Source organism: Malurus melanocephalus, unplaced genomic scaffold (genome assembly GCF_030028575.1).
Source record: "Malurus melanocephalus ecotype Western Australia unplaced genomic scaffold, MMel_1.1 scaffold_315, whole genome shotgun sequence".
NCBI classification, from domain to species: Eukaryota; Metazoa; Chordata; class Aves; order Passeriformes; family Maluridae; genus Malurus; species Malurus melanocephalus.
The window spans coordinates 615,593-687,681 of record NW_026623547.1 but is presented as its reverse complement, the minus strand read 5'-3'; the positions used below and the strand labels follow the sequence as shown (position 1 = coordinate 687,681).

The window sequence follows — 72,089 nt, the reverse complement described above, 5'->3', positions numbered from 1 at the left end:
AAACAGGTGGAAAAGTCACAGCTGTAAGTCAGTAAATTTTCTTCTGACAAACCATCACTCCTGATTTGAATTAGAGCTAAAACCTTGCAAAAGGTCTCTCTTATAACAAGAAGCCATGAGTCCTCCTSCTCCAGAAAAATACTTTGGAGTGAGGTTTTATTTCCAAGCAGCAATTTGTCTGCAGATCCAGAGGACACAAGTACATCCAAGGTGATATACCTGGCATGAGTTCTGGCACCCCCCGCCACCAAGTAGTGTGGTGTGCTCTGTACACAGCTGTGACAGCAGCAGGACCTCCCAGAGTCACTKCTTCCACTTGTGTTCTCTTGCACAGATAGAGTTTGCCACTCTCTATCCACAGCATCTGCTGGCTGTCCCATATAAGATCCTCTTCTCTACCCTGAACTCAGAGGACAGATGCTGTCAGACAAAGCATAAATCACCCTCTCATCTGAAGCTGCAAGTCTCGACCCTTTCACAAGGTAAGCACCTGGGCACTGCCTTCAGTGGAAAGGCCACTACCATGGCAATCAAATATTGTCAGCTCATCCAGGCCAGAGCTTGGCAAAACCACATCTCTGCCCCTTGCATGCCACAGGATATCTTCTGATGTTCAAGGCTGCTTGCAAGGAGGCTTGATTTCACAGTCTAGCAAAGCTGGCAGTCAAAATGATTGTCAGCCTACATTTTTCATTTGTGGGCATTTAGCCTATATTTTTCATTTGTATTTTTTGTGTTTACACTAATTTATGCATATAAATAAGCTATATGTATCCATTAGCTTTTCTACACTTTAACAGCCAAGTATTTCTGACTGAATATTAAAGAGATGTTAATAACATGGCAAAGCTAATTAAACATTGAGCATGTTGCTATGTAGCTAGCATTTTAAGGAGAACTACAGCTGCTGTGATGGGATTTCATTTATGTGCAAGAAAACACYCTCTTAAAATAATCAGAAATACATTATTCAGAAAAATACAATATCAAACTATTTCAGCTGTCAAAATAATAAAAAATCTGATGGGAGAAAATCAAGTCATTTAACAATTGTATAAGAAAGTTTCAATTTATACAAGGAGGTGAGGTTTTTTCCTCTTTATACCCTAGATGATTGTGGCTGCAATAATGCTGTCTATTTATGATGGATCTGGATGAAGTAATCCAGTCTTAAATGGAACAAAAAGAGATAAATACATATTAATAAAAGCACAGATAAAGCGCGTCAGCAGATATGCCAAGGATCTCTCAGTTGTCAAATACAGAGATAGCAAATGTCTTTTGAGTTCARTATATAGCTACTCTGAATGTTAACAGCAAGAACAGGCAGGCAAGTTAAACAAAGACTAAAGCAGCAGCCAAGCCATACTGCACTGCCTCAGCTGCCTGTCCTGCTAAGGATCCTGTAACATCAAGTGAAAGTGTCATTTTCCTAYTCTTGATTTATAGGGTAGATCAAAGTCTGAAATACAATTTTCCATATGAAATGTGAYTGCCAACTGTAACTCTGTTAATGTAGCACTGTAAAGTTCTATTTCTTTTTGTCATATCCGTGTCAACCATTAACTCTAAGCCTTTCCTTTTTTAGATTACAGTGTCTATAAACACCTTGAAATGTGAAAATAAATCTAACTTATGATAGCTTGTAGCTCTGCTCAAGCATCACAACAGCTCTGCTGCAGCTATACTGACCCTGGTATCTCACGCTGTGCCTTCCAMGAGCTGTGCAAGCTTCAGTGGGTTTACACAACTTAAAACATGTGCAACTTAAGCAGCCCAGTAGATGAGATCAATACACAGCTGAATGCCTCCARGTAGCATCATTTCATCTAGGAAGAAATGGTTAGTAAAATTAAGCATGAAAACCAGATATGGCTATATACACAGAGGAGTCATATCTGAAAAATGGCAGAGTGGCTACATTAAAATGGAGAAAAATCGTAATTTAAAGCCATATTGATTTTTCAGAAGMAGCCAACACTTGCCTCTGTTACAGCAATGGTATGTAAAAGGATAGAAACAGATCCCATGACTTCAGTGTTATTGAGGCATTCTTGAATGATTAAAAAAAAAAGAATGTATTCAATCAGGCTGCTACACAGCACTCCCAGCTTCTGCAAAATTGGCCTTGAAATGAGATGCTGGCACACTACATCTGAGCAAAAGCAGACTTTCAGAGTGGGATAAAGTACTGTGCCATTCAGAACAAAAGCAACAAAGATTAGATGCAGCTAACTATGATGCCTTCTATAAATAGAGTCAAGCAGGTTATATCCCAGCCTTTCAACAGCCTTCCCTCTTCCAGACAGTCCGTCACCCCTATGACATAATAGGGAAACCTCCAGATGGGAGAAACATTTTCCTATGATGATTTTTTACTACTCTTTAGTCTAAAGATTCATTGCAGGGCTATTTCCATTGATTGCCTCTCACAGGTCAAAACCATCCAGGTAAGATGTGCATCTAAAGTAAGTATCACTGTCAAATTCCCTAAGGCAGCAAAGCATAAGGAAGATTTTGCTAAGATTAAAAATAAAATAAAAAAAAACACTAACACTGAATGTCAATACACAAAACCCTTTAAATGGTAGCCCTGCATAAAAAAGACTGTAATGAACCCTGCATCTCAAGATTTATGGTCCTAAATTTGTGGGTTTGATTCCTAAGTGAAAGATTTTTTTTGTGACGGCTTTAAGGGGTAGACAATAGAAATAGTGGTCAKAGATTACAGTTTGCATTCAAAGCACAGCACCTTTTGCTAGAGAAAGTATTCAAAGCACAGCACCTTCTGCTAGAGAGAGCTACCATCTGTAGCTATTCAAGAAGAGAGTGCAGCTGCTGAGATGGCTCCTTGAGTGGACTGCAAGGATGGCATCTTCCACASGAAAACAGGAGACAACAAATAGGATCCCACAGATATGATCTGCAGCCTCATGGGATGACAGATGATGGGTGCTCTAATGTACAGAATATTTGTCTTGAACATACAGAGAACAGAACATAAAGACTTTAACCTGAACTACAGTCATCTTTATAATACTCCCTCACTACGTAATTGGCAGTGACTCTTCCGGCCCTCTGGCTTGAACTTCTACCTAAGGAAACTCTACCTAAGAGCCAGAAAGATCTCACATGGGAGTGCAGAGGAGCCAGATTTGATTTTTCTTAGCTCCACTCCTGAAGTTTTCAGAAGAAGCAAAGCAAAGAACTCCATGTCCAAAAAGCAAGCATATCTCTTAAATGTGGTTAGGAATGAGGCAGATTGATCGATGTCCCTAAGTCTAGGTGAGACACTAGCAAAGTAAGTGAAAAGATCACCATGTTAGAACCAGTTGATGTACTGTACCCACTCTCTCATTACAGAGCTAATCAGTCAGAGCCCACACCACAAGAAAAACAGACTAATTTTGGACTTAAAGATATACAGAGGGAATCTGGCAAGACTTCAACAAAAAAAAAAAAAAAAAAAAAAAAAAAAAAAAAAAAAAAAAAAAAAAAAAAAAAAAAAAAGAGAGAGCAGGTCAGGTGAACAAACTCATCTTTGTTTCAAAAACAACATGAGGAAAGATTTTTTTGTATTAGGAAGGGAAAAAATTATGTACTTGTCTCACACCTTTGTGCAAAACATTAGCAAAATGACCACATTGTAACAGTGAGCCTAAAAGTCATTTTCATTCGAAATGTCACAACTGAGACTCTGTCTGACAGCAGGCTATAGTTTAGCAAGTGTGGGTCTAAATAATTTGCAATAAATGTAGAAATGTAACGAGCAAATCCCATCAGCCCCAATTAAAGACTTGGAGAAAACAGTGTTAAAAAAAAMCACCTACAGTGAAAGCTACAGAATGAGACTGTGATCCATATTTAACAGTCTTAAATTAAAAGACCCCAGTGGAGAATGGTTGCCTGACACAACTTTGTTTGCTAGAAGGCTGGAAATCAAGAGTATCTGCACTACCACAAATTTGTGTTTGAGTTGCTGAGGATTTAGAGAGCTGTAAAAAGGCGAGATGAAACCCTGCATCTTACTAGGAACCCCAAGAGCTTTCAGTGTATGGGGAATGATTCTGTGTATATGACTCATAAGACTCAAATGTCTGTTTTTTCACAAGATATATATAACACTAAAAAACCACTGCAATTGAAACTGATGTGTGGAAAGTTTCTTGTTCCAGAAAAAGTGTGAGTGAATGAATGGTCAGGTACGAGACTGTTCATTCTGCAAGATGGGCAATAAGGGGCTAGGCCACATCAGCTATTCACCCTGGCATAGCAGGGCACAAATGGAGTTACTTGATGCAGCAGCAAGATGGCAAATGTTCCTAGGAAGACCAGAAGATCATACAAAAAATAGTGGAGCATGCCCTAGAGGCTAATTGAGTGTAACAGGCCCTTTGGTTGTTCTTACACATCTGGAATCCAGTGTCACATCAATATGGATACTATATTACTACCATTTACATGTTTRTTTCAAGGAGCACCATGTAAGTATATTTTCAGTCTTAAGAGGAAGACCTGGCAGGAACAGATCTCCTGTTGGGTAGTGTTTACTATTTGGGACTGTGATGCAGGGTATAGCCCCAGCACAGGAGCSACTTTCAAGCTGCACTGAGCACTAAGTGATGGGAGACAATTATCCCTGTCCATTTCCACATGGCAAAGAAATCAGGGACATTCTGTGGTAYTCATTTCTGACAAACTCTGTACAACAGCAAATAAAGCAGAATATAAGAAATCAGCTGCTTTGTTTTTAGGATAAATTCATTCCCAGAGCAGTCAAAAAGCAGCTCAGAGACAGGTCAATGGTCTCCTGTCCTAGGAAAAGCATCAGGGCAACAGAGATTTATATTTNCAAACAAAATAAAACCAAAAAACCACACCCCATTGTAACACTGAGATGAGCCTGGCAGACACAGAAGGAATGAAAGTATATTTTGCCTGGCATAAGAGCAAACTAGCCCAAGGTGATGCACAGAACATGATTTGGCTGGAACCTTGGAGTTCCCAGTTAGAAACATGATCTCACATCCACTGACAACCATGGAAAGACTTCCAGACACAAAACCAGGTGAGATGCAGACTGAATCCTTAACCAACACAAATGGTCAAAGAGTTGGTTACAGTATTTGTTTACAACAAGCGTTTTCAGGAAAAGTTCCCTAAAAGAAGGAACGCCTGTCACAGAAAACTATTTTTCTTCACTGTTAGAATCTTATTTTGACTTAAATTGCCATTAGATTAACTTTGAAAGCACTACAATACATCTCTTTGCAAACAGAATATATACACCATGGCACGTATGTTCCTGTAGCTAGTTGCTCGTTGCTAGATGAAAGCTTCAAAATTGTTTTCCCCACAACCCTTTCCTCTGTTTAAAATTAGTGACTTTACACAGTTGCACTGCTTAGTAAGTACCATTTCAAAGAGTATTTGCCTGAATAAATCTAAACTTCTAATTAGGTTTGTAGGTTGGATACAGTTTAGTTGTGTTTGTCTGAGTTGTTGCTGTTTTCTCCAGAGAGACAGCAAATCTAGGAGCCGTCTCATTACAATGAAAAACAGGAGAGGCTTGACAAGCCTTTGTCAAGCTGGAAAACTTCAAAATACATTTGACTAAACTGACCATATGAAATTAATATATTAACAACTTGGAAGAGAATAACTCTTACTCATACACAATTATGATATTGTTGCAACATGATATGTTTGGGCAGAGAGATATGAAAATTTGTTAAATGTACATTAAAATAAGCCCTTAGCCCAAGACTCTCCATCAGCACTGCTGTATTTTAACAGCTGTCTGGAGACACATGGACACACATCAAGTGACCACAATGTGTGCACTGTACCCACAGCAGAAGCCCTTTGGCACCACAGAGGGGCTAGAGAGCAGCACCCTCCAAACTGCCATCTCACCACCTCTGACCTGTACATTAGCATTCATCCACATCTGACAGCAACACAMTCCATCCAGGTTTTGGAGAAGCCGGCCCTTGCAGACCACCCTCCTTCCACACTGCTACAACCACCAATGCTTGCATTGAACATGAGAAGCCTGGCCACTGCTGGGTCAAAGGGAAGAAATACCAAACCAAACACTGCTGCTGCCCAGCACAACAAGTCACACCTACAACAGCACTAGGAGAGGCCAACACCTCAGCTTCAACACTCCCTGTCCATATTCACCAAGCCAGGAAGGAGAGGAAAACCTGGCTTTGCACAGGACTGGGGATGGTCAGCTGTGCAGGCMACACTTGACTCTTTAGCTTTCACATTTCAACTATAACCAGCCATGCCTCAGCACAGGACAGACAGGAATCATCTTCTCAGTTATCTGACTGGTACAYGTGTGCTGATATTGCACACCAGCTGCTGCCTAGGTTGCCACACTGCTACCCACCACCTGCATGGATAGGGCAACTGCGGATGATGAAACAAATCATGTGGAGAGCGGAGAGTTACCGGCTGGAGACAAAAGGCAAATGGAGCAGTGCAGGCTGGCACATGATGATGAAGGAAGACATAGATGAACAGAAGGCAGAGCATCTCAGTGGGCTGAGGGTGCTGACTGGACATCAGGAGCAACAATCCTCACTAGGATTCAACCAGTTTGCTCCTCACTTTGCACATTGCCCAATTCCAAACGTAACYACAAATCTCCCTCTGTGAGTCTAARGGKYTGCTACCACAAAAATAAACCACATTATCTGTTTACCACACCTGTAAGCCTCAGACACGTGGCCTGGTATCCTGTCACTAAACTCACCCCTCACATCAACTGAGGCAACAGGTCCAAGTAAGTTTACTCCTGCTTTTTCCTTTGTTTAACTCTTTCTTTTGCCTCAGTCCTTCCTTGGCACAAAGGAATGATGGAGCAATAGCGCATGCACCTCATATTTCCACTGCCACAGGTTCAATAAAAAGAGCACAAATCACAGATAAAGATGTACACAGGTGCAACTCTGCAAACCCGGGCTGCAATTGCTCAGTCTGGAAATAGCTGCCTCTTTGACTTGAAGACAGGCCCTGCATCAAGAAATACAAAGTATTCCGCATTGTTTATTAACACTCATGAAGGTCCTTATGGTTTGAAGGCTGCCCTCTTAGCCACATCAGGCATCTTTTCCACACAAAATACTGAGTACAGGGAGACAGTGGCAAGATGCTCACTTAGCACAGCTTCCTCACCACTATGCTATGCCAGAGTAGTGGAGCAGCTGAGARAGCCTGGGAATCTCTGGATTTGCTTTAAGCTCAGTGGAAACAGAAGATAGCATAGGACAGTCCATTTCAGCACACTTTTATATAAGTATGTCAGGAAACAGAGGAGATGACAGAGTCCTGTGGTAGTGATTACTATCTACGAGGGAGAGGAACAAACTGCACAGTGCTCTGATCACATCATAATGCTGTGGCCTTAGAGTGACAATATAGACGTAAGAACTTTTATTTCAATCTCTCTATAAATAATGTGATTTCACAATATATTGCCTAGTACTRTTAGAAGGATACTTTTTAAGCAACAGTATAGACTGTCCTGTTTTAACAGGTGAACAAGTTTATTAGCAAGTTTGAAGGACATAAACTCCATGTGAACATTACTTTCATCCATGTGAAAGCTTAAAAAAAACAGTGAACAGCAAGGAAATAATTACATATTGCAGGAGAACAAGTAAGATTTCAGAGTAACAATGCATCAAAAACTCTTTCTGAAGCACTCTGTAAGTCATGGTCAGTGACCCCACATTTGGAAGAACGGAGAATTAGTAGACAAATTCCTACTATTTTGAGACATCCTAGCCATTTTGAGCCTCTTTGTAGAAAAGATGTTCTGGCTGCAAACACATTACATGAATAAATTTTCCTTTATGAGGAATTTGTCATTCCCAGCTATGAGAGTTCACATCAGTCAGTTCCATCTGCATCTAGCTGTTAGGTCACTTTCTTGTACTGCTTTGCAAAAGGGCTTCATTATGGCTATTGATAAGTCTGATGCTACACTATTCTAACTGGGGACTCCAAGGTGTGATATTCTGATCCAAGCTGGAAGCAACTGCCCCTAAACTTAAGCGTCTCCTTGAATTGCTGCCCACAGGAACTCCAGCCTTTACACAACTACCATTAAGCTAAGGCTGGCATTGCAGAGATGCTGTGTGAACATTTGACACAACACAGGTCCTGTCTAGAGAAGACAGAAATCTAAACAGAAAAAAATGTAGAAAATGCACAAGTAAGTGGTCCACCGGCAAGGACTAAGTGGAAGGAGTGGGGAAGAGTCACGTCTTGTATCCCCCTTTTGTGCAGTTTCCAGRGCACTGTCACAATTCACCAGATCTTTCTGAAGCAACTTTTAAGGATTTTGCCGATTCCCTCTACCTTCCTCCACTCACATTCCGCAAGGCATACGCTCTAGTGTTGTTTACAGAGCAACAACTAACAGAGCAGTCTGTGCAGCCTCCAAAGGAATTCCTGGTCGCTTACTCTGCGGTTACCAGTAATACCAATATGTGTTTCCTGGTTACCRCTCCTTGTGGTGTTTATACACCAAGAACAGATGACCATTTCACAGAAACCAAAGAGCCGAAAYGAGTGCAGAGACATATTATCATACAGCAAAATCTTGGTGCATTAGATTACCAGAATAAGTTAAATTCTCAAAGCATTTTAAGTATTTAAGAAATATAAGCAGTATATATAGGTATATAATTTTTTGCCATGTTAGAAAATGCCCACCCATTCATTTTTTAAGTTAAACTCTAAGAAAATTTGAAAGGTAAGGTTGGAATCTGTCCTTCCTAGATGGTTCTATAATTAAGATAAAACTCTTTTACATGGACAATAGTTGTTCCACCAAGAATTCATCCAAGTCAAATTAAATGAGACCAACACATTGCTTAAAGAATCCCATCCATAAACTACTGAAATACCAGCAGCAGTGAGACAGTTTCATACCCACCTTATTAGGTTTTGTGTTTGCATATTGTAAGTCAGTACCTAATGTTAAGTTTATTCTTTACTTTGCTAGTGTTTCCAAGGGCTTTTTCCCCTTCCCCCCTTAATAAAACATCAGAAGTGAAACACAGATTAGTCACATCTGAGACATTCCAGTGTGTTAGTTTGCCAGGCATTAGTAATCTGAATGCAGTTCTGTGTAAAGYTCCCACTGTAAAAGCAAAATGCAGGCAGATTTTGCCAAAGCTTGCTCAGATAAAGAGGGAATCCTTGAACTTCTTTGCAGGAGCCAAGCAAAATGCATTAGCTTRCACTCTCAGTGTGTAGAGCCAAGRGGAAAATACAGACCTAGCCTCACATATTGGCCTCATGCCCTTTCCACACTATAAAATGACTAAGGCATCATGGAAGAAATGTTCTCCATGCCCTGCTGAAACATCACGTTGCTTGTATTCTCATTTCCAAAGGTCTTTGCTTTACTAACAGGCATAAGTGCATTGCTTCTTTTTGGGTGCCTGTCTGATGTTCAGTGTTTCACTTCCTTAATTTGAACTTTGACAGCTTCCATATTGTCAAGGAATGCACTGAAAGTGATTCTGTGCAAGAGGGTCAAAAAGAGAATGAGGTGCAGTTTTGTGTGTAATATAATCTCCAGAATTGCATACTGCATGCARTAGGAATAAAAATAGTCATTAGTGAGATGAGGTATAAATTTTACACTCCTGTAGTCAGTTACTCAGCTGATCTTTCCAGAAACTTGGCTAAAGTGTACTGCAGCTATGCATATATATTATACATAATGATGGCAATTAAGTCTGCAGTCACAAGATTCAGTTTGCCTTTTGCAGCTAAACTCATGCTGCAGCCTCACAGATTCTGTAATAGTTACTGACATGGTACAAAATAATATTCCCCTAGAATCAYGACCCTGATTAGCAAAGGTGTAACTGCACTCCCTTCTTCATCTTCATTGGTCCCCATGGGTTTATACCAACAATAAATTTGTTTCATGCTTTGAAGATGAAAGGTGCTACAAAGTGTACTTTATTAAAACCACTATATAGACTTRTTATTTTTGCTCATATACCTGCTGAGTGATGGTTTCCAGAAATCTAACAGCACCCCCTGAACACAGAATACACACTTACTTTACTTTCTGGTTTGGGGAATTCCTCTAAAATGTAAGCCACTTTTCCAGCTTTTKGTGTACAGCTTCTTTTTTGCTTCAGGACTATAGATCAGCCTTTCTAGAACCAGAAAGCTGTGTGCTGATACAGGTTCACCGTAGACCAGGCTCACAGMCAGATGTTGGTCTTGACTCTTGACTAGGCCATGAACTGGTGGGTTTGGGTTCAGATATAGCAGTGCCAAATCTTCACCATCTCTGACCCCAATCAAGTCTCCCATGATGATTCTAATTACTATCTCTTTCCCTGCCTGCTGCCTTTCTTTACATAGGAAAAGTCCTGAGATGCCTGAAGGACCATTTTTAAACTTCTATGGAAAAATTTCCTCCCTCTCTTTCCCCTGCACAATCTCTGAATCACTGTTCCCCAAAACAGTGTCCCAAAACTCACATGGGCTCATTCTTTTGAGGCTGATGACAAAAATGTTAGTGCTAGCAAAAGAACAGCCCAAGTTCCTAGTACCCCCACCATAACATAAATCTACAGTCACAAGGATCTTCAAAAAAGGATGCTATCTCCAGGTATGCACCTTTAAAAGTAGGACTCTTCSTACCAAAATTGTCTGCTTCATGCTTTCAGTCTCTGCTGTATAGATGCCAGGAGTGTGATTTCTGAGAAGCACTCAATAATCTTGGACRAAGACTTTGTTCAAATTACTAACTGTAAGCTTACCTCCTTTTCTCATCATTTAACAGCTGTATTATTTGTTTCAATTTCTGTGAGCCTTAACCTCCCAGATGGCTTCTCAGACTGCATCTGCTAACCACCTTCACAAACCAAGCATCCCATCTATGCTTAGAGAGCCTTTTCCCTAAACAGAAAGTAAAAAAAAAAAAAATAGTAATAATAATAATTTTTTTAAAAGCCAAAACAAAATTAAACCACAAATCAAGATTTAACATGAAGAAGAAAGGAGTCAGGAAAAAAATCACAGTTACCTAGTCCCATATGCAGCAATTAAGCAAGGGAAGAGAATTAAACTTTTATTTCAGTCACAAACACAGAAAAAAAATTAACTGGAATAATCAGTTACATATCTCAGGTCATGTTCTTGTACAGCTCAAAGCAAATCCAGAGTCTGGTGAATGACAGCAGTTTTCCTGGCATTTGACAGTCAAAAATTCCTGCCTCAATGACCTTTGAAACCTGGATGATATTTTTACCGATGTATCTYTCAAAATATTAACTGATGCCTAATAACAACCTGTCTTGAATGTGATCAGAGCAATAAAACTGTTCATGACTGTTCCTAGTGCCTCTTATTTGGCAGTCAGAAGTGACCACAGGCACTATCTTCCATCGCCTCTGACCCTTTACTAGGCTGCTAAGAAGTCAGAAGTTTTAGAGATTTAACCTGTTGCTATGAAAATCCTAGTTSTTATACCTTGGTTTCCAAAATCCCTGGTCCTGCCTAAGTTTCTCTTAAGAAGAAAGCTCAGATAATCACACAGAAATCTCTTGCAAACTAAAGGCAGGGGGAGGCTTTTCTTTAGCAAGTGTCCCTTGTAACTCTGTGCCTCACCTCCTGCCAAGGCTATGTTTGGAAAGAACACTCCTTTACTTTCTACCAGAGTAGTTCCTTTGGAAACACAGTCTTGTACAGGGAAAGCAGTAAATTAACAGATATCTCAGCTGTCTTGTTGCTTCCTTCCACCCTGTTATTCTTTTTAATGGCTTGCCAATGTGAAGATATTTTCAGGAGACAGTAAACAAAGGGGTCTCATGCCCCTTAGCAGATTTCCTCAGTTGAGGTAGTTGGATATCCTATTTTAAGGCCGAGAAAACAGATGATCCAAAACAAATCCAGACCCACAGCGATGGTCACAAAATGGAAGCAAGGTTCTCTAAGTTCCAAGCATTGCTGAGCAGCTTCCCAGAGTGTACTGTTAACCAAAACCACATATAGATAACATATTAAAGTCATATACTTAATTCAGCTGTACAGAATTCAGTTCTGTACTGCTAAAGGAATGAAAATAGGTGGTTTTACCTATTGCAGTTAAAAAAAAAAGGGCAAGAAAGGAAGTATCTTTAGCTGTTGGTTTACTCCTTCCTTTAGTAACACTGCCACAAACCAACCAGAGTACATAGGACAGGATGGAAGGATAATCCATATGGAAATATATGCACGTGTATGAGAGTAGACCAGGTTGATTTTATTTTATATATTTATATTGTCATATGTACACACACACATGCATAATATATACACAGACGGAAGTTCTATACACATCCACACACAGGTATTTCCTTTCTGTCTTTTGCCCTAAATCCAATCCTGCTTTTAAATTTGTAGCCCACACACAGCTCCCACAGACATCAGTGACAGTACGCATGCCCATCTCTGGGCTAAAACTAGTTTGTTTAGAACAGCTTAGGCATGAAGCCCAGCTTCATTCTTAATACTACTTTACATTTAASTTTTTATTTGCTCTATGTGAATACTGATGATCCTAAACAAGTGTAAAGAAAACCATAGGGTTTGTTTTGGATGCCTGAACAAATATTTTCAAGATCTACATCAGTATAGAATGTTCCATATTTTATAGAATATCCATCCCATTGTGAGCTGCGCTTCAACAGGGCAAGGAGTGGGGGTAGGAGTCTARGCCTTTATTCTTGAAAGAGGACTTTTATATACACACAGTCAAACTACATTATAACTTCAGTGTTAATGCTTGTGAATATAATATACTTTTWAAATTGGTATTTTAGAAACAAAAAGAACTAATAGAGGAAACTGGCTTGCAAAAATTAGTATTTTCCACTTTCCCCTCCCAAACAGTTGAAGAACCTAAGTCTTGTTTGGGAAATATACAGAGAAGTCATGGGTCCCACTCACCMACCTGTGATAGCTTACTTTCACTACATAGCTCACTTTCATTTGCTCTGTGTTTTCCTCCTATTAAAAATGAAAGCCCAAAAAATAATATCCACTGTAGCCTTACCTCACACATCCATCCGTTTACTTCAGCTCCTTCACCATAATAACATTCCCAAACCTGCCTTCTTGTGCTCTCAGTTCATGCACACTTGCTACCCAGCCTCAGGTCGTTAAGCTGCACACCTGCAGTGACTTAACTCATGCTTTACTCAGCTCTGAGGCCCCCCCAGCAAAAGTGAAATCATTCCCTCTTCACACTCTCATTAAATGTCTTCTTCTCACCACACTCTATGCCAACTTCTCTGATGAATCCAACCTCTAATACTCAGCAGGCAACTGAAAAGTAACTATACCAGATACACACAAAGATGTAACCATTTAGGAGGGGGAAAAAACAGTCATTTCCAGCCTTGGTGATGTGGACGACCATTGCATTGAAACAGGAGTAATCTCTATATAACTGCATGGTACTAAGCACTTAAATGTGCAAAGAGATACCAGAACCATTTAAAGCTTTTTCTCTTCACTAAACACAATTTTAACTAAAAATACTTACTATGGGGACAGGGTCTCCATTTGAATATTGCAATTTTTAAATGCTGTCTGTATTTAGAGTCTCTGAGAGACACATGCTGTTTATGTACCACCTGTATGTGCAGAAAGAGAGTAAATGTGAAGTTAAAGCTGCCCACCAGCTAAAGAGTCCTTGGTGGGGAAAAAAGGCTTTGCTATGGGTACTTTTAGTATCACTTGGATTTTCAGAGATTTCTGTTTGTAAATGGTTTCATGTTCTGTGGAAGTAAATTTCCAACCATAAATTAAACTCTATAGGCAGAGATCCCCAGGGGGAACCCATCATGGAGAATTCCTTCTTGTGAGCCTCCATCTGTATGGCTGAATTTATCCTTGAAGTAACTCCACTGGTGTTAATATTACAAGAAGGATCAATTTCCTTTATGTAATTTATTTCATTTCTAACACCAAGGAGGCCAGGTCAGCCACTCTGAACCAAGGAGGCCAGGTCAACCACTCTGAAAGAGTAAACCACCTTATTTCCATTTTCACTTGCAAAACTACAGCAATTTAGAGCCAAYTATTTAGTCCCACTATCCCTAATGCTGGGTCAGATTTTATGGTCAATGCAGGATGATGTTCTAGTGAAGGATATTAACACTGAAATAGTCACAACTGGTTCAAAACTGGATTCAGATTACCTTAGATTGGGATACTGGAGATTAAAAATATCCAGAACCCTCTCCAGCCTGAGGATAATAATGGTGGTTGATTATGAGGCAGGAGGTAATGATGGCTTGTGTATTGCCCACAGCTCTTCAGATGTATCTTTTCTGGGTGGGTTAAGGATGATCAAATCTCTCACCCCTCACAGATGGTAGCTGTCTGAAGCTGTTTYAGAGGCTAGGTTTTAGGCAAGGAGTACACAATACTGTCCTGAGAACTAACATTTCTGAGTTAGCCAGAGGCTGTGGTGCAATAAATCAAGATGCTGTGCCTTCTGTGACATATATTCCCACTACTTTTCATACGGTCTGGCTGACCTTCATACCCACAGAACTGCTTTTGTGAAGTAGTGCAAAGTCCATGGCTTCCATGCTCCATTTTCAATGGGACATGATTTACRAGTAGAAATCTTGTAAAAATGGAATTTTAGATGCATTTCCTTCACTGACAAGTTGGCAAACATCTTATAAATCACAATGCAAGTGCCAAAATCCCTGCCAGTGATCAACAGATCTTATCAAGCTTTTATAGTCTTCAAAAGTAAATTCCASAGAATCTTGTTCTAATTTATTACTAACTTGCTATTAGAAAATGTCATTGAATGAGCAATATTTGCTATAATGGCAAGCTCACAAACCATCTGCAATACCTGCAAATAAATTATATCTTCTTCTGATCTAAAAATACATGTTTCTTATTAGATTCTAGAAAGAATGGGGCAAGTAACTTGGTTACAAAAACACCACAAATCCTGTGCACTGTGTAGTCTCATTTTATGCACTGACATTCTTCACATCTGTGCAAATAAAGCCATTGTTACAAGCACAAAGAGCTGTGGCGTACAATACATGCAGCTATGAAACCRTGAGTGCTGCTATGTGTTGAGTCTTTAAATGGAAGTGGCACATCTGCTTTTGGCATAGGAGTGCAAATCAGTCCAAGATGTTTATTAAAGAGTAAGTAACGACCTGTCCACACGCTCTTTCTTCCATCTAGYCTTGGTTTTGTTCTTGCTTTGTTATTTTCCTGGCAGCTAGACATCAGTTCTGCACATTGAAAGTATGTGGTGTTTCTTCATGTACGGATAACATAACATGTCACGCAATATTGAACAAGTATGTGATGCAGAATGGTTTGGACAAAAATGCGAGCCAAAATGAGGTGGGGAGGAAAGGGTAAGTATAAACAGCTACAGAACAGCGACTCTGAGGTTTGTTATTATGCGAAAGGCAACTATATTTCCTAATACCTTTTGAATTAGTAAGACCTACATTTGATTCCATGTTCTAGCTCTTGGCAATTAGTGAGAAAAATTTGCAATAGTGAAGGATGGTGAATATTCTCTTATGAATGGAGCAGTCAATAATTGATTTTGCATTTGCTGAAGGAATTTGTACCACTGGGTATTACACAACTGGGTCTACCTGAGCAGGCCTAGTAGGAGCACAAGCCTTCAGCTCTTGCATGGGTTGACCAGCAGGAAAGTCAGCATAATATTGGCACTGCAGACTGGCCCTTTCTGTGAGTAATTGCTGATGTATTTGGCACAACCTGTAATATGTTCCTTTCCCACTGACTGAAGAGCTCCAGGGTCTGCTGTAGAACAGCAGTCCAAAGACAACAACACCTTTTGTGAGCAGCCTCTTTATGGGCGGCCTGTATGAAGCAGCACTTAAAAGACTGGACCTCAGGAAGAAGGCAATGGCTTTGGTCTGACAGTAGAGCCTGGGACACGCAGTGCTCCTTCCTCTTCCACCAAAGGATGCACAGGAAAGCATCCTGGAAGAGGGAATCTTCCATAGCTGGGCAGGAGGAGCAACTCATTCTGTGTCCCAGTGAAAGGCCTATTTTGCAGCACGTTTCTGAGTAACTAAAAGTAGAAAGAAAAATACAATGGATGTTGTCTTATTGACTCCTGTGATGAGGTGATAACATAGTCATGCTGTTCTTCAAATTCATTGAAGGAAACAAAACATGTCCTCTCAGATACTAGAGGGCTCATCMATTGGACAGACAATATCTCTTTTGTATGATGGCAGTGGAAAATCACATTTTTAAGAGACAAGATTGAAAAACAGACAGTTTGATGGGAAATGGTTCAGGAAGGCTTGTTGTGCAGAAGAAGGAATAGAGGCTGCTGGAAGTGTGCCACCCAGTGTTTTATACTTGTACATTTAATTGACTAGACCAAATAAACATCTTCTGTAATTGTTCATTCCTTTTTTGTTTAAATGGCCAGGATATATTAAAAGGCTGGATTCCATATGCATATGTTTCAGTGATAATATTASCTATCAGCTCTGTCTCAAAAGTGTCCAAGATCACTGCAAATTTGTTAATTGTGTCTCTTATCATCTGTAGCTGAATCTCAGCTGCATGTGTGACCCAGGTGGATTTGCTCAGCAATACAGAACATACCAGGACAGAATTTATACAGCGATGACTACTGCAGGCTAGAATTATCTTAAGCAGAGTTGTTACCAAGCATTTTGATAAAATATTTTAGCCAGGTAAAAACATTGATTCAATTAAATCAAAATATTCAGGTAGCCCAGAAAAGTTATAAAAGGAAAAAAACATAGTAATGCTTTGTCTTGTTTATTCCACACACTCTTAAGTTTCTCCTTCTCATTTTATTTTATTTTATTTTATTTTATTTTATTTTATTTTATTTTATTTTATTTTATTTTATTTTATTTTATTTTATTTTATTTTATTTTATTTTGTCTGGTAATGGGACTCTGTGGAACGGAACCTTTTGCAAGTTGCTGTGCCAGATTTTTGCAGAGTATCTTGGGCAGGTCTCTTCATTTCCATTTCATTTTGCCGTTCTATGGCTGATACATATTGTTATTTAAATGAATGCCTTTGAACTCAGATTTTACTAATGCAAATGTGTGCTGCTTTCCTGTTGAATTAAAACCATCAATACTTCTTTTTCTCTGTGAAAAGTGGTGTGAAAAGTAATATTCTCAGGGCTAAAGGTGAGTTGGGAGGTTACTTTTCTGTGAATTTTAGCTAAAAAAAGGGAGACACATACAATGGTGAAGTATCAAAATATTGGCTTAATCTTCCTTCTACCCAAGATATGATTAAAGCAGTTTTGTATATTTTAAAGAACAGCTGATACAGGGAAGGTGCCAAGACATGGCAGACCAGTCACACTCCCTCAAGGCATTCTGCACAAGCTGCTTAGGCGACTGCACACAGAAGTGCCTCCAGCAGTCTTAAGGTGCTCTATACCATCCTTCYTTTTGAAGGTTATGACTCATTTTAGTTTGAAAGTAGTTGTCCTCTCATTTTTAATTTTTTGGAAGCTGTCTATGAGGAACCATAGGGTGAACTTACAGAACATTTTGGAAGAAAGTAACAGGGAAGAAGGTAAAAAATAAAATATCTTTAGTTTCCTTTAGAGTATACTGCATTCTTGTCTTCAGGCTTTTCTTTTAACTATAACGTATAGAAATGCGGTTTTAAAAAAATTTGGTGAATGTGGTCCGGTAATCACATGCCTCCTGGAGCAGGAACTGTCTGCTCATTAAATATTGCAAGATATGAAAAACAGCAGATCCTATGCTCCCAGCACCAAAAGGGTTGCTAATACCTGAGTTGCATCCATCCCTGATCTCTGCCAGACCAGGAGGCTGGACTGTCTCACCCCTTCTCCCATTGGACAAGCATTCATCTTGCAGCAAAAAGCGCCAAGTCCATGCCCAGTAGCACCCATGCCAGCAGTATTAGCAAACAGACCTCAGAGACTGAGCTCCCCTTTTAATCACAGAAGTTGTTGTTTTCTCTCAGTGTCAGTCCAGACCAGCCTTTTATGCATGTTATTCCTGGACTAAAGAAAACTTGAAGCACGGCTTGCTCTGCAATACCAAATTTATGGATGAGGAGACAACTTCAGCCTGCCAGGTGATAATTTGGCACCCTTATGACAGTGTTAAAATCCTTACAGCTGTAAATATTTATTGGATATTAAATATACTCCAGCTAACACATTACCATATGAATAAATCTAACCTTAAATAAAACATGTGCTCTCCATCTTTTATTCAGTTTATAAAATTCTTGATTCTTGCTCTGCACACTCTCAGCTTAATACAGCTCTTCCAAAGTACAGCAATCTGTGCTGTGCCTTAGTTTTTTTTTTCTAATGCAACGTTTTGCTTCTTGTATTTCACCTCTTACAGCTTTTACAAAGTTTTTATTTGATAGGACAAGCACAGTGAGGGCATTAGGACCAAGAGAAAGACGCACACATTGCTCTGTATTATGTCTGGCAAAGTGCTTCCTGACTGAGTGCCGTAGTTATGTGTGAAACAAAGTCAGGGACCGACTACTTCTCATCTGTTGATCACAGTTAAGTTGAAGCCTCTGAACGGGGGAGAGCTGTCAGATCTGCTTTCAGAGATACAGCGCTTCAATCCAGGCAGCAATTGGAAACTTTGAAGAAGCAGGATCTACTCCAGAAAGAAACTATGAGAAACAGCATTTCTTTCAACTTAGAATTTTAAAAGGGGGAAAAAAATCAAAGCTTTAGTTACTCTTTTAATCARCAAAGCATGCACTTTCCTAACTAAGCTGGGACTCCGTATAATAAAGGATCTACTTTATCTCACTGGATCCATGCTACGTTTTACTACAGTAAGTACAGTATTAATAGGAATGTTATAATTTTTTTTCTTTCTGCAAATAGAGAGGGAAGCATGAAATGGCATCAGTGAAATGTGAGGGGAACAAAAAAAATCCTCTTGGCAGACAGTGAAAACCAGGGCTTTTGTGCAACCCGAGGACTGGAATCTGAGGAAGATCGAAGTGATATTTAACATGACCATCTGTATCATTTTGTCATCAACAGTATGTTCTTGAGGAAGAAGTGCAGATATGGATCACGTAAGCTGCAGTTTCTCTTGTTATTTCTGATGCTGGGTTTTTTGCTACTGATGGTTACAACGCTGAATCCACCACCCAGCAACCAGAGCAAGGAAGGGACTTTCCAGCCTGTGGAGTTCAACCCCCGGGAAGGGTATCAGGTGGACTTTGTGGAGACCCAAGAGATGCTGGAGACCCAGGAGGAGAGCCAGCAGTATTACCCTTTGGATGGTTTATCGCCTTTCATCTCCCTGCGGGAGGATGAGTTGATCATGGCCGTCGTGTCGCCCACCGGCAAAAGGAACCACAGCAAGGCCAGGAAGGGCTATCGCGTGGTGAAGCAGCCGAGCAGGCGGCCGGAGGGGAAGGCAGAGGGGGACCCCGAGTCCCGGCCGCTGTCCCTTCCCCTACAGGACGGACAAGCGGCTGCTGAGGGGGAGCGGCCGCTCGGCCTGGAAACCCACGGCTTTAACGAGGCGCTCAGCGAGCGGATCGCGCTGCGCAGGGACCTGCCTGAGGTACGACACCCGTTGTAAGTAAAACACCCTATTTCACTTCTGGGGGAAAACCTGCCTCTTTCCCCGCCGCCGCACTCCCCCTCCGCACCTCTCCTCTTAGAGACCCCGCGTCTTTCCTATCGAACTCCCCACTCCGGGTCCGGGAGAGCGCTTTTCCCCGCGCTGCGTGGGGAACACCCCCGGTTCCTCATAGCAAGGGAACGTTCCAGCCTCCTTCGGGAGATGGTTTAATCCCTCAGGAGCCGGCGGGCGGYAAAGGTGGAGAAGGCACGGGGTGGGAGGGGGCAGCTGGGGCTCTCTGGGTGAGCGGAGCAGAGCGCGGTGGCGGTGCCGATGTCGCGCTGCTGCGGCTCCTCCGCGCCCCGCCCGCCCCGGCCCGACCCGGCTCCGCCGCGCCCTCAGGCACAGCGGCCGGCAGCGCCCCCTACCGGCGCCCGCGACACGGCAGGTGCCGGGGGCCGCTGGGCTGGCCGCGCTCCTGGCTTTGCTCTTCTCTGTCCCTCCGTCTGTGCCTCCGTCTGTCCCTCCGTCTGTCCTTCTGTCTGTCCCTCCGCCTGTCCCTCCGTCTGTCCGGCGGCTGGACTGCGTAGGGGAAGGGAATCTGCGCCGGCCTGGCAAGCGGGAGAGGTGGCGCCCCTCCTCGGCCAGGCCCTATCTCAGCCCACCTGTCAGATCTATGGGGTCACTGGGCTTATAAAGCGATAAACGAGTCAATAGTCGGAGCTTTCATCTTTTCCAGAATAAAAATGACTCCATGGTCACTCCTAAAAGTGGAGCTGGTTCTGCCCTGGTCTGGCCTCACTTTAACTGTCRTKTGCAGTTTWTGGCACCACAATATAAGAAAGAGATAAAGCAATTAAAGATCGACCGGGAAGGGCAGCAAAGATGGCAATGGGTTTGGAGGGGAAGCTGTATGAAGAGGGGCTGAGCTCACTTGGTTTGTTCAGCCTGGAGGATACGAGGGAAGGCCTCATTCCAGTCTAAGGGCTCCTCACAAGGGGAGGAGAAGGGGCAGGCACTGATCTCTGTGGTAACCAGTGACAGGACCAAAGGCAATGGCCTGAAATTGTGTCACGGGAGGTTTAGGTTGAATATTAGAAAGAGGTTTCTCACCCAGAGGATGTCTGAGCACTGGAACAGGCTCCCCAGGGAAGTGATCACAGCACTAAGACTGACAGTGCAAGGAGCATTTGGACAATGCTCTCGGGCAAATGGTGTGACCCTTAGGGTGTCCTGTGCAGGGCTGGGAGTTGGACTCAATGATGCTTGGGGGTCCTTCCAACACTGAATATCCTGTGATTTTGTGGTAAGTATTGAAAGGAAACTCCGGGGAGGAAGGAAGGTGGAGATTGGTGTGTCTGACCAGATCTGCCAACACCCCCATATCTGTCAGCAGTCAGGGTGTAAGTCGCTGCCAAAAAAAATGTTGCATTTGAAGCCCCAGATGTTACATATGAAGTCTGAGAGCCAGCTGCCCCAGCAGCCCAGGAAGGGCAGCTCATCACACTCCTTAAAAAGGGTCTGAGGTGTGTCTRCTATCAAGCTGCCCCAGGGAAAGTTCAGACATTAAGACATGGACATTAAGAGGAATTTCTTCACAGAAAGGGCAATTAAACATTGGAATGAAAWGTTCAAGGAGGTGTGTGGTTGYTGTWCCTGGAGGTGTTTAAGGAAACACTGGATGTGGCATGTAGTGCTGTGGTCTTGTTGACCAGGTGATGATTAGTCAAAGATTACACTTGATGATCTCAGTGGTCTTTTCCAACCKAATTGATTCTGTGATAKTCTTCCSTGCCCAGGCGAGAGGGAAAGGGATGTGAGTGGTGTCTTGCCTCCTGTAACAAAAATTATTGTAGTTTTCATGGTGGAAAGATGCACCAGAAAACATTTTAAGTAAAACACAGAAAWTTTTTTTTTCTAGTGTTCATTTTCACATGTTTAAAGACAGCTGGCAGCTCTAAATTAAGAGTACAGTCTCAAAGAAAGAGAAATGAAACAGTGTTTTCTGTACTTACTAACTAGGTTCAATGTTAATTTTGTTAACTCCATTAAATAATGACATGCTGATATTATTTCAGTTACTTTTTGGCATGCTTCACTGCTAACTCTTTGAACTATGCACTGTTCAAAGGAAGAATGRCTACCCTGGTTTACTGCCTGTGATGTAAGCCAAAAACCAGTTTTACTTCGGCAGCTGAAGGGCCATCCAACAAGAGACAGCTTTACTAAATACTAATCTTGGTAAGATTTAARCCATGGTCTCAGAGTTCTTGGATGGATTTTGCTGTGTAACTAGTTTRCAGCCTAAAGAGCTCTCCCCATCATAACTTAAAGAGCCCAGGCTGAAACCCCAGGTCTCAACATCTGAGCTGATCTCAATCCAGATCATAAACCTGCAGCAGAGGTATATGTCTAAGCCAGACCTGTCATTTATGGCACAACACACAAACCACAATGATAATTTGTAGGTATAATTTACTCTGGTGRCCTGGCTCACAACTGTGTCAGTCCAGTTTTGCCGCAGTATAAAATGAGAGCGTCCAGATTGTCTGTGTCTCTTTGGTTTGAATCATGTTGTTCATCTCAATGTCTATTGTTATTTAATTAGAGGAAACCCAACCAGTTAGAGATGTTACAGTGAGTTACCTCCATGGACTCAGTCTYAGACCTCATTTCACTTGAAATTGGATGGCAAATACTTCACATCAGAAGAGGCTCATCCTCTGAGGTACCTTCATCCCTCAAAGTGCTTTCTCCTGCTATCAGTTGGTCCAGCTGGGACTGACACTCCTGGGACACCTGAATTGAGCCTTCCATTGTGACTTTTATGATGGGGGTTCTRCTCAAAAGAAAGGTCTATTTTCCTCTCTTGGGTTTGAGTGTCAAATGTATCCTGGCAAAAGAAACTCACRAGGCATCTACAAAGGTTTTAAGTTTCATAACAAAAGCATAGCTTCCACAGGAGTGCTGTTTGGAGCTGAATCTCAATGAAACATTTCCCTGAAGGTGAGTGGGAGTCCCTGTCAGCTATGCCYTTCCCTTGTCAGAATTGCTCTCTGTTCATTGCTGCATAAGACAATTCCTTGTTTTTCACAAATTAGATTAAATCACTATGTCTYGTATCAGTCACAGCCCTGGACAGTCTATGAAACTGCTTCAAATTACAGGGAAATTATTTTTCTATACCAGCACCCTTCTGCATTTTTCCAAAGATTAGATATCTATATTGCAAGTCTTTTCCAATCTCCATGGCAACTAAGCACTCACCACCAAGGTTATGTATTCAAGTWCAGTTATTTTCAATTCTTTCCCAATTAAAATTGCACAACAGCCTTATTTTCTTGCTATAACCACAGTACTAGCAACTGGGTGCTAATAGCTATAGAATGTTTCTGGTTAGAAGCTGCCTGGTAGTAAAAGGACTGCATCAGATCTTCACTTTTTTTAATTACCTTGAGATTCTTCTGCTTGAAAATACTCACTTCCAAGTCATGAGGGTATTCTTTTCTTGATCCTGCTGAAAATGGAAACAATCATTCTAGGTGTAATTGGTAGGTAACAACATTATTGATTACACAAAAGTAGTAAACCAAGGACAACATAGATTAATTACAATGTAAAAATCATCAAGAAATTTGCTTGTCTGTGCAACAAAAAATAATGTGAATTATTGAAAAATATAATTCTAATTATTCTAATTCTATAATTATTAAAATTGTGCTCATTTWAAATTTATATTCCCAGAAGTGTATCTGTAGCAACCATTTCTGTGTATTTGTAATTAAATCATTCAGCCTATGGATTCTTTTGRGTGATTAGCAGCTTTGTGTCTGGATGGTGTTTAGCATTGTAGGGCCTCAGTCCATGAATGGAAGCACTAAGTAAAATGCTAATAAACATAGAAATACTAAAATTATATCCCTTACATGAGTTTCTGCTGAGTAGTCAATTGTTTAGCAACCACTGTAAAACCTGTATAATGATTTACTTGGCAATACAAAAAATGCTGGAATAACAATGGGCCATATTCAGCCAATTGTGTAATTCCTTGAAGAAGTTCTTGCTGCTGGAGATTAAATGAGTTAGGACACTGAATGACTATTACTTGGGAAATGAAAAGATTTTAAAATGTGCTTTCTAATGTAAGCAAAGCACATATATAGACATAGTCTTTGCATATCTGCCATGGGCATTTGAAGGCATTTCGTGGAAAATGTGCATTCTCACACCAGAATAGATGTTTTTTTGTATGCAGTTTGTGTGAAGGTGAATGGGAAGTGGTTTTCATCTTTAAATGTTTGAGTTACTGTAGTGGTTTAACAMCAGCTGGGAATTAAACTTCCCCCTCTTCCCCTTTGGTGAGGGAGGAACAATGGAGAGACTATGGGTTGAGATAACAATTTACTRAACACAAACAGTAAYGGAGAAAGTAACACACMGTGACAGYAGCAATATTAATAACAGAAGTATACAAAAAGAGAAGRTGCTTTACACACAAAAGRTGTTCYCCACCTTSACTTAGTTCCGCATGGCCACTAAGACAAAGACAAGATGGTGGGGGAGAGTTCTAATAGGTCAGCAATGACAGTGGTTATCCCTGAGAGAAAGACAAGGTGGTGGGTGCTCTCCTTACCCAGTGCCACATGGCCTCCTGAGACAAAGACAAGATGGAAGGCTCTCCCTGCAGCCGGTGTTCCCCAAGCCCAAGACAATAAAAAACAAAAACCCCCCAAATTGGATTATCCACATTGCRCCACACTTCCGGACTGCTCTGCTGGTTCAATTGCACACTGACTGCCAGCTGGGAGCCTCATTCAGCAGTGGTTGGTTTTCACTGGAAATAGCAACCTGTACAAACTTTATAATGAAAATACATTTTCTTTCTTAAATGTGTCTGTATTTGAATTCATGGTCCATGTAAGGATCCATGTCTCTCCTRTACAGAACTGAGATGTTAGCTTCATTCATTAGGATCTTGGTCAGGTAATCCACAAGTGCACTGATCTGCTTTGCAGATGAGTTMTTTTATTCTTTAGTCCTTAATGGTATTGCATTTGTTTGCTCTTTTCTCTGTTACTTGAGAAAATGTGGAAATTGTTGAAGGTTGACTGACCTGCTTTATCCCTCTCTCTACTCTAATTGTCTTCAGTATTTCTTTGCCTTCTGGACCATTTCTGTTTGAGTTGTTTTTTGAGACAGCCAGAGAAGAAAAAAACTTATCCCAGAACACAGAAAAGCTTTCCTCTTTTTGAATTTTAATTTTGATAGTGCCATTCCTGTATTTTCACTTCATATTCCAGTTTTGGACACMTTAGTACTTCCTTTTCTTGGAAGTGGGCTGAGATCTTAAACTGCTTTCCACCCCTGAAAATTTAGGTGTTGCTTGTAACTCTGCTCTGAGACAAAAGGCAGTCATTTGTACCAGTGTTTCCAGTGTCTTCCTCATTTGATCCCATGCAGGTGCCTACAGCAAAAATATGACTCCARTCTGCCTACTGCCAGTATCATCATCTGTTTCCATGACGAAGCCTGGTCTACTCTGCTGAGAACGGTACACAGCATTATGGATACAGCCCCAAAGGYCTTCCTCAAGGATATCATCCTAGTCGACGATCTCAGCCAGCAAGGTAGCTCCCATTTCTCTGTATGTGAGTTCTTTTTTCCAAAACACCAGGGGAGGAACTGTCCTCCTCCAAGAAGTGTGTGAGGAGAGTAGAAGGCAAASAGGTCTCTCAGGAAGTGAGCTAATCAAATCCCAGAGCTGGTTACCAGGTTTCACTCTTCCATCTCTAGAATTTGGTGTAGCCTTTCATTTYTGGAATATGTTTCTTTCTCTTCCCACCACTCCCATCCCCCATCATTTACAACCACTCTGAACTTTCCTACTTTAAAATAAGATCATAGTATGCAAATATTAGGATTCCCACTGGACCAGATCTGCTGTCATAATTCCCAGACCTGGATTTTGGCTGAAGCATAGAGTGGAAAAGTCCAYGTTGCTAAAGTAATCCAAAGTGCTTGGGAAAGCCAAACACCTGTAGTATCTCACTCTGATCTGTGTATTTTATGAGATGATGAGAGCATCCACCTTYTGCTGAAAACAGGAGAGGAGGCTATTAAGATTCCCACAGGAATAGCTTCACACCTTGTGAATCTCAGTTTCCATTAGTCTCTACTTCCCTTTGACATTATGCTGTTGTAGAAATATTTGGAACATGGCCTACTTTAAAACAAATGCCCCTGAAACATTTTACCAGCAAGAAGTAACATCTCTTACTACCCATTTCTTTTCTATAACAGCTTGAATCAAAGCTAAAACATTTAAATGACCCTTCTGTTTCTGACAGGACCCCTGAAGTCAGCTCTGAGTGAATACATCTCTAAACTGGATGGTGTGAAGCTCATCCGGAGCAACAAGAGGCTTGGAGTCATCCGAGGTCGGATGCTGGGAGCTGCACGGGCTACTGGTGATGTGCTCATCTTCATGGATTCRCACTGCGAGTGTCAGAAGGGCTGGCTGGAGCCCCTCCTGGCCAGGCTCTCCAGCAACCGGTAACTACCCCTGGATATGCTAATTTCTGCTGAAAGGGTTGTACTTGAGAAGTGTTGGGTAGTTTTTTTAATTCTCCCTTGGCCAACCTCTTGCTTCTGGTCACATTCCTTTTATTTTCYACATTATCATCATATTTATCACTCTGAGATGTGAGAAGCAGGATAGGTCTCAAAGCTGGTAACCCCCACTTTACACCCAGAGTAAATTTCAAAATTTGTATCCAGTTAGAGCTTTAAGAAGACTTCCTGGTGGTCTGAATTTAAAAGTTTTCAGTCTCAACTTGTTTGTAAATTGGCAAACATCTCTCAGAGAAAACTACGGCAAGGCTCCAGTATTTTTAATTTTTAACTGTCTCAGTGATGAAGCCAAGAATAAAATACTTTGCCTTCCTGAGCCAGTTTGGCTATGKACCAACATCACCTTTTGGCCACCATTTCTCTTCCACAGAAAAAAAACCAGATTTCCTGGCCAGCCTAGACAGTTCCAGCTAACCACAGGTACTTCTACTGACACCAGTGTGACAGAGGGAGATTCATATTTCTGAGTATTTCATGTTTAGGGTGGTTCTTGGGCCTACCCTCTAATGTACAGCTGAGCTCATCTATGCAGTCCCTAAGTCCTTTGAAGATATTAAAACCACTGCAAATGTTTCTAGATTTACATGTCAGTAAGTCCTTCATTAAAGGGACTTTCTGAAGGAAAAAATTATACTTTTACTTGTCACTTGGAAAAAAGTTAATTGCTAGAGGAGATAAAATTWAAAAAGTCTTTAAAACTCTTACTAGACTGTTAAGTAGTCACACTAAACACTTTCAAAGATTGTCCCAGGCACTGGAAGAAGCTGCTTTTATGGCTTACTATGTTTGCTTGTATGAGAATTAATGTAAGCTTTTAGAAAGTATTACATCATTCAAATGAAAACATTAATACTGAAAGCAAGAGTAATGCTGCCCTAGAATGTCAGGGATATTCTTTGCAAAGAGGTCCTCCTTGGAAAAGCAGATTATATCTTGTTTGCTGACTAACTAGATGGTTTATCATGAATAAACGTCATGATTCTTCTGCCTTGAGCTATGGTCTATTTTTGACGTTCAAGCAGATCTACTGTGTATATCACAGTAGTCTTTATTCAAGGGTGTTGAAACTGCTGAAATTAAGAGTTACAAAAAATCTCAGGGGAGAGGTGTAGTGAAGGGAGAATGAAAACAGCAAGAGAGAAGTTAGGATCCCACCACCCCACAAATGTCAAAAATTCACTGTCAAAAATGATTACTGCTGAGGGAATGCAAAGCCTCCAATTCTGCTGTTGTTCAGGATTCTCACCAGGGGGTGAGAAAGGATTTCTCTTCCCCTATAGGGCCCATATGCTCATTCATTCTTCCAGGAGAGCAGAATTTAACACTGAATTAACTAATGTCTAATTGGATTAATGAAGAAAGGGTAAAAAACTGTTTGGATAATAGTATGAGCTAAGCTATCCCTTTCTGTATGCTAAATCAGTCCCTGTGTCTGACCCTCGAAGCTTTGTCACTGCTAGTGTGGAGAACCTGTGACATTCTCCATTGTGTAGGGAAGAGGAGCTCTAAAGCACGAGGCAATCACCTTCCCTTTCTGTCCCTCTTTTTCGATCTGAAGAATGGTGATAATAACACTGACCTGATAAAAAAAAGTTAATTCCTGTTTTTTTGTAAATTCCTTCTAATGCTTGCATGGAGATCACCATGGAAATATAAAGCATTAGCATAGCCAACTTGGCTTCATTTAGCAGTTGAGGAGCTGTTAAATTGAATCATGTGCACTCCCTGAGACTACCCAAGTGAGGAAAGCACAGTAAAAAGAAGCTGAGAGTGACTGGTGAAATATCCATTCTTCCTCTTCTTAATGTACTATCAAGCTGTAACTCATGCACTTCTCTGGAGAGACYGGATGGGAAATTACTTAATCACTTGAAGTGAGTGAATTGTTTGCTGGCAAGGAAAAATGCAGCCTTTCAAAGCTCAAAACTTAATTGAGCTGCAGAGAGGTTTTCACTTTGAAAATTGTGATTAAACCTAATTTTCTAGACTCCTGATCRGAGTTGTCACTATTGTGAGCTATCTTGAGTGATGCTAAAAGATCCTTGCCCATACTGAGATCTCACTGTGAGCTGAGCATATGCACAGCAAGAGAGGTAGACCCTGTTCTTGGTAGCCTGTAGTGATGACAGATAGGACAAATATGAGAAGAATTATCCCAGTTTTACAGGTATATAAATATTTATACAGAAATACTTGACAGATATTTGACTTGGTCTAGGTAATGACATTTCATCTCCCTACATGATGGGTTTATTCACTAACCCAATCTAATTTATTTTTCCTGAGAAAAGTAWGAAGTCATTCTAAAATCATTGGACATGCACTTATGGGCACCTTGATTTGGACTAGTYCTGTGAACCATGCCTAACAATTTGACTGGGAAGCTGTGCATCAGCTTAGTATATTACCTAGAGAATGGTTCRATGGTTTCTAAAGCATTCCTTGACATTTTGATTATTCAAGGATGAATACCGTAGGTACCTGGGCAATATTAGAGAACTACATGAGATGCCCCACAGATCATTTCATTTGACAACTGTTTGTGTTCCAGGCTAATTCCTGGTGAGTGCCATGGTGCATAGCAATGCAGCTGTGCTGCTATTACAGTAATCTTTSGAAGGGTTTGCCTTTTCCAGGAGAGTGCAGAGCTGCTATTTTTCATTCCATCCAAAGGTAGTGAAAGGCAGAAGGTGCATATAATGAACTGTGCCATGAAGCCTTTAAAATTTTGTTCCTTTGATCTAAAAACAGTGTCCACTGTGCTGAAGCAGGATGATTTAAAAACAAAAACATATTTTCTTTGAATACTGCATGAAAGCAAAATGAACCTAGAYTATATATTTGACAAGGAATTCCACCTCTAAAAGAGGCCTGGGCACCATAACTATGGACAGAGGGTGGTTTGCAGAGTGGTAGCTGGCCCTTAGGACTTTTCCTCTGCTCCTCATTGCTAGGGCTGTTTCCCTCTGTGCTGAAGCACTGCCTATACCACAGCTCAAATATTAGATTAGGAAACAAAAACCTGTTATATAATTTGAAAAAAGACATCTGGTTTCTGAAATTTAAAGTACCTCTACTTAGCACTGTGATTCTAGGTCACTAATCTTTMATGAAAATGCTGATAAACAGAATAAGAAATTAGCATAGCAGTGGAAAAGTATTTCATCATCWGTGTGCTTCCATTCAGGAATAAATGGAAGTGTCTGCATATAGATACAAGAATAGAAAGAGTCYTACTGTCCAGAAATTTTCTGTGTGGTTCCGATTTTATGGTAATACACAAGAGAGAAGGGAAATATTTTGCAATGAAGATGAAMAGCTTCTTCATCTCTTTTATTCTGATTCCCCACTTTTCAGTGGCCCATATCCCAGATCTTTGAGCTACCTAATACATAAGCCATCTGTTTTCTAACTTCTCACAAGTTTGGGGAAACATGATGTTATCCATTCAGARCCCACACAACCCCAGCATCTGAGCATGTAATTCTATGCTGCTCTCCCTGTTTTGAAAGCCTTCGATACACTTCACATGTAACAGCCTGCTTCCTGGGATCTCTGTGTTTGCTTGGTCCTTTTATATCCCTTGTTTGTCAATAACACTAATTTCAAATTCAGTAAATGTTCTGCATTTACATGGTAGGTTATGGGAAGATAAGAAATCTCTTTACGATCTTTCACAGTTGATCAAGATCAGAAGGTGACATATTTTAAAGAAGTTGAGGTGAAGAAAAGAAAGATGAGAGTCTAAAGCCAAAACTGAATTACTGCTGAACCTGGGAGCAGTGAAGATTTAGGCATAATTCATGGCTCAGTGCCCTGACAGTCCAGTGTTAAAAGGTGTTGATTAGCTCTACASATTTTGTTACACTACATGCAAATGTTAATATCTTAGCCAAAAAGAAAGATTMAAAAAATATTCTTTTTTAATAAAGAATTCCCAAAGCATTCCCTTAGCAMTCTGCTTTGCAGACATTTCCTTAGTTCTTAGCATATGAATAGTCCATCCATTCAAGTGGAATATTCCTATGCCCTAAATTAGTCTTGAGATGGTCTGTAAGGCAGTATTTAAGCAATTCTTTATAACATAGCTTTGCCATTCCTGATTACTTCATTTTATCTTCTTATTAACCCCATCTAATTTCAAGTGGTTTATATTTCTAAGACTTCACTTAGCCAGCAAGATGCTCTCAGTGAAAACACATCATTATGAGGAACCAGCTTGTGTCCTCAGTTACTCACTGAAGTTTTGACTGAGTGCAGAAACAGAGAACCTGGATGACCTGGATTTCTTAGCTATCTAATTTTTGCAAGCTATGATGCACCCTGAAATAGGCTGAGGAGTATATATAATTTTCATGTTTGGGTTTTTTGTGGATTTTTTTCCTTCTTATTTAAAAGAGGATTTAAACAGGTTAAAATCTATTCCCTTCCCAGCAAAAGAAAGTATAAATCTATAAAGAGCCCTTTCAAAAAAAGCRTATCTAAAACTTCAAAACAGATACATTAAGTAAATCTTCCTCTCCCCTTGTTACTTAGTTTAAAATTAGAAAAGAACATCATGTCCATGATGACTGTAAAGGGTCATGGGAAGACATTTCATTTGCAATTGTATTTGGTCRAGAAATCGCAAACCAGGAAATTGTTCTTGTTTGGGTTGTTCTTTTTCATAGAATTGTGACCTTTTGTAGTTTGTGTGAGTTCCAAGCATTTGAAATATTCACAGATTAGTCAAACAGTTCAAAGCCTTGCTGCTAGTTGTATTTGAATTTCCTGTTTTTCCCTTTCCTCGGATTCCACAGAGGAAAATTAGCAGTAGTTTGTCAGTGTGTTTCATTTCAAAGTGCCGAGAAGCTGCTGACTCTCTGCCAGTTAGCCAGTTAAAAACAAGAATAGCTAAGAGCATCTTCCAATTACCTTCTGCTGAAAATTTGCATTTAGAGCTAYACAAATATCAAACCATCACTGAATATGCAGAAAACAGCTATTTCATTTTATAAAAATCACACCAACCAAATAAACAGGTAAAGCATGGCTTGATTAAAATTGAATATTGACCAATTTTCACACAAGTTAAAGTTACTAGATTCCTCTATTTCAGGTCCAAAAGACACTCCCAAGATTCAGTTTTGAGAAGGTCTGTTTCTATTGGTTTCAACAGAGCTACACCATGATTATATTACACTTACACTAGGTGAAGGTCTAGAATTAYCCTTACAAACATACTCTTGAAAACTGTTAATCTTGGCAATCTGAAAATGCTACTGGAGTACTAGCTCTRAAACACAGTTATCATTTTTACTGTATAATTTTGTGGGAAAGGAGATCAGATTTTATTTTGTTCTGGTTTATTGTTGAATTTAGCTAAGATAGACTGTGACCTACCCTACCCTACCCTATTTTCAGCCATCTTAAATACTGGGATTTTCCATGTCATAATTTGCAGATAGATTGCTTAATTGTTTGGTCTCCAAACCATCAGACTCCATTATGTCCTTACAGGTATATTTCTTGAATTAAAATCTTGAAGAATGAATGCCTWATAACAAGAACTGTTAGTGTGGTGCCTACTCTTGTGAGCAATTGTACTCATGCCAGAAGCACCATTGAAGTTTGGGGTTTTATAGTGGCAACAGATTTAAGGTGGCTTCCAAAAAAAGGATAGGTTTTAAGTGGCTGCAATGATATAAAAATGTAGGATAGTCTGAAATGTTTGGATCATTTGATCCAGAATATATCTGAGTGGGTCTGTATTTGCATTSTCTCTCTCTGAACTATTCAGGATCAGTTCAGTTCATGTGGTCTGGTCTGTGTGGTCAAGGTCTTTTGAATGGTTTAGTCTACATTTCCTCTGGCTGCCACCCAAATACGCCCTCCTGATATTTCCCTCTTGACTCTGAGATTGTGWAATAAACTACCCTGGGGTCATTAATTCCTCAGTCCTGTCTGAATGAGAATGGATCAACCAGTGTGGGTTTCAACAAGCAGTGGCAAACTGAGGTGGAAAGTGTGCAACAGCATCTACTCTCCCAACCAGGAAGTTGTCAGGTACTGGAGAATGCAGCAGGCTGTAGAAATTACTGTTACAGTGACCTTTCAGTTTTGAAGTTTAGTCATTTAAAATCCATCTGACCTGTTAGATGGATTTTTCCCAGTATATGAAAGAAAAGTCTGTTTGGGTGAGTCCAGTGGATCACTACCTTTTAGTAACGTGTAGAAGCAGCTAATTTCCTTTGCATGCTKTTAGTAAAGCTTTCAGAAATAAAGGCCCCTGCTAGCTTGAGTGTTAGGTGGTTTCTCCTGTCATGGTTATAAAACTATATCACAGGGATATCATTAGGAGAACCAGGGGAGGTTATCATCTTTATTATTTTTAGTATCACTTCTTTCCATTTCTTCTTGAGTACTGCACAAGGATGACAGCAACTCACTGACTYAATGTATATGCCCACAAATGCTGTATGTGACCATAAAGTTTTCTCACCTATTTTTACAAAAGATGCTTTTTCTAAGAGTGAGTATTATTGCATATTGTAAAGGATGTTTTTACACCTGAGCAGTGAAATAAAATCACTTTTCTATTTTAAATCTTCCTGGCTTTATCTCATCATAGGACAACCTGCTCTCATTAAGAAACAAAACTGAGTCATTTGAAAGCAATCCTCTATACAGTTTATCTCTGTACAATTCACTGGCAAGCAGTAGTCTCTGTTTMTCCATGGGCTTCTAAAATTCTCTGTGAGAAATGTCAACTCTGATGAAACAAACTTTGGAGTTTCCCCCTGCTCTGATAGTAAAAAAAACATTATTCTAATGATTGTAGAGGCAGAGAAGATATGTCAGGATTACATTAACATCACCCAGAGCTACCATCTTCCTCAGCTGRTTCTGGCCTCTGCCATAGAAAAGYACAAATGTCTCACTGCACTGGAGACTTCTGAGATGCCCTTTCTTCACTGATAGTATTATGTTTCAAGCAAATTTCTCTCCTTGCGATTTCCAACCAACATATATCTCTTTAAAAGAAGAGATAAAAATGTCTACATTTTGCTCCCAAATTGACCATTTCATTTCTCTCTCTGTTTTAACAGGAAGTTATTTCCTAGGGACAGAAATGCATCAGAATAATTTCYTACATGGATATTCCTATTCTAGAACATTTTTTTTCCAGTGTACTTTAATCCCTCTTAAATATTACTGATTTTTCTTCAGAGGAACTTCTGTCTATAGACAAGCCTTTGCACTGWGATCAGAGACTATCCTTTGGCATAACAGAGAAGAAATGGATAATGTTATTCTTCAACACTTTTTCCTAGCAGTCCCTAATACMATTTATTTCATACTCTGAAAATTTCCAAATGTGATATATCCTTGACCTGAAAACAAGGAGCACTGCAGACTGTTGTGAACTACCAGTTAATTCCAAGATGATGTGCAAGTACACTGTGAAATACTGTGACTTCTTTGCCATAGGGAAATGTCTAGTACCTCTTCTYAGAYTAATCCAAATTTAACTCAARTTAGAAATGAATTCAAGGATTGCCACTTACAGTGCAATGGGTCCGTTCTTGCTCTTAAAAGTGGGTTCCACACTGTGACAGTGCATTTGCAAGTGCATTCTAAGATTGTGGTAAAATGCAAACAGACACTGGCTTATCAACTCAGTAATACATGTTTTTTTCAAAACAACCAGCAGAACAAACTAAGGATAAGTGCACTCTTCACTGCCCTGAAGTGACAAACTCATGAAATGTTTGTCACATTTCAACTACAGGAAAATCAAAGGATGATAAACTRTGTGAGGCCAAAATCATCTTCTGCTATAAACTTTGCATCCATCCAAAGCCTGTAGCATCAGAGCTTGGGGTCTCTGTGTGAAACAGCTTTAAAGGGATTCTGATGGTTGCCTCATAACAAAATCCTGGGTAGCTTTAAATGGCAATGCAAAGTACAGGCTATCAGTAGATTACTGATCTTTAGATTTATCACTGCACGCTCAGTATTCCCGTGCACTGAGCACCTGAGCTTCTGTCACAGGGAAACTAAGGGCACTCAGCATTTAGAGGAGTGCTTGTTCTTGACAGTGTCAGAGCAGAGAGCTCATTTTTACTAACAGAGCAGTGMACTTAATTTATGCTTTGGTTTTGGAAATAAATTGTATTGTCTTTTTCAGAAACAGTGTTGTCTCCCCAGTCATAGATGTCATAGACTGGAAGACTTTTCAGTACTATCACTCCATGGGCCTGCATCGAGGTGTATTTGATTGGAAATTAGATTTTCATTGGGAACCAGTGCCACAGCATGAAGAGAAGGTACGACAGTCTCCCATCAGCCCTATCAGGTAACAGTCCATCAGACAATATGCCTTGCTCAGCTCAGCATAAAAACTGTACAGTTTGGCTCATTTTGGGTCATCTTCCAGCTAACAAGAGAGAGGTGTGGTTACTTGCACATAGTTAATAATCCTGAAGGGATAGACTTTTTGTTTGTGCTGTTTGTTTTGGCCTTTAGTAATCATCCTAACTAGACTGCAGTCACACTTTCAATGTGACAAGTATTTTTCACACGTTGACAAAGCTAGTGTACAGCCTGACCTGACAAGATGAGGGGGTTTGTAGGGAAAGCAAAAAGCAGATAATACAGACTTAAAAGAGATGTTGTAATCATGATCTGTTTGTGTCTTGTTTTGGATGTATATGTGTGCAATGTTCCCCGCTGTTCTGAATCTTATTTGAAGTCAGCTTTTAGCTCCCTTCTGCAGGCAAACATTAGAATTAGGCTCCAGTTGTTCTTTATTTTGTTATATAATTAATTCATTCAAGCTTATATGGAGCAGTATTTAACCATGTTTTAATACTCTCTCTATTGAAATGGTGGGATTTTCACTCTTTCTGAAATTCCTTATCCTAAACTCAAGGTGTTCATTTCTAAACTGTTTTCTACACAGGAGTCCAGCRGTAGCTGGTGCAGTGGTGGCCATGGATCGACATTACTTCCAAAATACTGGAGCTTATGATTCTGACATGACCATGTGGGGAGCAGAAAACCTGGAGCTGTCTATAAGGGTAAGGATCTAAATTAAAACATCAAGCTATGAAAACTGTGGCAAATTTAAGGAACCTGAGTGAAAAGCAAGAAGATATTTATTTTAAAAGTTAAATGCAGAATATGTCAAGTTACAGAGACTACAACCTTCCCTGCAGAAATCTATCCCCAAGCACCACAGCCTGTCAGGACTGTACAAGAACATGCAGCTGCTGTGAATTAGGAGCATTATGTCAGAAGGTTTGCTGGCTATCACTATCTGCCTGAGGCCTGAGTCACTGCTTTTGGCACCCTCTGAAAGCTGCCTCTTCTATTCTGGCATGTTAACATGCACCAAAGGGAGAGCAGCTTTATTTCTTTGCCAACCTGTAGTTTTAATAGCAAATTGCTTGTATTAAATCCCTCACATTGATTTTTGCTGAATACAAAGAATAACTGATATTAAAAAGCAGTGAAAATTGCAGGCACAAAGGATGTAGTGTCTTTAATGTCCCAGACAAAAGAAAGTGTGCACCCAGGTCTCTCCCCTACTCTGCACTGTTTGTGCTCAGAAGAGCATAAAAGCATATAAATAGCCATACTAGGTCAAATCAGAGTCTGAATGCCCACTATCTTCTCTGTGTCTGTGGAGAAAAATGTATGAAATATATAATAATGCTCATGCTGTTTCCAGGATTTCCTGAGTCAGAGTCTAGACCAAAGGAGCTTCTCATTTTCTGATAAAAGTAATCTAAATAAGGTAATCTCTTTTTGTGCTTTCACCTGTATTTCAGACCTGGCTCTGTGGTGGCTCTGTAGAAATTATCCCATGCTCCAGAGTTGGGCATGTCTATCGAAATCACTTCCCCCATGCTTTCTCCTATGAAGAGGCCATTGTGAGGAACAAAATCCGAATAGCAGAGACCTGGCTGGGCTCATTTAAAGAGAACTTCTACAAACATGACACAGTGGCTTTCTTAATCAGCAAGGTAAAGACATCTGTAGAGGTTTGTTTCTGAGGTTTGTGTTGAGRTAGGTGAAGGGAGTGGAATAGGAGTGGGAGTGTCTGTATGCAGTCAGATGCAGGGGGTAGTCTTTCTATTAAACCTTCCAGTGCAAGTGCTGTCAGATTGGAAGGAGAGAGAGAAACTTGGGCCTAAGTTCAGCCTTGTGCTGAAGTTATCAAACCTTATGGAGTATTACCTCTTCTCCAAATGACTCCTTCTTCARCTTCCCCAACAAGCTGTGGTTTGTTCTTCCACCAATAGTACATGGGGGATTGTGGTGTATCTGAAGTGCCAGCTTGCAGCACTGTGTGTGCCCAAAGGATCCTCCTAGGGGGTTCATTCTTTGTCGCCGAAGGTCTTCCTTATATGGTTTCTGAGGCTTTCAGTATTATTCACAGGTGTTGTGGTAAATTGTAGTGTCTCTGCTACTGAATGGAACATATCTGTGTGGTCTAGTGACAAAAAAGGTGTGCTTTTTTCCTGAACTGACATATCCAGAAATAACTGAACTGAAAAAGTCAGATCTCAAAACACCATTGTTTACAAGTTTTACATTTTCATTAGAAGCATTGCACAGGCACCTGACTAAACATTCTTCCAGAAGTTTGGATTCCCAGCAGTATGTAAGCTAAGTAGACTTGCAGCCAGGTGTGTGGTGTAGCCCTGGCATGCAGCTACACTTGAACCATCTGCAGGTTACACATAATCCAACCACTACAGAGTGGCCATACTTGTTTTTTAAGCCACTGTACAGTGGCAGATCGGGGTGGTCAAGGAATTGTATATCCCTTGTATTACAAACCAGTGGATGTTTGTTTATTGGGWGTCTTGCAGCTGTGTGGAATGTTGTTGATGTAATGTTGTTAATGTTGCTGCAGTTYTCAGGAATTCTCTGGCTCCAGTACCTTTTCTTGTAGTGATATCCTTCCTACAAGGCAGTGGACAAACTTGTGAGCAGTTTTGAATGAAAATGTATTGTCCATTTAAYAATGCCATGCTTTTAAGGAGGAAAAAGATTCACTGAAAGCATTTAGGCAGAGCATGGGTAGGTGCTGTGCTAAGTTTGCCATTCACATTTGTTTTTGCAATTCATAGAATCACAGAATCTAGGTTTGTGTTGGAAGGGACCTTAAAAATCATCTAACTCTAACTCCCTGCTGTGGACAAGGATGCCATTCATTAGCTCAGGTTGTTCAGGGCCCCATTCAGCCTGGCCATGAGAACTTCCATGGTTGGGGCATCCACAACTTCTTTGCGCAACCGGGTCCAGTGCTTCATCACCCTCTGAGTAAAGAATTTCTCCCTAATAACTAACCTAGATCTGCTGTCTTTCAGTTTAAAACCACTGCTCCTTTTTATAAGCCGCCTTTAGGTACCATAAAGCTGCTGTAAAGTCTCCCTAAAGCTTTCACTTCTGTTCAATTTCATCAAGTGATCCCCAGCTTGCTCTTCACTTACAGGGGGAAGGACTTCATTCTGCCTCCCCACTCACTCAGGTGATCTGGGTCTTGGGAGAATGGAGAGCCTGACTGTCATCAAAGAGAGAGGAAAACAACTCATTGACTACCTCAACCTCCTCCATATCAGTCACCACCAGCTCACCCTTGATGGTTATCGGTGGGGACCGGAGTACATTCTCCTTGTCCTTTCTTTTCCAYCAAATGTATTTCTAGAATCCCTTGTTRTGATTCTTCAKGTCCCTTGCCARGTCCTGTTCTAGCTTTGCCTTGGCTTTCCTGACCCTATCCCTACACTTTCCGCAGGTCACCTGTCCCTGCTTCCACTGGCTGTGGATTTTTTTTACTGTGCATTTTTTTTTACTCCTCAGTTTGAAGAGCAGATGCTTGCTCAATCATGYCAGTTTCTGGCCTGCCTTGCTCGARTTCCTATGCAGGGAGGGATAGAGAGCTCTTGCAATGTCAGAAAAGTGGCTTTGAAGAGCTGCCAGATCTGGTCTGCACCTCTGCCCTTGAGGACGGTTTCCATGGGGACCTCCTTCACCAGCCCCTTAAACAGACAGAAGTTTGCTCTTACAGAGTTCAGGGTCTTGACTTTACTCCTCACCAGGCTCGCACTCCTTGATATCACAAACTCCCCAAGGGTTTAGTTGCTAGCTACAGCCAAGGCTGCCACCAATCCCAATGCTTTAATGAGCTCATCTGCATGTGAGCACCAATGGCTCCAGTAACACCTCAGCCCTGCAGGCCTCAGACATTCAGAGCTGGCCATCATCCAGGAAAGCCAGATCCAGCAGGAGCTGCTTTAYAGTGGGGAGAGGAACAGGGCTGCATGTGTGCAGTGCTTTCTCTTGTCACCTAGTCTGACTTTTTTCTGTTTCACTGGTGGATCTGCCTCTCCGGTCAGCCTGCTAATTGTATAGCCTGAGACTATTGTGTTTCCCTTTTCACTCTATTTTCACATCTTTTTAAAAGRTCTTCCCTCCTTGTCTCTGTTGTAGGTTCAAACTCCACTGGCCAGGAGCTTGTCAACTGACTCACTGAAGGGTTACAGCTACTAGACCAAGCCTTTTAAAATGGGCAGTTAGGTCTTTAAATCATTTAATGATTCCCTGAAGGCTCTTCTTGTTAGCTCAGAAGCATTTTTTCTACTAAAAACCACAGTCACCCATGATACAGCTTGCTAGCTGTAAGCAGCATGACCTTTTGCCTGAGTTTATTCTAGCCACAATACTTTTAGTTCTTCTGAGTATGATGTTCCCTCAAATGATCAATTTTATGATCTCAGTGCCCAGCATACCATAACATAAATGGCCCTTTTTCTGTATTCCCTTCTTTCACGGCCGATGTTTTCAGCATGTCAGTGCAGCAGGATGTTATTGAAAAGGCAGAAGCAAGCAATGACATTATTGCCACTYAGCTGCAAACGGCCCTTCAGGGATTTATTGCTCAAAGAGGGTGAGCAGAGCCACCTATGGGCCACTACAGAATTCTCTGTGAGCCTTCACACCCAACACTGCTTATTGATGACAACAAACAGTGGCCTCAGTTTAGGTGGCTTTGTAGCCCTTCTTGGTTTATAGTCTGAATCACATCTTGTGCGGGATGCCTCTGGTATAAGCATTAAACAGATCAATGAGGCTCTTCCTAGCTCTCTACTTCAGCCACCACCTCTTTCGCTCCTTTTCTTGTGTGGTTTGCATATTTAATTTACAAGCACAGTTTCCTTTCAGATTGGTTTACAGGCACAGTGACTTTCTTTGCTATTTACACCATTTATTCGGCATCAGATGAGTGCAACTAGTATGACAAAATCAGTTTTACTGCCATTGCCTCCTTCAGCTGAAGCAGAGTCTCTTGGGAAGCATCTCTTTTTTCGAGGGGAAGCATTTCACTTCTCTCTTTTCCTTTTCCAGGAAAACCTCTAGAGGACAGGTCTGTGGTGTAGAATTGCTACACTTYTTTGTTATGCTTATTGAATCTAAGATTGACACTGAAGTATGAGATTCTCTTTAACATATTGCAGCTGTTGAGCTTTGCCTGTGGAGTTTACAGGGGCTGGGAAACTGTGCCACATGAAATGATTGATCCCTGCCTTTAGAGATTGATACCTCACCTTAGATTTCCAAGGCCCTTCAATTGTCAGTGTTTTCCATGCTGAAAAGTCCTTTTCTTTCTTTCCTATGGATACACAGAAATTGCTGGTCTGAGAAAAAGTTATTTACGGGCAATTCTCTTCTTATGTTGCCAATTTTAACTTTTGACAAAGAAATCCAGACCAGTTTCCTGGAATCCCATCCCAAACTGCATTTTTAAAAATTAGCAACATGAAGGGGGGAGATCTACTGCTGGCAAGAAAGAGGAGAGAGTCTTTTAAGGGTTATTAGATATTTTTCATATTTTCTGACAGATTTAGAAAAGCATTTTGTGTGGTTTTGAAACTGAAGAATTAGGCATGTAAGTGCTTAGTGGTTTTGAGAATCCTGTTAGTGCTAAATACCTCAAATATTCAGACTGTCAGTCCTTTGCAGTGCAGATGCCTGTAGCTACACCAAGGGTTGAAGTAATTTGTCTTTTTTCACAACAGAGTTGCTACCAAAAAAGTTCAGAGTTGATACTGTGTCTTTATAATTCAAGAAAACACAGAAATCAYAKAAATGTTTTGTGCATTTATGGCTGCAAAACACCTTTGTTTATTAGATTTAGTAACTGTCAGATAACAGACAGATAATAGGTGATAGACTATATTTTGGGCTAAATTCTGTCATCATTTATTCCCTCTGATCATAAAGGACTGACAGTAACTGGGTAATTTGGGCTGTTAAAGGCCAGGAAATTGAGTTTTCATCAGCGGGAAAAATTCTGTATTGAATTCTAACACAATTCCACTGACCTTCAGTTCATCAAACTTGGTCCTGACTTTTTAAAATAGAAATATTACAAAGACTGAGTTATCTTGCAATACAACGATAATTTTTAGAGAACATACTTATTTTCACAATGTATGCTACTTCTGAAACACTTCTGTCACAATGCCAGACAGTGGCTGTTTTAGCACAAAGTTTGAGGAAGGCATACTCATAAGATATATGTATCAATATCTATAACATGCAGGATAGAAAAGGTGGTATAAATAATTCCTATGTAGTCATTTTCACTACTAGCATCTCTAACACAAATACACCAGTAATCTTGTTGCCCTTATGCTTTCTCCCTTTCTCCATAAAGGCAGAGAAGCCAGACTGCAGTGAGCGCCTTCAGCTGCAGAAGAGACTTGGCTGTAGGAATTTTGAGTGGTTTGTATCAAATGTGTACCCTGAACTCTCCCAGCCTGGAGACACACCAAGATTCTCTGGCAAGGTAGGACAAAACACACTATAAAAAATGATCATGCTTTTGCATTGTTCACAGACTCCAGTGTCACTTCCATGTCCTGAGTGCTCAATCCAAACAGGCAATGCAACTAGGGTGGAGGAGAAAGAAAAAGACAAAGAGCTGGCCCAAATYCTCATATCAGTGTTGAAAACCAGCCAGGAACTGAACCCAGATTGTTTGACTCAATTCAGTGTCACAGCTCAGAGTATCCTAATGTTAGGTTCTTTAGGTGCCATTAGTAAAGGGAAGAATTGTGACGCCTCATGCAGATGGCAACGGCAGCCAAGAAATCTCTGTGCTGACCCATGTGCACAAAGAGAAAAAAGCATTTATTCATTCCTGCACTTTCCCAAGGTCAGAAGTGGTAGCAATAGTAGTTCCCTGACGGACTGTGTACAGGACGAAATATTCTTAATGTCTGGGGGCTTTAAAACACATAATTGATAATTACAATTMATTAAATATGAATTTATTCCCAGCAGCCTTATTGGGAGTTTCCCCCAACGCTGCAAGGTCTAATAATTAATTCACACTCTACTATCTGCAGCCAGATTTTACTAWGTCCTTTTAATATTTTATCTGCTCTATATTTTCAAAGTTAGCTTGAGAAAAGTGTAAGAACTGAGTGCTGATCACAGGAATTGTCACATGTTTCTTTTCTTCCGGAATATCTTGTGTTCCTTCTGACTACAGTGTCCAGTTAAAGTGCAATTTTTCACTAGTATAAAAATTTTGATAGCTTTCTTTTCATTATCCTAACAGTTAAACCCCCAAGTGGGTGTCTCAAACAAATCTCACTGGGTAACATTGACCCTTGGTGAAACTCTGCCTTTTATATCACATTAGTTTGCAAGATCAAATCTGAAAGAAATAAATAGTGCCTGATTTGTGAACAAATTCATATATCCTAAAGGGATCCAAGCACAAAAATGTTAGCTGAAGGATATTTTGTTTGTATCCAATTGTGGTTTATTTCAGTATAATCTTTGCTTACAGCTTTACAATACTGGTGTTGGCTTCTGTGCAGATTACAGACCTGGAAGAGCCACTGCAGATGGCTCTATTGAGTTCTCCCCTTGCAGTGACAGTCTCACCCAGGTAATGTACATTTTGAGTACTTAGGCACCAGATCTAGGTGATTTAGGCACTTAGGTGCCAGATCTAGGGAACCATGCAGAAGAYAGGCTTTCCAACATGTGCATGGCTGGGTTGACACTAGTGGAAATACTGCTGTATTCAAAATTAGGCATGTGCCAAGGCAGTGATGTCCACTCTTCTACAGCTGAGTGCCACTTGAAAAATGTCAATGTCCCATGTGTCACTAATGCAGATACTCAGACTTTGCTCCAGAAGACATCATTAAGTGCTTATTTGTTTAGTATACTTGGTAGTATCTGGGGAACAGAAAGCCTATGAGTAAAAATACATAACAGTTGCAGAATATTGGGGGTGGATTTCCCCATTAGTGACTAAAACTGAAGATTGASACCTAAACTTCAATCTAAAGCAGGGGGTAAATTCATTTAGACTCCAAAGTTGGCATGGATCCAGCTGAGGGTGAGCTGCAGGCACATTTCAAACTGCAATGTGTGAAGACAGTCAGAAACATCCTTCTGTTCAAATATTTATTGAACTGGAAAATTTTATGACAGGGTGGGTTTATGCTATACATAATCATAGTTCACAAAGCCTTTCCTTAGGTAAATAGTTATGCCAGAATTAGCTAGCAGGGGGGGACTGCTTTGAAGGGTCAAGGCTGTTGGATCTTTGTCACACATGTTTGGGTTACATCTTAACAAACATGTCCAGGAAATTGTTTTTAGAATTAGACTTTAAAAATGAACTGGGATGTCCATCTATCATTGTTCAAACAAACCCTCCCTTTTCCAGCACTTTGAATACAACAGCATGAAGGAAATCCGGCTTGGTTCTGCTCCGCTGCTTTGCTTTGATGTAAGACACGGGAAGGTTATCCCTCAAAATTGTACAAAGGAGATAGACAACAGCAACCAGCACTGGGATGTCCAGGAGGTCAGTAGTGGCTCTGCCATAGGGCAAAGGCAGCCGTGGTGACTGGGGGACACTGGGTGATTTACAGGATTCGTGTGTGAGGAAAAGATGAGGTATTTGAAGGGCAAGTTTCACTTCTGTACCATTTTCACCCAGAAAAATGAGGATGTCTCTTGCCATTTTACACAGTCTATGTGACATTTGGTTTGGAAATACAAACTGCAGAAATCCTACCTAAATACCTATCTCCTTGTTTTAACTGTTCATCTTACTGGCCTTATAGGAATAGAATCAGAATCAGTGGTTGTGAAAATATGAGCAGGCAAATCCTTTCCCATTTCTGTCAGAACAAGGAAGGGTTTGGAAATCCTGGCCCCTCCAAAATGAGAGCCCTTTGTGGAGCTCTTGATGGGAAACATTAAATTTTCTCYTGCACTGTAAGAGAAGAGCAAACTTCCTATTCGAGGAATTCACTGATATTCAGTGAACTTCACCCAGCAGAGCAGGAACTCCTCAACAATACTGAAAAATGTCATGTTCTGTGAGAGCCTGGGAAAACAGTCACTGTAATTGTAGGGATGCAACAATCCWCTGGTTCAGTTCCTRCTGTAATTTGGKTTGATTCYTAAGTGAACCACTGGTCCTTATGMAATGTTGGGGCTTGTAGTACTGAGGTTGATGCTAATGACAACCTGTAGCCATAGGAAAAAAAAACAGTGGTAAAAAAGAATTCTACACCTACCACTCCTGTTAGCTTCAAAAGGAACTACGAATATTCACCATGCTCTGGGCACAAAACTAAATCCAGTCATTGTGTTTGGAGTGTTGCTTAAAAAAAAAAAATTAACAACCAGTCACTACTGGTGATATATTGTATATAAATCTTCTGAAACGTGGCCTARCTTTTACTGGAAATCCCTTACTTTTAATTTGTTCTTTCTTTCCCTTCTTCTCTCATCCTRTAGAATGGAATGATTGTCCATGTCCTTTCTGGCAAATGCATAGAGGCAGCAACGAAGGAAGATGAGAAGGACTTATTTTTGTCTGCATGCAACAAGAATGCAAATCAGGTGTGGCAATTTCAACGTTCCCATGGGCTACGCCAGAGGTGACTGATAGGTTTATGTGGAGGTCAAGTCTCCAAAGTTTAACGTTACTTCTGCTTGGGATTTGAGATGTATTTCCTGCAAGGACAAGAAAGATGTTTGTGTTTGCTGTAGCATGCAGTGAAATCAGGAGGGTCTCTCATTTGAAAGCCTGGCTCCTGGTTAATCCAGCTCTAGCTAAAATTTCTATTTATTCTGTGAAGCAGGGACTAGAGAGACTGTGAGAATCAATAAATTCTGAACCATGCTATTGCAGAAGACAGTTAAGTTTGCCCTTTGAAGGAAACGTGGAAAATTGGCTGCCAGACAGCTTGTCTTCAGCATATTCTGTGACTTCTGAGGATACAGGATAAAAGTGTTTGTGAGACTTTTGAAACTGTAAGAGGAAGCCAGCCAAACCAGGACAGGAGTTCAGTGTTGTTTTACAGTGCMCTCGACTCATATAAAACAAAATAGGTTTTGTATGTATAAAAGTAATAGATGTTTCCACAYGTAATAGTAAAAATTTTGTTTTCCAATTAGCCTGAGCCAAATTTCTACTCTCTGTGAGATTACACARAGCATAAATTGACACTTAATTAGGCACTAAATGCTCTAATTGACTTGGAATACTAAAAGTCCTCAGTGTTTGGCACAGCCTTCCTTAAATCCTTGTCCACAATCTAATTTGGATAGGAGAATGAGACTGAAACATTAACAAWTTTTTTTCTTGTTTGTTTTAATTGTATTTAAGGACAACTCCTCAAGAAACTTGAGGTAGTAAAGAGGGTAACAACTTCTCTGCTTATTTGGGGATAGAAAGAATCGGCAGCATCCATTTGGTTTGTACAGCCATGGGATGAGCTTATTATTATTATTATTACTATTAATATTGCAGTAACAGAAATGCTGGCTGAAAACAGCAAGGAAGGGAAACAGCCAGTTTCAACAGTGGCTGCCTAGGAAGAAAATACTGGTTTGCTTCCATTTGCTTGCAATCTGAGTTAAGCCTTTCAAGCTGTCAGTTTTGGCCAAGATGATCTTGTAGATTCTTGCTTTTGTGGGTCTCCAAGATGATCCTRAAAAGATCAAATTTTCTAAAGAAGCTTCTTCTGTAGAGCCTGCATTGCTGCAGACCTGCTGTCTTTCAAAGGAGTGAATGAGAGACAAGGTTAAGTAAYAAGAATGGTCTCACATAGTATGCACTAGCCAAGCTTCCACTTCAGTATCTCATTAGGGTACTTTCCATTTTGAAGATAAAATCAATAAAGASTACACTTTTCAAGAGCCTGCTAACACAGAAGAACAAAGATTTGGGAGTCTTCGCACATCAGTACCACATCTGATTAATAGTATAAATCAGTCATAATCCTATGTATATATTAAAGGGGAAGGACATCGTTAATGAAACTCAGTTTGGTTTTGAATTCTTTCCAAAAGACAGAAAATTGTAGGTTTTTTTTAAAATGTATAGCACACTGTTTAAAGAAAGGAAGGAGTAACAGAATATTCTGCTCAGAGCCTTCCAGAAACCTGCCTCAGTAAATCRTAACAAATCTGTATCAAGCATATAGATTTGGTTACAAGAGAAGACACGAAGAGCATTCTGTGTTGCATTGTCCAAAAMAACTCCCAGTGTCTAGCTCTGTCCACTTTGAGTGCTGCAGATTCCACACTGTGTTCAGGCATCACTCCAATCATCTTGATTACCACTTATGCTTTCTTTGATAGCATCAGAATCAGTTACTATTTCTGCTGTCTCATTTAAAATTTCTTRTGACATTCTGGAAAATGCTTTAATTTTCAGCTGAGAGGATGATAGCAACCTTTTCCAGAATACCAAGTGATCCCTGACCATTGCCCAAATCYAGGGTGAGAAAAGAGAATTCTTTTAATTGAATAAAAACTGACTAAAATGCTGTTTTAATGACATGTGATTCCTTTATTTTAAATTATGAGTATGCCAGATGTTTAATTATGTATTATTTATTATATTTTGGACACTACACTGGGAATGTAATTCCTTCAGAATTTAGGTTAATGTTAAAAAATGTTTATACAAATATGGTAATTGAACTCAAGTGATATCACAAAGAAGGATGAAAAGATTTTTTTTGTTTAGAGAGGTAATGTTTGGAATTAAATTTCAGAGACATGGACATCTTCCTTTGTACTACTTTTTAACATAATGATAAAAAACTAGAAAGTAAGGTTTGCTGTAGATATCTACAATAGAAAAATGTGTTACCTAACACCTCTTCAAAAATAAAATGAAAATAAATGGTGCATTTAGAAAACAATTTTTACTACACTTATTTCACTTAGTAAAAKAGTAAATGTGTGTTTGGTTTCCAAGGGAACTAAATTCAGAGCATGGGCCTGGAATTTAGCTCCCTGAAGGGAGCTACAAGGTGGTCTAGGAGGTCTCCGTGCCAAGGCAGCCAGGACTGTGAAGCACACTTCCCTCTAATACAAATCTAACTCATTACACACCAAAAAAAAAAAAAACCCCAAAAAACCCCCAAACCCCCCCCCCCCCCCAAAAAAAAAACCAAACTCAAACCCAAACCCAAACCCAAAGGGAAAGCATCTGTCCTTGTGTTTCCTAGTTTTCTTCCTGTATGCCTTTAAAATGGATTGGTCACTTGTACCAATACTGTTTCCTCATTGTGGTCATTTAGACATTGCCCCTGTGGTTATATCCATCAACTAAACCCTTCTCCTCATGGAAYTGGGCTCAACAAATAGGGTGGCTAAGGATGATGGTATGTTTTCCCCATTTTTACCCATTTTTCATGCAATACTAGCAGACAATGATGCTTTGAGCTCCACAAAACATGGAATTACTTTTCAGTATTTAGAAAGGTTAACCTTTCAGGTTCTGCTAATTCCTGGTGACAGGAGAGAAATGTAAGGACAAAATGTTTCATGCAAGAATGAAGCAGTTTAAACTTTGAAGGCTTCCAAAGYGGAGCCTCAGGCAAGAGCAAAGGAATTCCAGTATAACACGAATAAATATCTTACAGTCTAACTGCACCTGTTTCTTTGAATTTCGCAACCCAGGCACAGTGAGTGCTTTGAGCCAAACCCACCCACGAAGCTGAGCTAAAAGGTCAGATTCAAGAACCTTACCTTTCAGTTGACGCTTACTAAACAGCCTGGTTTATTCCTCTCCCAGCTCATGGTAAATGGAAGAAAATAAAGACTTGAGGAATTATTCTAAGTACTTTAAAACTGAGCTCCAGTTGACGCAGTCAGTGTTGGTGTAGGGTTGGGGTTTGTCCTGTTAGGTGAGGTGCCATCACTGACACAGAGAAACAATGGCAGCATTTCTCACACATCTTCTCAGTGTGTTAACCTGAAGTCCAAACAGGGGGAAAGAAGGTTTATCAACCTTCATGCTAAATCCTGTAGCACAGAAATATTGAGGGTATCTCTCAGTCCACATGTAAATGTTTCCAGGTCCTCCTTTGGAGATGTTGAACTGTAATACTGTCTGTTGATGAAAATKCAATAGCTTCCATTACTGATTTCCCCAGGAAGGATGGAGCTATGTTCAGGCATCCAAAACAAGAACAATAGCAGCTGGAAGGTGACATGAGTGAGAGCTTTCAGATTCTGACTTTGTGTTTCATTTTATYTCCAACAGTTTGATTCAAATTGCAAACATTGGAAGAGAGTAAAAAAGGAGTGATTTGCAAATAGGTAACATGTTTTTAAGCTATGAAAACTGCACATGTCTGCCCTGAATAAAGTGTATCAGTGCACAGTGAAACGGATTTTTATTTCCTCCATTGTGTTAAGATTGTTAATGCCTCATTTTCCTCATGCTGAAGCACACCTGGTCTGCAAAGAACCCAGTCGGAAATGTCCAGTGGCAATACCCTAATTTAGCCATCACCTGAGAGTCTTACAGAAATGTACAGGAGGATTTGCCCCCACCAGCATCTTAGAGGGGGCTTGATTTTGCAGACCTTTGCCATAATTTCCATCGGTTTCATTGCAAAGGTCTGAATAAGGACTATAAAAGTAGAGTCCCTGGAAAGCATGAACTCTGGCACATCCTTCAAGCAGCTCACAGCTGCTTATTCACCAGGTGGTTTGGAAGGATGTTTTGGAAAATCAATCTGGCTACATGAGATAGCAGCTGAGTGGTTTTGCTATATTTCTAGCTGCTATTTTTTTTTTTTAATTAGCTATCACTCTTGGGGATTATTATGCTTTRGACACATGGAACAGGATTCACTTCTGTTAACTCGGGCTACAGTAGTCACAACTAAGATAGTGGTCTGGGTTCCTTCTACTGGTGAGCAGAGAACACTTCCAGAGGTCACCAGTCACAAGTATTTGAACACTGTGGGTAAATCACTAGAGAAAGCAAGCATTTCTCTACTGATAAGGGARGGATTCTTGATGATTAATTTAAATGGCATGTATAAATTTTAAACTGGAGTTAAGTGGAAGGAAAATAATCCCAAAGGGTACCCAWGCTAAAATCCCTTCCAGGAGCCCAGCCCCAGTGCCCAGCTCTTCCAATTTGGCTTTAAGCCAGAACAAACTTGCTRCCATCTGCGGTTTCCTCAAATGTGTTTAATCCAACAGCACACTTTTWCAGAACAGCTTCTTTGTTCACAAATTGAGAGACCCCACCATGTAGGATGCTGTGTTACAGCATGATCTGATCCCAAAGGAATAGGAATTTAAATTGTCAGAAGTGTCTCTATAATAATTTGAAGCTGTTAACTCTGGTATTAATGATAAATCTCCTACATCTTTTTGCTGAGTAGGCTGGAGAGCTGCAGCAGAATTTGCACGACATGGAACAGATACAGGTGCCAGGATTGTTTGCAAGGCTCTTCTTCTTCACTTGAACCTAAATTACAGACAGAACAGCCTGAGGGCTGAATGCATTGTTCAGTTTCCAAGTAGCTGCACAACCACCTTTCTTAGAGTCCATGACCTTTGGTAATACTATCACTATATTTATTTACACCAATGGTAATTCTRTGTTCTGAATTGAGAAAAAGGTGAAAGTAATCACTTTTTAAAAAATAAGCATTATATAATAATACTAAATATATTTTAAAATATCTAATCTATTTTGTGCAATTACTCAAAAGATAGCTTCCACATTATTAGTCCCTCAGTCTTACAGACTGATAACTAATAACCTAATAATATCTCTTACATTGTTATAGGCATAAATGAGCTTTAAAGGATTACATCCTTTAGTATTGTATTTTTCATGGTATTTTTAATTCACTTCTTAATACGCTGTTAGGTGTAAACTGGGTTTTGTTACAGTTTCTTTTTTATCATCTAATGTCACAATTACACGAAAAATTTAATTGCAGTTCTGAAAGAAAGTCACTGSTACTTCATGCCAGGAGTTAAGATGGAGAACATCAGATATTTATTTCTGAGTACAAGCCATTGGGAGGCTGCTTCTGCCAATCACCCTTTATACCTAATTATATCTACTTTGGGATTACTACACAAACCAAAAATGGTCAAAAGCTATAGTCCAACCAAAATGTTTAATGKGTAACAGTCTTACAGAGACAATAGGTCATTGCATTAATGTCATCTTCTTTTGCTTTCCCTCTTATTAGCATGCACTTTGTCTGCTTAGAAATCAAGAGCCAAGCAGTGAACAGTTTAATAATCAAAATACTTCAAGCCGGCAGATGCATAAAACTCATGTCAATTAAAAAATAAATCTTGCAGTGAATTTCTCATTGGCCAAGTTGTCTATCTAAACCCCCAGCTTTTTGTTGTCTTAACTAGTTTCTGTATGTGTCATTCTCATAAAAAAACTTATCCATAGTGCCAAGAGCTGCCTTCACCTACAAATCAGTCAGCAAGCCACAGATCCTCGAGGACCCCTTAGTCTGGCTGAGCCCTGATGCTGCCTGAGCTCATGCAGCCCACCTGATGGATCACGGGCTGCCATAGCAAGCTCAGAGACCGTGGCAAAAGCCACATCTTCAGGGCAGTTTGCTGTTGAGTCCTCTGCTTGCAGAATCACAGAATCACAGCATGAACTAGRTTGGAAAAGACCTTTGAGATCATCAAGTCCAACCTATGACCAAACACCTCCTCATCAAGTAAACCCTGGCACTGAGAAGCAAAGCAAACATTCATTTCCTGGTGCAGCAGCCCACGGTCAGTCTGTGGTGTCTGTGTAGATTTGCACACACACAAGCCCAGGAACAGAAGGAAATAACTTTTCGTTTTACATAAACAATGAACGGTTTCAGCTCCAGCTCCTGCTGTTGGAATGACCTTCTGCGTGCAGCCCGTGACAGAACTCTTAAGATTCTCTAGTGCCAAGAACAAYTCTTAAATCAGTGATGAGAGGAAAGGGTGAAACAAAATAGGTCTTGACGCTGTAAAATAACTTGATAAGCAAAATAAGAACAATGAGACCATCATTTGCTAATTACAAGAAGATGTCTGTCTTTTCTTAAAAATATACAATTTYGGGCAGTTTCATTCAAGATTAGATGTAACATGATGCTCAGACTTGGCAGACAGTGGTGATTCCATTTTGAGGAATTTCCAAGGTTCCTTAGTTTGATTTYAGTGTGGAACAAGACCCACTGTTTCCTTCACTCTGAACAGAGAGCTGGAATGCTCACGCAGGCAGTGATGAGAGAGGTCCCCAGGCCAGGCTGCCCATGGCAAAATGCTGGGCTCTGCTTCCTGGTTGCCTATCATAAGAAAGAACCTTTTCTTCTGGGCTGTCTTGCTTTCAACACACTGGCAAAATCTGATAAAAAATTGTTTTTCTGGATCTTTACTGCCAGCTCTTGTGAATGTCTACAACAACTACACGCTAGCAAAGACTGCAGACTCAGCAAAATKAGGAAAATCAATGTTCAATTATTAACAGAGAGAAAGAAATAAAGGCAAATGGGAAAAGGTGAATTTAATTTCAGTTTCCAAGTACATCGATCCACTTTTTTTATATGGCACTGGAGCACTGCAGAACAACCCAACCAGGCTACTACAATTACAGCAGCCYCAGGTTTAAGTTGCAAGCACTGGATCCTAATGAGATGTCTGGGAGGGAAAGCTTTTTTAGATTTTYGAGTGTAGAACTGAACATATTTGCTTCCTAAAGCAGGAGCAGTGAAAACAAGAATGAAGATGGCTCATTGATAYGACTGTGAACTTCAGCAGCAGATTTGAACCAGGTACATGAAACAAACTATTGAGAAACTCTGATTGGAGTTTAAAGTTAGGCCACTGGTTTTACCAGCAATTGCTGCTGCATTTAGTAACAATTAATTGAAAAAGGGGTTTTGAACATAATTTTTTTTTTTTAAAAGCCTAAGTCTGTCTTCTCAGTCCTAGGTCTCTTTAACAAAGTTTCAGATTTCATGGGGTTCATGTTGATATTGTGGTAATTTAAAGTCCCRGCTATTGGCATAAACAGCTTACATAAGAATATCCTTTCCAGTTCTGATGCCTTTCCTTCAGTCTGCTTAACATTAACACTAACATGTGCTGTCCCCYGCTCTGGGGATTTCAGGGACTTGACATTCAAGTCCACCTTATGAAAATGTYCTAGTGCCAAATTAATGGCACTAGAACATTCTTTATTGTTTCTAGGATCACTAGTGACAGAAAAAAAAGGCATTTGTAAGAAGATCACCTGGAAAGCTCTTAACACAAAAGCAAGTATGGCCAGCATGGCCATGAACGCCAGCCAGTAAGAAATGAATGTGAAAATGCCATTTCTTTAATTAAAATTCTGGATTTTCTCCAGGAAGAGATATCTCATCTTCTTTCTTTTTTTTTTCTTTCTGCAGTATACTGCAGAAAGAATAAACTGAAACAGAACCCCCCATTTGTGAAGGAATTACGCATTTGGGTTTACTAAGGAACATCATGGTACACTGATTCAAAAAAAWAAGCTCCACTTTCTCCCCTCCAGCACTCCAAAAACATTTTACCATTCTTCTTTGTGCAAGTGTCTAAATCTAGGGCTCCTACTGCCTAACTCAGTGAAAGACTGAAGTCTTCCAGGAAAATGTCCAAGACATAAAATACATTTATAGCTACTGGTGACTGTTATTTCGCTGTCAGTAATCTTTTTAGCAAACAGCTATCCTCAGTTATTGATATTTCATTATGGGGTTTCAAGGTGACTATAGATGATRGGTAAAACTCCTAATTTTCTGCTTCTCAGTAGGAATACTGATAAACATTGGAMATGTACTGCAGACCATGAAACCCTGTCCCTCCAAATAATTCCCATTTTGACTCYTGACAACAAAAAATGTTGGTTTTTGTCTGCACCCCTTAGCCAGACCATTGCAGCTGTGCCAGTACTTTTAAAACCCCTCACATTTGTGGATCTAGGTCTGCCAGGCCAGTGATTTGTCTCTGAACAGAAGAAAGTATTAAGCTGCAAAAAGGGCAAGAGCAATTTATACCTGCTCCTATATTAGGTCTCATCAGTGCAACTCTGTTATTAAAAATGTGTTTTAAACATTGGCAAAATAAATAGAAAAAATAAATAGAATGTGTTTTAAACATTGGCAAAATAAATAGAAAAATTAGCAAACCCCCTACACACGGAAAATGTCTACATCCATCAAGAACACAGGAGAGCCATATCCATTCTTTTCTTGGTTTTGGCAATAGAAGGACATTCCTAATGGAGAACACAGGAGAGCAAGGAGCAGCAGAATTGACAAGACAGAGGAGGTATTTCTCAGACAGCGAGAATGTRCAGGTGGTCATTTGTTCTACCGAGACCAAGATTTCTCTTTTTCTAGTGGGACATGTCAGAAAGATGCACAAATCTGTAASTGAGATTTTGTCCCTATCCTATTTAAGAGGCTCATCTCATTTACTATTGACAGTCTTGGAACTGTCATTTCTTGGCAGTCACAAGCAATGAACGTGCTACATCTGGGGGAAAATGATGGAAAGAATCTGCAGAGTAAAGATCAGGAAAGTGCAAGAATGGGCAGAACTTAACAGTATCTCGTATTGATAAAACACATTTGGTAAGTTTAAAATATCACGGTCAGCTCAGTAAGAAAGGAGACTATGAAAACCAAGTAGTTTCAGATTTTCTGTAAAGGATGTTGCAGGTGTGATGTAGCTCCAGGTGTGGATATAGCTCCTCAAAGCTCACCAAGGTATTCTGCTCCTGWGCTAGTGTTGGACAACTGCTCAGGAAYRTCARGAACATGTGTAACACAGCAGGGGAYTGTTCATGTGCATCCAGTGGYGGGGACCACAGCCTGACCTCATGAAGCAAGGTCACCTTATGGTGACAGAGGCTAATTCAGGTATCTTACATCTGAAGGATATTGCAATAGAGACTGTAAAGCTGTTGATTTAAATAAGTGAATAGAAAGAATCCAAMTGTAACAGAAAGAAAAAGAAAAGATAAAATAATATTCATTACTCACTCAGTAACATCCCATGAAAAATTAAATTTTGGAGGAACCAAAGTACTTAAGGTTGGTGTCCAGTGCCAGCCTGGGTGGCAGGATAGTACAGGGTGAAAAATACTGTGAGATTTCATACGGACTTCTTCAGAATGAAATGAATCATTTATAAATGCTGAAATGCTTCAACTGACACTCTGGGACCAAACTGATTTTTATAAATTCAAAATTKCTTCCCCTCTCTCCTACCTATTTTTCAGTTCTGCAAGAGATAAAACATAAACCAAATGGGAGCCATTTCTGACCAAGAGCAGTCACAGAATGTGTCTTGAGGCATTTCAAACACAGCTCTGGTGAGGACARTGCCATGCTTTTAGAAATCAGGGTTTTGTGTCTGCTTCTGCCTCACTCTGAGCTGTAACAGCCTCAGATGWGAATGACACAGAAATGCACTTGCTCAGTCTGGCTTTTTGGCCGACACAGTGAAGCAGCAATCAGACTGAGGCTGAAACATTTATGAGAGAGATTCATGAAGGGCAGAAAACCCAGAAATGCATTATTTACTGCACATGTTCTTTATTCTCTCTTCATGGCTAATTCATTTAAATTCTGCTCTTCTGTTGGGTGAAGTGGATCTGAAGTAACATCCCTGAAGCAGCCTGTGTTAYTCCAGATTTACACAGCTGCACTGGATGGCAGGATCTGCCTCGAAGCATTTTATATTAGCTGTGTCTCAGAGGGTGCTTTATGCCTAGGGCTCAGAATATTCCCAGCCAGTTTAATCTTCACAAGCTGCCCTTGCAAGGCAAGCTGCAAATGTATTTACAGATCAAGCATAATAATTTCTTACTCCTCAGGTTGGTTAACCTGTCAGAAATTAATCTGTTTCTTCAGACTTCTATTTTTGCAGGTGCCTCTGCTATGAAAGCCTCAACCGTACAAAACCAAACTAGACAAAATGTGCAGACGCTTTATTTGGCATGGAAAGAACCCAAGGACACAGCCCTGCTACGGTTGCAAAAATAAAAAAGAATATGGGGAATTTGGCCTTCCTCAGTGGAAACTCGACATTTGGGTGGCCCCGCTGCAGCCTGTGTGGGGCTGGCAGTCACTGTCTCTGAAYGAAGAGGCTGACTTAACCTGGATCTCTATCAAATCCTCCCTCCGTGAGACCGTGCATTTGGCAAAGGTACTGACAGAAATTCTCTGGCCGAGAAAGTGCAATCAAACCCTGTTAGGCACAATATCTTGAGAAGGGGGTCTATTAGTTTAAAACATTGAGAAAGTTTGACTGTGGTTGTTTGGCATTTACTCCAGTTGCTGATTTATTTGAATTCTCCTTCAGTTATGAAAATCCCAGACTGGAAAAAAAGTATCAAGGGGAAAAAAATAAAAGGGATCTGCAAGGATCAGAGTGTTTTATAGGGGCCAGATTAAATTCTTCCAGTGTGCATCTTCTGTACATCATCTCCCACTTGTGTTTGCACAGGAAATAACCATGCAGCCGTAACTGCTCAGCTACTTGTAGGGTTTACAGAGGGAGAAACAAACTCTGARGTTAGTGCCTGAACAAACAGCTGGGGTGGGAAGAAAATCCTTCCTCTTGTAAGTAGGAGGGGATTGGCCCTAAATCATTGCATCCCTCCAGGCTGCCCACTGCCCTGGGCTCAGTGTGCACATAGGAAATCTGYGTAGGAAAAGCTTAGGTGTCAGCCYTCTCTGCTGCTCACCCTTGCATYCACAGCAAAATCTCACCTCTAGGTTGCTAAGCAGTTTGTGGTGGAGGTGTAGGGGCAACAGAAGCATATCTGGATGCCCAAAGCAGGGTGTCTGTTTTATGTGCCATCACCTGCTCTCCTCTGGGCCTTATGTCAAGGCATATTAAAAATACAATCTTCATTCCAGTTCAAAGCAGAGCTTGAACTTCATGAACCATCCCTGGCAGGGACCACGTTTTGCTGCATGCCATGTCCTTTTCACAGTCCCATGAGGGGTTGCATTTGCCTGTCACTGTCCCATGGTGCACCCTCCCCAGGTCTGGGAAATGTTGATGTTTGTCTCAAAAAATGTATTAAATTCCCGACTCTACAGCTTTTACTTGCCCAAGGAAAGCTCGTAGGCTCTGACCTCAGGCTGTTTGCAAAGCCTGTCAAAACCCATTTGTCTAGGAGATTGCAGCAGCAAATATCACAGTTAAGGCTAAAAGGCAATTCTATGCCAAGCTCATTCTAGGTCACTAACTTCCTAAGGGTATTCTTCCAAGAAATAGCTTCATCTTGAGTAGTTCTGCAATAGGAGAGACTGCGAGTTATAATTAACCCCTTCTTCACAAGGAAAAGCAAGAATCTTTCCGTCTATAACATTTATCATTCATTATTTATTCAGGCTAAGAYTTCCACACTTAGGGCCAGTACTAGAAAACGAAGTTACAAGGAAATAGTAGATTTGAATGAAAGAAAACATTCTTGGTCCTTTCAAAAAGCACACTATTTTTATRTGCATCTTGGGCAGTATCCCCACTTCTTTTAGGAAAATAAATACARGTATTCAAAACTAAAAGAAATCTCACATTGAAACACAGCACCAACTCTAATAAAAGGCTTCACTGCCCAGAAAACTCAGATACCCATCAGGAAAGCCACTGCAGCAAAGACAAGGAAATACAAGAGGCACATAAATGCAGCTTTCAAGGAAGAGATGAAGTCCAGTAAGAAGTGCAACAGGGATAATTAAAATGAACATGGAAGGGAAGTAACACATTACAAAAACTAAACAAATAAAAGCCAGCTAAATGATGGGAGAAGTAAAGATAAACCAAGACATTAAGTCTTGGACAGTCCTACTGAAAYGCATGGAGCTTACACACTTGCACACTGCTGTTAGGAGGTTGTGGGAGGGACTAGCAGAAAACTACATGAACCCATAACACCTTGTCTTCTAAAAACCACCTAGGCCCTGAGCAAGAGACAGGAGGAGAAATACAAAGTTATTCTAAGGCTTAGATCCTCAAAAGTTATTTCCTTAATTAAATGTAAATTCTAAGATAATGTCAGCCTAGTGCTCATCAAGTGTCTAAAAAGAACATCATACGTCAAGAATTTTTGGAAAATAGAGAGCAAATATTGCTATGCAAATGTATGCATGATACACACCTGTGTCTAGAACAGTGCACAGTTCCTACTTCCCTTTCAAAAACAGTGCAAAAAATAAGAAAAAAAATCGAAACAGTCCTCAGTAGGCTAGAGAGCAAAGAGCAGAAAACAKTCTCTTCCTATCCAAAAGGTGTCTTTAAATAAACCCCAGGGCAATGGGTTCAAAACAAACAAAGAGATATGTCTCATTGTAAAGCCCACTTGGGCAATTCTTTTCCATGGGATGCAATGGATTTTAAGTTGTGATGTGGAYTCAAAAAGTGATTAGACAAACTCATGGAAGTACATATATTGTTTATGCTATTTAACACAAATGTGTCAGTCTCAAAAAGTCCATGACTTTCAAATTGTGTGAAGGAATTATCCCCAAATGTTTGCCCTGGTCATGGACTTTTCAGTAGCTGCTGGGCAGTGCTGGGGATGGGATGGGACCAAGGAGACCCTTGGTTTGTCCTGGCAGTCACTCCTGCTCTGATGCACTTATCTATTTTGCTGCCACAGCACAGCTCAGCCTCCAGGACAGAAGCTTTCCTTACTGGCTCCGAAATTACCCCCTTGAGCAGTTCTGCAAGAGAGAGACTGTGAGACTGACAGGTGGTTTGCCTGGATCTCTGCCTCCGGGCTGTTTACATATCTCAAATCAAAGTCTGGTTCTCCTAAGTCTGGTTCAAGCTAAGGGATGTACTCTAGAATCYATCAATGCAGGAACAACAGTGCATTGTGCTGGGGGTCACTGCAAAATATAAGAAGCCTTGGCAAAATAGAAGAAGTCAAATGTGTTCTACCATAATAAGTGAAAAAGAAGGATAAGGAAGGGCTCATATTTTATCTACTTGTTTTTTTGTAATTAAATTAACATCAGTTACAAAATCTGTCACAAGCTACAAAATTAGTTCTAACCTCTGTTAGAGAGTAATAAAAATGATAAATTCATGTTTTAGTCTTGCTATTGTCTAAAAGTAAATACATTAAGATGGTATTGCATTGCATAGGTACATAATTTTCATGGAAAGGATCAACAACAGGCCTATGATCAACGACATGCAGAAATAAAATCTGTTAAACCGTATTTTTTTCAATATATTTGGAAAATAAACATTTAAAAAAAAACCTCCCTAGAAAATTGTGTATTTTTCCTAGGCAGTGTGAAATAGTCATTGTTACTAAAAATATATCAGAAATTTGTATTTTGTGTAAACATCACAAATCTATATACACAAAGATCATGCTTGGAATGTTGCAGCTGTTTATAGTGCTCTGGTGCATGGAAATCTTTCACTTTAAGTACTGAAGGTGTCAAAAGGTTGACCTCTGACTTGTCCAGAAGGACAACTGAGACCAAAATAAAACCATTTGCYATGGAGCAGGAAAAGGTCACAAAAGGAGTGACTTATTGCCAGCTCCTGCTGATTTTACCCWGAGTTTTATGACAGTTGGATCCTTCCCCAAAGCAACAGCTTCAGCATTCAGCAACAAGATAAAGATCTTAGTTTTGACATAAAAATAAGAAATGACCACCACAGGATGAGGCAGCTCTGCTCTGACCTTCACACGTCACGGTGCCTTCAGAGCTCTCTTTACTGGCTGCAGTCACTGACACAGYCAATGGCACGGCCATGACTTTCCACTTGACAGGAAGCCTGTGATGGACTGTTGAGCTGCCAAGAATTTTGGAGACGTGACCTGGTGTGCAAACAGACCACAATGCCCACAGCAAGGGCTGGGAAGGAGTGATGATGTGTCACTTAAGGTTTTACCCTTTTGTTTAGTCCCTTTTGATCCATTTCCTCCCTGACCAAAGATGATACTGTGACAGCTGTTTTCCCTCCTGGCACAGCTTCTGTCAAGTGTTGCCTCTGTCACTCAACAGGTTTGACCAGTTTCAGGGCTGATGAGCCMAGCATCTTCACAGGATCCTCTGGATCCTCTCTGTCTCCTTCATGCCATGGCTACTATGGAGAGACATTAAGAAATTAGCATTTTATGTTATCATGAAGTAGAATCAAAGCAATCCACATTGAACTGGTAGGAGAAAATCCATSGCAAACTTCAATTACTGCACTAAATATCTTGACAAATCCTATTTTTAAAAACACTGCAAGAAGTTTTCAGTGTAACAAATACCTATCCCTACAGTTAGCATGACCTGAGTGTTAATTGGAATAGAGATGGAAATGGAACAGGCAGAAACTGCTTGTCTTCATGACAATACATAGTTGTGATGGAGAGAAGAAATGTCAAGGTACTTATAACACTCCTTTGGGGCACTACAAGTTCCCCAATATATAGATAATGAAATAAGTGCAACAGCAAAATTAGTGGCCTAATGACCTCAGCTCTTGGAGGCCCAGGGTCTGTGTCACAGACTTCTAGAGCAACTATTCAAAACTAATCATGWACACCACTGATACACAGGCACAATGAGCCAAAAGTACATGACCTTCTCAGCGAGTTTCTTTGAAATGCAAACAAGAATCTGCTAGATCAGGGAGGCTAAGCTCTTTAGTTTAATGAAGAACAAATTATCTTCCRTTCTTCCCATAAAATTGTGGCCACAGAGAGTATTGCTTGTTTTCAGTGTTACACAGGAGTTCAGAGCTGCTCAGCAGCATGAAAAATTTCAGAGCTTGAATATGTGAAACTGATCATAAATTGTTTCACCCTCTATAATTTCCACCATGGATGAATTACTCCATTAACTTTCACATGGTGCCACTTTCACCACATTGGACTCCTCTGACAGACCCAAGGACCTTATCAAACACATAATCAATCAATCTGTTTGTCAGACACAAGCAGCAAACAAAAGACTTCTTTCTGTTCTACACAATTGCCTTTTGAGAAAAAAAAAAGTGAGCTACTGGTTTGTGAGAGCACGTAATATGCAAGCAATGCCATGAAGGGCCAGAGCCTGTGGCGCTGTGAGGAAACCTTGTGACTGAATTCCTGACAAGGGACATTTCTGATGGGTTACTCAGACTGCCCTAGCTGCTGTTCTGGAATTACAGTATGAAAGAGTATTTTTAAAAGATGACTGCAATCACTGGAGTCAAAAGCTTCTTACAAGTTAACAAAAGACAAAAGTGGGCAGCTCTTTGGCTTTATCATCATTGAGCTTTTATGAAGGATGAGCTCTTGTTGCAGAATCCCTCCCTACAAAGCAGAAGGGAAAACAAAAGAACAGCTCAACAGTTTTAAATGTCTCTCTCAGATTCTCAAAGGGCAACAAAAAAGAGAGAAATTTTACATCCTTCCCTGTTTTGCCTCTTTGTTGGGAGGACAGCAACTACTGTCTTGAGACCCTAGAGACCCTGCAATGAGACAAGAGCTGAAAGTAATTTATGTGAGCAAATGAGGCCACCTCCTTTTCCAACAGTCAGCCACACCACCTTACTGTTGTTATGTTGTAAAAACACTTCCAGAAAATCAAACATGATGCATACTTCATTAAAGCTTTGATATATACACTGTGAGATCAAGTAATTTTACTGTGCATGTAAATTGCATTCTACAACTTGGACCTTATTCTCACTATGTAACAAACTTTAAGCACCGACAGTCCAACTGATGTAACGAACTAATTTTGTTGAAATTACTTTTAAAAATGCCATTACCTGTATTTCAACGAGTGGGAAACACTAAAAAAAATCAATTAAAAACTTGTTACATGCCATGCTTACTTGGAACRTGCCAAGTAAAATGCAACTGATAAACACCTTTTAAAATCATGTACAAATTTAACCATATAGAGTACAAATAATTCTCTACATAAGTTTCCTAGTTTTTTATGACAGGGCCTGACCTTCACTATGTAACAAAATCTGATCAATGATTTCTGCAAAATCTATACACCTTTAGAGATGACACACCTGGCAACTTACTTTGATGCATTACATCAGAGCATACATTCCCTGGTATTGCACTTGAAAATTGCTGTAATCCTTCTTATGTAGAATACTTGTGGAAAAATCATGTAGATAAACATGCAGGAGAAATTTGAACAGGGGCTTAGGTAGGGTTCCTGTAAATTCGCTTTACAGCATCTACTGCTTGACTGAAATAATTTTTATTAACCAGCCTGAAGAACTTCCAGTATCATCACCCCAGCAGCAACAACTCAAGACCTCTGGAAATCATTGTGGCTGGTGCAGAAACAGAGTAAGCAAYAGACCATTATAACCACTGGTAGAATTGTAAACATCTTTATTTAAATAGTCAAAATAAATATTTGATTAGGCATAGCTAACCAAAGTACCACAGCTATTTTTTTTAGCACAGATAAGAAAGGAACACGAGTGCCACCTCCTGGTTTAGGCATGGAAACACTCTGGGTTGTGCTTACTGCACTCAAAACTTCCAACTAGGTGTAGTTTTTCTTTTTTTTTTCCTCTCCTTTTCTTAAAATAACTAGAATGTTCATCTTCAACATTCTCAGAACGCTGTAAGAACAAAAYCAGCCACACACAAGAATCCAGTAAAACCTGCTGATCTTTAGTGCCTGGAGCAAAATAGCAATATAAACTTTTCACAAGTACTTTTCCCCAAATTTCACTTCATAGATATCAAATCCTATTAAAACACAGGAATGACCACAGTTTTTAGCAAATATTAAAATGCAGTGGCTTGTAACTCAAGAAGCAGTCTTCGAATGAATGTGGAATATGTTCTCACAACTTTCTTCTACCCTAAAATATGCCTTTATTATTTAAGTTAAATGTGTGCATCTCCCATTCAGGAAGCAGGTGCATCTAATAAAGGAAGGCTGAGAGAATCAGCAATGTACTACTACAAATGGCACAGAGAACTGCAGCCTGTTTTACAGCTGCTGCAACAGYCAAATCACAAAGCTGTTGAGAAAATAGGGGTAAAATACAACAGACTTTGAGATCAAGTCCATTTACACATTAYTAGCTGTGCAGGGGTAAAAGAAGTTTGACTCCTTTTGTTTCATTACACACAATACCCACAAGAGTATCACTTTTATGTCARAGTCATGTGGTAACAACCAAAGCTCTTTCAAAGATACTTCAGAAGCAATTTAAGAAACTCAACTTAAGTATTGCCCCCACTGCAGATATACAGACAACTGCACCTTCCTCGTGCTTACAGTAGTAAAGGCAATTTACCAACACCGGGTAAATGTTGGCACTGGGTCTCTTGTCTTCTCCCCGTATTCAGTATGGGCTGAAGTACACAAGCCCACATCSCTGGGAGATGCTGCACTGTGTYAACTCTGTATGGCWTYGTGTCCTATGGACTCCTAAATGTTGCCTCCCAACATTTCAGCTCTCTGTGCCATCTCACACTGGWATATACTCACAMAAAGCCCAWTTTTCTCCACAGGCTAAGAAGTCATTGCTAGMCTAAATATTRTAATTTCCCAACTCMACACTGTTCTTCTGTGTATGATTTGCTGTAAAACAGAACCATAATTCTTAAATCTTCCAGAATACACAGAGCAAYTTATCTRTATTTTTATAACTCTTTGGAACAAAACCCATTCATGTGTTTGATGTCCCAACGAATTCCCATTCACGTTAAGAAGGCAGACTGTTATTGCACTTGTATCTCAGAGCAGCAARCACTTYCAGGAGAAGAACYACATCTCTTTCCGCAGTCACCATCCCCATACTTTCTCATCCCAAAGCAGCACAGTCCACGATACACTCATCAGCACTTGACCAACTCCTTGTTTGGCAAAGGTTCTGCCACAACTTCATCACGCATGAACTGCTCCTAAAGACAGCAAGCATGGATTTAGTCGAGTTACATTATATTTGGATCTCCTCTCCCTCAAAAAAAAAAAAAAAAAAAAAAAAAAATCCAAACAGATACACCCAGGATGAAAAACACAATGGCTGTAATTGATGTGAATCTGTTTCCCAAAACGCGAAAGCCATGACGTGCCTAGAAGGTGAGATGGCTTCCCGGCTGCTGCCAGGCTGCTGGAATCAGTGACAGGAGCTCTTCGCATCACTCATTTTGTCCCGTCTCTGTCCTACCCCACGCCCACCCAGGCAGGCRTATTTCAAAGCCCAAACACGGCAGGAGGAAACCAGAAAAACTAGAGCTCAAGACATGCAGTTCCAAATCAGGGATTTTTAAACGCTTCCCCGCGCTTCCCGCATGGGGCGGCGAACTGGGCCTCAGAGGGACCCGGCTGGAACCGCGTTCGCCTGCCCTCCCCCCGCACCCACCTGGTCGTAAATGACCCGCAGGATCAGGGAACAGCTGGGGCAGGTGGCCACGTCCTCCCCGTTCTCCAGGTCCTCCTGCAAAAGCGCCGGGAGAGCGGTCAAGGCCCCGCCGCCTGCCCGGCCCACGGGCAGCACCACCCCGTTCCTTCCCCAGCCCTGCCCGGCCGCCCCTCACCCGCGTGATGAGGAATCGGTCCCCGCAGGGGCACGGATAGCTGTAGGTCCCGGTCTCCTCATCGTATTCGAAGTCCTCGATCTCCACCTCATCGTGGAACACAGCCATGGCGCCGGGAAGCGGCGGAGCCGGGCCGGGGCGGACGGGAAGAGGCGGTGCCTGAGGGGGCAGGCGGGCGGGGCTCCCGGTTACGCGATGCGGCGGCGGGTAGGGGCGGAGGGGAACGGGCTGCGGATCGCGGGGCACCAGGGAGGGTCGGATGGGGTGGTGTGGAGGGGACAGGAGGGTGAGGGGCGGCGGGCTGAGGGTCAGCGCGCTCGATCCTCCCGGCTGGCCCCTTCCTCATGGCGGGGGTCCCGCACGCCGGTCGGAAGCGGTGGCCGGGCCGCCCTCTGCGGCCGATGGCGCTGCCGCTGCCAGYCGTGMCCTCCCGGCKATCCGCAGGGCTTGCGGGGGAAAGGCCGGGCACCACCGCGACCTTGCCCTTGTCCTTATCTTTCCCCTGCTCACTGCTCTCCTCTCTCTCCTGCCGCTTGGCCGGGATTTCCTTGTCCTCCTCAGTGCCGCTCCGCCTCAGCCGGGCACGGGCTGCCATCCTGTCCGCGCCCCCCAGTGCTCACCGTGTTCGCTTTAGTTCTGGGAAAAGAGGAAAAGCTTCGGCCTCAGTCCTGGGAAAAGGAAAAAAGCTTTGTTTTCTGAGATTATTTTTGCAGGAGAGACTGTTTGTCTAGAAGAGTGTCTTACCGAGAGAAAGCTTTTGAAAAAATACTTCCTTTGCTGCTTGCATAAGTACCCTTGCTGCTCCCCTCTACACTCTCTTGCATTAACCTACGTAGTAATTTGCACTTAAGTGTGGCACGCGTGAACTAAAAGTAATTGTCCCTTCAGCTAGTGATGTAGGATTGGGGGAAGAAGAGATGCAGACATGTATCAGGCGATACTAATCCAGGGCCAGTGGATCAGAGGGATGGAGAATGCATGGTTCATTGGTTTTAAATGAGAGGAAGGAGCCATGAAAAGTAGTGCTCTTTTCTTTCCATGGGGCAAAGGAAGTTTATAAAAATTTGTAATTATCTAAAGGGTGGGTGTGAAGAGGATGGAGCCAGGCTCATCTTGCAGGTACCAATTACTAGGACAAGAGGAAATGGACAGAAATGAATGCAGGAAGTTYCAYCTGAATATGAGGAAGAATTTCTTTACTATGCAAGTGACCAGGCACTGGAACAGATTGCCCAGTTTGTGGAGTTTCCCCTCACTGGAAATAGTCTAGAATCATTCGGATGCAGTCTTGTGCTATATGATCTTAGATGATCCTGCCTGAGCAGGAAGGTTGGACCACAAGACTCGCTGTGGTGTCCTCCAACCTCAGCCATTCTGTGAAGAAAAGAGGGTATTTAGCGTGGCTGTTCCTCTACCAGCTTGGGTGAGCAGAGAATAGAGAGAAAACATCCCATGTGATGTGAGCTTGGGTGGCTGAAGCACTGCACTTCATGGAAGGCAGGGAATTGCCAAAGAGTTGGATGAGTGAAAAAAGTTACAGCGATGATTGGGGATCCACAGGTGGAGGGAAGCCTATTCCTGTTTTGTAAAGGTGTGAGTCATGCCTGTATGTGGTAGAGGAGAATGAGGACTCATTAAAAAATGACATTTTGGAATTTATTGGCTRCAGAGTAAAAATTGCAACTCATTGCGTTTTTCATGATTGGAGAGTGATGATAGTATAAATGGACCTTGAACTACTGTTCAGGAGTTATTTCTAATTTAGTATAGTCTCAGCCTTAAAGCGATGTGTATWGATAGGATCTTTCAGCTGTGACTATAAAATCAGGCTGACATTTATTTTGTTAGCAATATTGTGTATTGATATTGAACTTAAGACTCCCGACCATAAAGTGATCTCATGACTTTGCGACTCTGTGATTTTTGAGCACTCTGGGTTTACAGACAACACGCCAAGGTAGAGGAATGTGACTTCTTCATTAGATGTGTATTTTGTTGTCCTAAAATATTTTGAGATTGTTAATACTTTTGTTATCAATAGCTTCTACACATTTAATGTAGAAAGTGCTTAAGTGTTTCGTTTAAACACTTAAGTTTAACTACTCTGTGGTGCTGTGGAAAAAAAWTTTGAAGTAATTTTGTTCACTGGTGGTCAAAGACTTTAAAATAACTCAGTTTTTAAAAGTTGAAAACTACTGTAGAATTAAATGCTGAGAAACTATTAAAAATTATGGACAGTAAAAGCTGCAGGAAGTATTTCTTATGCTTGAAAGTGGGCAGTTTGAGTAGTGGCTGTAAGTGTATTCCATTTCTGAGCAGCCTGATTTGTGGAAGCTCTGCCTTCATCCATACAATATYACAAACAGGACAAGTTACTAAGTGACCAGCCAATGCAGCTGTTAGTGAAATGCTAGAGTGTATAGGCCTGATTAGTTATAAAGAGGCTAGATCAGTGCCATTTTAAGGGATTCAAAATGAAAAACATTTTGAAAATAAATTACATGCCTTAAAAAAATGCATGAAAAGATAACTTGAATGTAATATATTAATGCTTTRAAGAAGCAATGGACTGCATCATGGAAATAATATAATTTGATAGGTGATGATACATGATAGAGAATTATCCTAATCCATTCTAGGAAAAACAAAGGCAGATTTACAAAGAATGTGAAATATTTCTTGGCTCTCTATGAACCTGTTCCTATACTTGAAGGGTAGTTCTAACTAACTTTGAACGTTGTGCATGTCAGTTTATCTTTCTCCCCAGTCATAGTTGTTTGAGTGTTKGGTTTTCACACCATGTTTCCACTGTAGTGCATGAGCATCCTCCGCTTTCTTTACTGTTTAGAAATGTATTATGTAGGRTACACAGAGGTATAAGGAATTAATGTGCTTTTAAATAAACCTGTGAACAAACAGGCTTAATTAAAATTTATGAAATTCTTCACCCAGAACCCTTTCTTGACCACTGGAAAGGGAATGCACAGTCAGTGTTTGATCTTTTAAACATGAATATTGTTTGAACATTTAAAATCTCAGATTTGTTGGCTGGAATACACTTTGGAGCATCATCCAGTCAGAGTTCCCGCTTGGAGCAGGACAGTAGGTCACACTGGATTAAGCAGTCTCAGGTATAGCCTGTTGTCATGAGGTGTCTGCTTTCCAGCCCTGCAGTTTCTCAGTTCCCTCTGAAGTGGAGCTTTACTATTCTTTTAGTATCATCCACAAGTTTGCTGATCATAGAATGGCCTGGGAAGGACCTAAAAAATGTTCCAGCCCTCCTACCATGAACAAAGACACCTTCTGTCTCATCATCCACATTACTGACAAATTTATTCAACCTCAGGGTATCCTTACTGTTATTAGCAACAAGTGAAGCAACTTGAAGTCGTCAAAGTCTTCAGTGCTGTCTGCCCAGATGGTTTGCAACCACTCCAAACCATCTAATCTGGCCTCATCTTACTAACATGTGCTTGCTATGAGGGGTAGTACCAGGAGCCACAGGACACTTGAGTGTTGCATTCTGTCCCCTTACCTGCGTGTCCAGACCTTTCATCACGGTAGCTGTTGAGATTTATCAAACCTAATTTGCCCTTGGTWAATTTGAGTCAAATCTTCCTGGTTACTTTCTTAGGCTTTCACACAGCTAAGGGGACAATTGCTGAGCATTTTTGCAGATACTGAGATGGTGTTGACTGAATGTAAGTGCTGCTTTTTGTCTCAAAAATGAGCATGTCTCTCCCCAGCCAGTTGGAGACTGTATGATAAATGTTTTTCATAGGTAATAGTAGTCTGACAAGCATGTCAGCTGTGTCTCTTAGCAACCTTGAGTGTCACCTGTCTGGCCTTGTGCATTTGAGTACCTCCAGCATCTCTCAGCAGTTGCTGGCCCCACTCCTACTTATCCCTCTCCTTCCCAAACACAAGTGGTACAAGCAGAGGTCTGGGTGCAGGCTTTGCCTGTAAAGACTGGGAAAAGGAACGTTGAGTACTTCRGCCTTTTCTATCTCATCTGTGACAAGGTCTTCCCTTGTGAGGGAAGAAATGTTGATGGCTAGTGACTCAAAACAATCAGCCATTTGGAAAAGCTGCAGAGGCTTTGCTCAGGCCAGGTTTGCACCCCCAGCCAAAGAGGAGGAGGAGAGGGTTTGGATATTTGGTGGGAAACCTCTGGTCTGTGTAAGAACAGCCCAGGTGCAGAGAGGGTGAGCACCCACCAGCAGAGGATGGCCATGACAAACTGACCTTTGTTTAGCMACAAGCTGGGTTTGAGCCAGATGAGGGAAAAGSCCAATGAGAAGCAGGTCCTGCTGAGGTTGGATAATGCTTTTTTATCATGCCAATGTCCTCCCTTACACAACTGGCTCAGGTGCAAAACTCCCCATGCAGGGAAGGTATCAGGACACTCATTTTCACATCTGGACCTGAAGGTGTTCATCCCCTCCTGTGGGACAGAACTGGCTCAGCTACGCTGGTGTGAGAGGCAGCTGTCAGGGCTTAGAAGGTTTCATAACCTGTCTAAGACTCCAGAGCACCCCCAGACTCATTTCTGGGGCCTTCCTAGACCACTGCACAGATCCAGAGTGTTGGAATAGACAGTATAAAATTCCCCCTCAAGGGAGGTACTTGGATGTTCCCACCAGAACCTGAATATATTTAACCCAYTGAACTTTGCTTTGTGGGATTCCCTGCCCCTGATGGATCAAGGCTGTGACCATCACTTTGACTAAGTGAAATTGCAACAATCAAATCTTGTCACTGCATCCATGGGTGGTGATATCTTTCTGCTATCTACTCTTATCCTTTTTTTCTATTCCTTTTTTTTTCCTTACATATTTTCTTAAGTGATTTTTTAATAATTTTATATGGTTTTGTTTCTATAGATAATAACCAAAATGGTTTCTTACCTCCTTTCCATTGCAACCAAATTGTTCTACAATAGACCTGCCATATATATGTATATGTGTGTATATATATATTTATATATATATATAAACAATGGTCATTCAGTGTAATTTCACTSTAATCTGCCCCAAGGCATCTATTAACAAGAACCTCAGTTACCCTCACCTTCAGGAGCAGGCATAACATCCCTTCACTTGATGGATGCACATTTTCACTTGTTTATGATACTTTCATACTTTTAAAATTCCCTCTCTATATCCTGTGTGTTTGGTGCTAGTTTTAGCTTCAGCTGAGCTTTGGCTTTTCTGATTTAAGGGAAATAAAGRGTGAAGACAAGCCATGTCAAATATTGAATGCTTCATTTAACAAATATTTATGATTTTTTTCAGGAACCAGTGATTCTGAAGACTGCAYGGTCATCATGGCTCATACTCCTATTTATGTGGGTTGCACTGTTCCTCAGTTACTGAGAGGTGCTCAGAACAGAATCTTCCCCTCTCCTTCTGTATTGGGGCTGTTGAGGCACTCTGCTTTTTGTTACTGCACAGGGAACGGGTAGGTTATCCACTTGCTTTTTTTTTTTAAGAGAATGCCATGGTAACACTGTCAAAATCAAGCTGACAAATTACTACAGACCCATAAATGCTTAATTTAACTCCCAATTATATATTTATATTGAATTCTTATTTAGATTTATGTCATCTGTAGTCTGGATTACACTGGTAAATTGTTATGTTAATAGAAATTCATATCAGTAAGGGACAGTAGCACAGCTGTCAAAATGACAATTATCTTTTGTTTGCTTTTTCTTGCAGCACAATAAAATCAAAAAGGAAAATGGATCATCTAGAGAGGACAGCAAATAATTTTCGACAGGAGGTTAGTATTCTGTTCTTTAAGATGCAAGTAATTTGTTTTTTTTTCTGCTGTGAAGATAATTATATTGGATGGACATTAGTATTTGATTCTAAGGCTCCATTTTGCCTTCTGATGGAGTCTGGTTTACTTCTTTTTCTCCTCATTTTTCATATTTGATAGTGGTAAAAAAATCAGCATATTTTGTGCTCAGTGGGTGAAATGTAATGAGTTTTAAAATTTGTCAGTGATATGATGCTATTTACTTTATGCTGGACAAGAAACTTAACAGGTTTCTGGCCAAGCATGGATTGTAATAAGTAATGAAAGCACATGGATAGCCATCATCTCTACACGATGAAAAGTCTCTAGACTTTTCAGATTTTTATGGATTTCTACAATTCTGGTTCAGATTTGAGATAAAAAATGTGGGAAGTTTATTTTTATAATATAGGAGAAAAGGCAAAAAGTGTAGACTTTGTGAAGGGAGAGATGATAGACAGCTGTAAAATGGATCTTCAGTCGTATCTAATTTAATTCACAAATAGAAGGAATATAGAGCATTGTTTWCCATTAAATCCAGAAATGCTTATTCTGGATCTCAGTTTTGAGCAATAAGCATTCATTTTCATAATGTTCAGAGGGGAACATATGTTTGTATTTCATACAGATACTTCCTTTCTGTAATAAGCTGAAGTAGATGCTCACAGATGCCACCACATCACTCACAGTGTGTGTGTGTACATAATGAAGTCCTCTGCTAAGTTTTTCCCTAACTGTAGTGGAGAATAAGGCACATTCTTCCCAGAATGAAGCTGGGTGGAGGGGATGTGTAGGTAACCCCCAAACTAGAAGATTCAGCCCATGTGATGTGGGCTGTAGATGGATGAGACAAACACTACCTCGTTCTGCCTGTTATCAGAGCTGTGAGCCAGCTTTAGGAACCATGAGCCRTGCCTCAGCTATTCACTTAATGCCAGCTCTTCCCTGAGTACAGATCAGCATTGCTTGTGGGCAGCCAGCTGCTCTGGTGGATCCCATTTACCCAAGAAAATGGATGTAGAGACATAGACCGATACATGTTCTCATTTGCTTCTGACGTGAAAAAAATGATGGCATTTTTGAGTTTTACAGCCATGGGGGGTTTAATCTTGGATATTTCTGATTGTTTGGCTTGCTTCCTTTTTCTGCTCAACATCAGTACCTGGAAAATATGTAGAAAATGCATCTTTATGAGGTGCTGRAAGCTCAGGGTTGGTGCAGGGAACTTTAAGGCACGAGGAAGAGAAGGAAGCTGCATGAGATAGGTGAAAGAGCAGGGCTCAGTTCATGCTACTGCAGATTCTCTGCATATCAGAGGATTATGCTGTTTCTTTTTTTAATGCTTGATTTATTCTTTGTTGCTTTATTTCTGACCACTTTAAAATCAGTTTATTYTAAATTGTCTGCTTGGTTTCAAATTCCATATAATCAGCAGTTAGCTTCCCTCTGCCAGTATTGCCTTATTTGGCCATTTCAGTCCTGTAAAAGATGAAAGAATCATAAATCTGTGTTGCATTAGTGTGAATGCTTCAGAACACTGCCTGCTGAAGAGTGATAATATGAAGGACCAGGGCAAAAAAAGTGACTAATGCTTTGTTGAAATACAGCTGCAGAATCTGGTGTCCTGTGTTGTCTTCCCTTCTCTGCAGCCTTGCTCTGGCCAGCTGGATACTCTTGTGATGGTCCAAAATGCTGTGAATGCCTTTGATCACCCTCACGCAAATTTAATTTCTGAAATAACTTTACACCAATTGAGAATTAAATTTCCAGTGCTCCTGCAGCTCTCTCAGCCAAATAACAAATTAAGGAGTGTACTGAAGAGTGAAGAAGGGAATGAAAAAGATCCAAMTTTAATGTCCCTTTCCTGGCCTTCTCCATCAGAACCACCATTGAAGTCAYATATCTGACATTTCTCTGTTAACTTTGACTGACTGCTTTCCTCATTTAACACTGCCTGCTAAAATGGAACAGGAATCCTTGCTACTTCATTTTAAATTAGCAAATGTCCTGCTGTTTAATGGGACAGAGGACGTGTTCAGATGTTGCTTTATGAATAAATTAATTTCCTGACATATGTTTTAAATTACAGCATAGTTGCTTACAGTTAATTTTTTTTGATCTGTTTGATCTTAGACAAATGAGAAATGGTAGAGTTGTGGTGGTATTTTGAGTATTTCCTTGTGTGGTAAGTGACATCAGCATTTTTAACAGTWAAATCTGTGTATTGCTCTGCRTAGAAAATACTTCAGGCTTTCTTTGCTTTCTTTGGAAAAAGGTTAATAAAATTATAGTCAAAAAAAAACCTGAAAAGGAAGGGCAAGGGAGGGTATGAAAATCCATGTTGCACTGATGGGTATCAAAGAGTTTAATTGGGGTGTTCATCCCCAATGGGTCTGTTTGCAAAATATGCTTTTTATTTTTCATCTTTTTTTTTTTTTTAACTCTTTAAAAGTGGTATTGAGTATGGCTCTGACATCCCCTCCCATGTGGCTGCCAAACAAAAACTGCTCTGTTAACCAGATATGAGACCTTAYGTCCTGGTTTCCCTGTGGTCATATGGGGGTGTAGGGGGTAAAKGCATTAACACAAGGCTTGTTGGTTTCCTTTCATTGATGTATTAGTGCATCATCTTTCAGTAATGCATTTAATTCCTTAAATAAATCCATTTACAGATCCAGAAGTCTCCCTCGGACCTCAGTTGCAACTGATTTTTACAAGTGTTCTTTGTCACTCTTTATATCAGAGATCTTTTTACTTTGTTGCTGAARGATGCAGGAGTGTGTGTCTGTATAGATATCTGAAGAATCTGAAAAGTGATAACTAGCAATCACCTCTCTTTATAAGTGTATTCTCTTCAACTGAAATAAAGTAAGTTTGTATATAACCTTAGAAAAAGTGACAGACATGATGGATGCAAGTACAAACACATTTTTCCATTCAATGACTATTTAAGTGAATCATGGAATCATAGAATTGTTTAGGTTTGAAGGGATCTTAAAGATCATCGAGTTCCAACCCTCCTGCCAGGGKTGGSWMTACYTTTCACWAGACCAGGTTGCTTAAGACCCCATCCRGCCTGGCCTTGAACACTTCCAGGGATGAAATCCATT

At 40.6% G+C, this 72,089-nt stretch overlaps 3 protein-coding genes across 4 annotated transcripts in view; 2 read left to right on the top strand and 1 right to left on the bottom strand.

Annotated features, from left to right (window-relative positions):
• The first annotated feature begins 18,431 nt into the window (after positions 1-18,431).
• On the top strand, positions 18,432-46,522 carry GALNT15 (polypeptide N-acetylgalactosaminyltransferase 15). 2 transcript variants are annotated; one of them, XM_057377429.1, is made up of 11 exons: positions 18,432-18,909; positions 19,124-19,669; positions 25,116-25,282; positions 26,003-26,207; positions 34,456-34,623; positions 35,230-35,347; positions 36,101-36,295; positions 40,999-41,130; positions 42,142-42,243; positions 43,036-43,176; positions 44,121-46,522. In XM_057377429.1, the coding sequence occupies exons 2-11, from the start codon at positions 19,125-19,127 to the stop codon at positions 44,265-44,267; spliced, it is 1,920 nt and encodes a 639-aa protein (XP_057233412.1). In that variant the 5' UTR covers positions 18,432-18,909; position 19,124; the 3' UTR covers positions 44,268-46,522. The 2 variants fall into 2 exon arrangements, with proteins under 2 accessions (XP_057233412.1, XP_057233411.1); XM_057377428.1 differs by having other exon boundaries at positions 18,432-19,669.
• Positions 46,523-60,513: 13,991 nt separating this feature from the next.
• On the bottom strand, positions 60,514-63,285 carry DPH3 (diphthamide biosynthesis 3). The gene is made up of 3 exons (XM_057377434.1): positions 63,178-63,285; positions 63,003-63,077; positions 60,514-62,541 (listed from the first exon to the last, which is right to left on the bottom strand). The coding sequence occupies exons 1-3, from the start codon at positions 63,283-63,285 to the stop codon at positions 62,476-62,478; spliced, it is 249 nt and encodes an 82-aa protein (XP_057233417.1). The 3' UTR covers positions 60,514-62,475.
• OXNAD1 (oxidoreductase NAD binding domain containing 1) overlaps positions 63,284-72,089 on the top strand; it is a 19,126-nt gene continuing 10,320 nt past the window's right edge. The window contains 4 exon segments of the mRNA XM_057377433.1: positions 63,284-63,307; positions 63,309-63,384; positions 68,472-68,637; positions 68,898-68,961. Of these exon segments, the coding sequence (XP_057233416.1) occupies positions 63,284-63,307; positions 63,309-63,384; positions 68,472-68,637; positions 68,898-68,961 (330 nt within the window).

What these genes read in the sequence shown, in the direction of transcription:
- DPH3 (XM_057377434.1), bottom strand. Translation starts at nt 63,285, where the DNA reads ATGGCTGTGTTCCACGATGAGGTGGAGATCGAGGACTTCGAATACGAT. An exon ending in ACCGATTCCTCATCACGCGG is followed by an intron (nt 63,078 to 63,177) that starts GTGAGGGGCGGC and finishes GCGCTTTTGCAG; the next exon opens with GAGGACCTGGAGAACGGGGA. An exon ending in TGCGGGTCATTTACGACCAG is followed by an intron (nt 62,542 to 63,002) that starts GTGGGTGCGGGG and finishes TGCTGTCTTTAG; the next exon opens with GAGCAGTTCATGCGTGATGA.